At 40.9% G+C, this 72,089-nt stretch overlaps 1 pseudogene; it reads right to left on the minus strand.

Annotated features, from left to right (window-relative positions):
- Window positions 1–5,662: 5,662 nt before the first annotated feature.
- On the minus strand, window positions 5,663–37,882 carry LOC144369712 (cadherin-19-like; annotated as a pseudogene).
- Between the last annotated feature and the right edge of the window lie 34,207 nt (window positions 37,883–72,089).

Genomic DNA, 72,089 nt, shown 5'->3' on the forward strand with positions numbered 1-72,089 from the left:
TTAATTCCATGTAGAATGTCATTGATATTTTGGTGGGAATCACAATTATATCACCATGAGTGATCCTGGTGACATCACAATATCTGATCTCAAATTAAGTATATATGGAGAAGAGATAGCAGATTTACCAAATGGTGCTGGAAAACTGGACATCCACATGTAGAAAAGTGAAACTAGACTTTTAGAATTAGACCAAAAACATTGCAAGTTCTAGAACAAAATACAGTGTTAAACCCTCCAACATATTGGTGCAGGCACCAACTTCCTTTATAAGACTCCTAAAACTCAAGAAATAAAGCAAAAAATCAATAAATGGGATGGCATCAAATTAAATTCTTCAGCACAGCAAAGGAAACAATTAAGAAGCAGAAGGAAAACAGAGTGTACAGAATGCGGGAAAGTCTTTGCCAGCTACTCTTTTGACAGGAGATTAATATCCAGAATATATATAGAACTAAAAAAAATAACACCCAAATAACATACCCCACCAGTATATGGGCAAAAGTATTAGACAGACATTTCTCAAAAGGAGAAATGCTATTGATCAACAAATATCTGAAAAAGTTTTCAACATCCTTAGCAATCAGGGAAATGAAAATCAAAACTACAGTGAGATTTTATCACATTCCAATTAGAATGACGTCCATTGAGAATACAAATAACAATAATTGCTGGTAAGGATGAAAGAGGAGGTACACTCATACATGGTTCATGGGACTACAAATTAATACGACCACATTGGAAAGCAGTGTAAAGATTCCTCAAAAGACTAGGAATGTAATTACAGTATCCCACTCCTTGATATTTATCCCAAAGTACTAAAACCAGCATACTATAGTGATACATGCATATGACTGTTGATAGCAGCACACTCTACAATAGCCAAGCTGTGCAATCAATACTTGAGGTGCCCATCAACAGATAAAAGGGTAAGGAAATGGGGAATCTCATGAAAATAGAAAGAATAACAGTGGAATATAAGGAAGGGATTGAGAAGATACATGGGGAAGAAAAGGAATAGGGGAATTAAATTGACCAAACTGTGTTATGGCTGGCATGAATATATCACAACACATTCTACTTTTATGTATTGTTATAATGTGTCAGCTACAAATAAATGTTAAAAAGATCATTAAATTTTAATATAATTATAAATGGTAATATACATCATTCTATTTCATTTAGTAGATAAAATGTTGTGTTGAATTCTTCCTCCCTATAATCATGAAAATATTTGTTTTTTTAATTCAATTTTAGACGCTTAAACATTTTCTTTCTTTCTTTCTTTCTTTCTTTCTTTCTTTCTTTCTTTCTTTCTTTCTTTCTTTCTTTCTTTCTTTCTTTCTTTTTATGCCCACCATGACAAAATATCAGATAGTTTCCACAGCTTCTGGGAATTTTCAAATATTAAGATAAACAATCTATTTTCCATTTATTAGAAGACCTTAACTTCACACCCAGGGTGAGTTATATGCCTTTCTACTCTTTCTGGTTCTCTGGGTCTGGATTGGGGTGGGAAAAGAGAGATAAGGGGCATGATTAGTATGCTGGAGCAATCATAACTTCACAGCCAGTGTCCTCCGTGATGACAGGCAGCCGGGTCCTGACCCTCTATCCTAGGGTACATGCATGCATGGGGTAGTCAGAGACACATCTCAAAAACTTGAGGTTTCTGTTGTTCCTTCAGCTGTGCGGCATGTTCTTTGGATGACTGGTTTAAGCTTCCTCCAAGCATCTACCATCTGTGCAACCTTTCTACAGAAGCAATCATTTAATCTGCGGGAAACTTACGCAGCTTTGCCTGGTTGAAGACTGGGACTTGCATTGTCCCCAGATATCATTGTCCCCTTCCCTGCCAACTCAGAATCAGTCAGCCTTCCTTAGAGCTCTCTGAGTTCAAAAGGCAGCAAAACATTCTAAGTTTCAAAGTACTTCCTTGTGATTGAGATATCAGTAGCTCCTTTTCCAGAATATCACAGTTCTCATTGGTGGATTGAAAGATAGATACAGACATATCTGAATATATAAAAGGTCACAGAGTTCTTTTCTCCATTTATATCATTAGCGTCCTTGTCTTTCAACTCTTTGATATCGAATACCATTTCACAGCAGACAGGAGAACCTGAAGCTACTTTGTGGGTTTTCATTAGCCTCGTGCACTTATTACCAAACTGTACTCCACAGTATGAAACAGAGTTTTAACCAGAGGCACACTTTTTCATGGTACTCACACTTCATTGAAACTTATTCACATGAAGCTTGCTACAGTGATTAACAAAGAACTTGTTTTGACAGAATAGGAAAACTCCATCAACTTTACCCCCACCAGGTATTTTATTAATGAATTCAAAGGAGCTGAAATGTCAAATTCCTAAATTCTTAGGCAGATTTTGAAAAACAATTTCTGTACTGAATAACTATCTTGAAAAATACTCATGTATTAAGTAATTATATATCACTATTCCACATTAATATGCAGTGAAAATCAATAGAATTTCTATACATGACTAAATAAAATAGATTGGGATTCATTATTATATTCAGTCAAGAAATATTTATTGCTTATTTACTATGTGCCAGAGACCTTTTTAGACAAAAGAAAGGAACAAGACTGATTCCTTTCCACATACAGTTTGCTTTTTAATAAGGAGAGAGATAATAAATCACATATTATATTATACTTATTTTACTATACTATGTTATATTATATGGGATTTGATTTTTAAAAAGCTAAAGCAGGTGTCACAAGGTTGAACAGTGTTCAATAAATCTTTCTGAGGAAGTCACATCTGATCACTGAATAGTGTGAGAATGAAAAATACAAGTGTTTGGGAGAAGATTGTTTCAAGCACAGAACAAGAGATTGAAAGAGTAAATTACGAGTTGGGAAGAGGAAAGAGAACAGACCTCATAAGCAGATAAAAGAAGATAATATGTGATACATAGGTCAGGTCAAAAGTTGATTTATATTTTGAGTGTGCAGTGAAGGCACATACTAGATCACCGCATACGAGGAAATAAAGGGGTTCCCATTCTAGCAGAGCATATCAGCCATGATAATGACTCCCTATTATTTATGGAGTGTGCATGTTTTGTCAAGCACAGATTTTGGAGTTTGTTTTACATATGTTATTGTTTATTCTGTTTATTCCCCCTCATGTTAAATAGCCAGACAAGACTTTATTTTTTATTTTTTAGCTTGCAAACTGAGGTCCAGAAAGATCAGGCAGTTTGACAAAGTTCAAATGATTATTGAAATAAAAGGGACCAAATTCAAACTTACTTCTGGGAGGCTCAAGTACATGCAATGCATAAACTATATTTTCTGATTCCTACAATAAACTTTAAGTGTTTTCTTATTTTAATTATCAATATTTTAAAGCTTACCTATAAAACTGCAATTTCCTCCTGGGGGCTATTTCAGTACTGTGGAAAATATCTACACACATCTACATTAATTCAGACTTTATTAAAATTTACGAAAAATAGGTCATGATTTAAGCTTAAGAAACAGCTATATGTGTGCAATATCAAATGACCAGATGAAAGACAAAAGTTACTGAAATACTATCAGTATAATTTCTAGGAATTTGTAACTTCTCTACTAGAATTGGATAGCCTTATTCGATATGATTAAAAGTGATAATTTTGGACCAGGTGCGGATGCTCTTTTCAGTGAATCCTGTAGTTGACAATCCTAACATCAACTAATCCAGAACCTGCTTTAAGACAACTGCTTAGTGTTACTGAACACAAATATCATATATATTATTGTAGATATTGCATCCTTTTTATAAGTTGTTATTCCAAACACACCAGCCTTTCATCCAGGGCAGAACCAACTGTGATCCCCACAGACCCCATTTCTGTCTTTCCAACCTGTTTTCCATGGGTTGATTCATCCATTGTTTATCACACTTTCCAGTTCTGCAGCAAAGATGACATCACCCTGCTTTGTGAACATGATGAGCAAGCCCTCTTGGAGCCAATCACCATCATTGCCCTAAGTACACTTCCGATTTCTATGTCAGTATGATAGAAGTACAAGCTTTCTATCAATTGATACATTGCTATTCTACTTACAAGTTTTAGCTTTTAAAAATATTTGTGTTCAGTGTTTTTTATGTTTTCCTTAGTTCATAATGATGCTAATGCATTTGAATTTACTGCATCTTATATCTTCAAATTCAATTATACTAGCTTCTTAAACTGTTATTTTTCTTATCTGATTTTCTCATCTTTTTGTAAAGTAATGATATCTGTGTCACCAACTTAATGATTCCTAGATTCTTATGATAAAAATAAATTTTTTAATTATAAACTATGGATGTTCAAGTTTCAAAGTCTAGAGGGAAAATGCATAAACATTCCACTACCCTACCAAAACTCAAAATGACTTGAAATATTTGATTTTGATTTAAGAATATATTGCCAATTTGGTTCAGATCAGTCTTACATGCTATTAATAAAAAAAGTTCATATGAAGCATTTTGAAGAGCACCATATTCGGTGCTTTAATTTCAAACTATAATTTTGGAAGTCCATCTTGATTTGGATATCATAAGGGCCATTATTTACAAATTGATGGAAATTAAAGTGTTGTGTTGTCTTATAGTATAATATTATGGCTTAGAATTTATTTCCTTTACAATATCACAATAAAAGTAACTATTGCACCTCATTTTCTATTTTTAAAAAATGGCAGTGAACATCAGTTATATTGCAAGCTGTTAATAGAAAAGGAAATGCTGAGAATCATATCACACTTTATAATATGAGTGGTATGAGTCTGTGTGGTTTATTATAATATTTAAAAAGAGTTCAAATTTGCATCAAAATGAATCCTTTCACTTATTTCTCATTTTTAGTAGAAATAAAAATTTATTTAAATTTTTTCATATTTTATACCAGTTTTATAAAGTTTAAATTTATTGATAAGTAAATGTTGACATGCTTTTCACTATTGTATTTTGGTATGATAAAAGTATATATTCGGTTGCAATATGAAAATAATCTATGAAAAATTCCAAAGTATATTTTCCTGCACCTCTTTAATGTCAAACTATAATATAGAAAACAGCACAAACTTATATAAATCTGAGTAATTCATTTATATCAAATATATGTACAAATTTTAAATGAGGTTTAAAGAGCCTTCTTGGCAAGAATTTTAAAATATCAAACCCAAATGATTCATAGAATCTTTCACAGTCCCGCTTATTAATGTAACATAAATGTTTTTACATGTCTATGTAACCATCAGATTCTCCAGATGATAAATTTTCTCTATATATATCATCAGGAACCTCACTCATCAATGCTTTATTCTTAATTTGCGGGAATAAAACAATTGAACGAATGAAACAACATTGGAGGGCCTGATTCTCTTTCTCAGGTTAGGCAAATAAACACTTTGAGAATTTGCCCTGGATATAATGGATCTTATCAGGAACATTGCAGTCATGAGGTGGCACTGGCTTGCACTAGCAATTGAGGTCTATTTATGTGCATCTCTTCCAACATTTTTCTTTAAGGACAATGTACTCAAGGACATCGGAAAACTACAAACGCACGCTCACCACGCTGCAGAAAGCCAGACCACACAACGCATTTAGATCAAATGGGCATTAGCACTTTGGGGATTTTTTTATGGTAAAAAGTCCTAATTGTTGGAGTGCACTGCAGAACCAAACATACATGCTAATCTTATAAATCGAGGTCCCAGCTCATTAAGGTAATCAAAATTTTCATCCTGGTCGGTGTCCGTTGACCCTAAGGAGCTCAGGGAGCTGGCCAAGGACCCCAGGCCCTTGAAGGCGTAGGTCTGAAGGGAGTCAAAGGGTGGGGCGCAGGGGTCCAAGTCCGCCTGGTCCAGCTTCTCCAGGATGAATTTCCTGAAGAGGGCGCTGTAGGGGCCCACCTGCAGAGACTGCCTGTAGAGGCTCCGGATCTCTGCGAGGTGGTCTTCCGAGCCCTGTGTTCCCCCATCACAGCGGTGCTTCTGACTCGGCAATGTCGAAAGCCTCTGTGTCTTCTCCACCTCCTTCATCATCGTAGCAGAAGATATTCTCTTCCAAGAAAGAGGATCTGCTTTCTTTGTTGTCTAAGCGCCAACATCAAAAATATAAAACCTGATGAAGAAAATGTATCAGAATATGAATGAACACACACAGAGCATAATGAACTCCACAATCCTGAGCTTGTTAAAAGCTCCAGACACAACCTTGATTTTGAAGATAACGTGACGGAAAGTAATTTAAAACTGGACTTGCAAAATGACATAAGGAAGAAGACAACAAACATTCTTGCTGATGACTTAGAGGGAAAACACTGTGAAAATACATTGAACTGTTTTCTGTGAACAATTTAGAATTCAAATTTTACTTTTCTCAAATATTAAAATGGAACCAAGTAGATTAATAGAGCATTTTTCCAATCTGAATACACTTGGCAAACTTAGTGACAATGAGTCCGGTTAAAGTAAGTTCAGAACAGGACAGTTTGATATTCCACATTAAGGGGACATTCTGTGACATGATTATTTTCTAAGTTGGTATTTATTGACCACAAAATATATGTCAGTTTCTTCTAAAAATTTATATTTATTTATTGATTTAGTTCTTATTAAATTCACATATATGTTATATTCCTTTAAGAGGGAGAAAAGTAAAGCCTAAAAGCATTTAAATCACATCCCCAGAAAGACCCAGCTAGGAGACAGAAAGGTCATCTTCAAATTAAGAAAGTTGTTTCAGAGCCTGGGCCCCATGATACCACATTAATTTCAGAAACTCCAAACTATCTTGCATTTGAATCATAATACTGGTTTGTGCAGATCAATATTTATTACACAAAATAGTTTTAGCAAAATGTAGAAACAGAAGAATTTCAGAACACTTTAATTAGAAGAAAAACTGTGTGTGCATATGCAGGTGCATGCTTGTGTGTGAGTGTGTGTGTGTGTGTGTGTGTGTGTGTGTGTGTGTGCACATCTAACTAACTAACCTTTCTACATCCTTGGATTTACATATCTTTTCAGCACATCAGGGATAGGATTTGAAACACATATGAAGGGATGTTAGAATTTTCACAAAGATAAATATATTGGTACTATTTTATACAAAAAGAAAACAGTGAGGAGTCTCAGGTTAGTAAAATTAGAAATTAAAGATGAGGCATCATAACTGATATCAGAAAATAAAGGATAATAAAACATACTGTAAACTATCACAGACCAAGTAATTGGAATTAATAGATAAATTCCTAAAAATATATAGCTACCAACACTGTGCCAAGGAGAAACTGGAAATCAGGACAGAACAATAAGTAGTAAGCATATTGAATCAATAATCAAAATCCATATTAAAGTCTAGGACCTCATGGTTTCAATGCTGAATTCTACTGAACAACTGAAGAAGTAATTCCAGTAAATCTCAAAATCTTCTGAAAAATTAGGAGAGGGAATACTACCAGATTCATTTTATGAGGCTAATAACACTTTTTGATACTGAAACCAGACAAATATACTGCAAGAAAAGAAAACTACAGACCAACATCACTGATGAACATAGATGCAAAAATCCTCTAAAAGGGTTGGGGAAGCAGGTAGGACAGGGAAGGTGGCCATAACCACTGTTACTTCATAAGGTTCTATGAAGATAAAATTTTGTAACACATGCAGGGCATGAGGACAATTTTCTGGACAACAGAAGTGCCCACTTGTTCTTAGGTATTTTTATATCTTATATTTGTGCAATGCATATGTCAAAACATTTATAAACTGGCATACATACACATACTCTTAAAATTGAAGGATCAGTGATCTTTGGTTTGAAATGTGGATTTGCCCACTCTATTTTTCATTTATTCTATTTGGTTTAAAAATTATAATACATTTAGAATAGCAGTTAAACCATACTGCTGTAACATAATTATATATTTATCATGTTACTTTAATAAGTGGAGATATGTTCAGTTCAGCACTACTTACCACATATTAACATAATGAAGATCAGAATAGCAATTATTACTTCGACCCTGAGTCCCAAGAAAAGCACGAGTTTCTTATCACTGCAGGTCTGTGTATTCCCACTGTCATCACAGTCACAGACATGTATGGTAAGTGTGTTTGTACTTGTAAGTGATGGGATCCTGTTGTCCGCAATTAAAATGGTTATGAAGAAGTTGGGCTCTTCTTGAAGGCTAAACCCACTTCTATTAGTCAAAATTGTACCTGTGTTATCTAAAACAAGATACCAAAATTTATCAACATAAAATAAATCAATCCATCTTGTGTATTAGAGCCACTACTATAGAGATATGATTAAATAAGTTCAAATAAAAGAGAAAATTTTTGATTAAAAGACAACTTGAAGGTTCCCTGAAAATTAATTAATGCTTTGACATTACCTAATTGTGAAATGAGATGAATTATTTAAATCAGTTTCAAAACGTTTTTGAGAAATATGGAAAATAAAAGCAGAGCAGAGCAAACATTTCTATAGCCACATATGAGCATTTATAGGCGTTACTAGCATTAATTTTATGCAGATGCTACCAGTTTTATTTGGATCAACTGCACTAACACTGCTTTTTCTAACATCTAGAGCCCTTTATTTTCATACATCTTAGAAATACATAGATTTTCTATTATATAACTATTAAAGCATGTGATCTCAAATAGTAGGTTTTCTAAATAGAAAAAAGAACTGATTTTACTTTTAGGGAAAGATAATAGTAGGATATCTGATTTTGACTTCACTCATTTTATTTTTAAAATTCAGAGAATCTTCAAACAATTTTTATCTAGAGAAGCCACTCAAAATATTAATGAAAATGGCCAACACATACTCAAAATGTAAAATTGTTTTTCCCCAAGTCCCAAAATATTCTGAATGATGTTTATCAATGTGATTCTTTGCGTCTTAGATCTATATTTCCTCTGTATTTTTTTATTCAGAATAGTTTTGCAATACCTAAGTATGTTCTGAATCCATCAGTCTACTTTATAAGATGATAGTAAAGTGCAAATAAATGAAATCTTCTTGAAATGCATATGTAGTTAAAACTTTTTCCAAATCATCTTTTCAATGCTAAAAAGATAATGCTCTTGAAGTCCATAAAACCCATGAAATTTATGTATGAGGCAGATTTAAGTGGTGAGAAACAGTTCTCATCTTTTCAATTCAATGTGTTTTATTACCTTACTTGGGACTACAAACATTAAACCAAACTTGTATTCTTTAGGTTTTGCTATATTTATTTTGCCTCAGTAATATATTTTGAATTATTATAAAGATGTATAAGACATATTATATTTGATATTTGTGGGATTTTTTTTCTAAATATATTTGAACTACTTTCACTAAGAATTTGATACAAATAAAATAGAGACATGTGTCTGTTCCCTCTCCCACCAAAGGCATCTCTGAATTGGAGACTAGACCCAGTGGTGGGGAGGAACGGCTCAGGTATCTGGTCATAGATATTGTGTGGCTTATATATTTGAGGTAAAAAGAAAGGTTTAAATAGAAATCTATATTATGGCCAAATGTCTCTTCCTAAAGCAAATTTAAAAGGAGCAGAATGGCCTTCTATAATTAATCCACTTCTACACAAAAGGAAGAGAAATTCTTTTTCTACCCAAAATCCTTCCAGAATATTTTATCCTTTGATTTATAAAATAATTTTGTTTAGAGGGAAAAGAAAAAAAAATAAACGACTTTCATATATTTGTAACTCCTTATTGATGACTTTAAACATTTGTGAATCAAAAACAGCTCACCTCACAGTACACTAAGGGTATTTTCTCTTCAGAAAAATACTGAAGATTAAGATATGAATGAACAGCTAGGGTTGTGGCTCAGTGGTAGAGCACTTGCCTAGCACATGTGAGGCCCTGGTTTTGATCCTCAGCACCACATTAAAAATAAATAAGTGAAATAAAAGTATTGTGTCCAACTACAACTAAAAATATAAATGTAAAAAGAAAAAGATAACGAAGGAATCGAGAATCCAGGACTGCAATGAAGTTTGCCGGGTCAGACAGAAAAGAGCTTATAGCCACTGTGACTTTTAAAACCCACCTCTAATTTGAAAAAATGCAGTGAGAAGGAAGTGTGGCCAGTATTTTCAGAACTTGACTCTGAGGGTTTTTTTTTCTTTTTTTACTTTTTTATTATTACTCTTTTGCTTTATTTCTTGACATTATGATATTAAAAGCAGTGTGAAAAACAATGCCTCAAGTTCCATTAAAATAAAAAAGTGATTTATGAAAAATGAGTCAAAAAATCATTATGACTGAATGGTGTTACCTTGATTATCTCTGATTGTGAAACTTGAGTTGTTTGTGTCTTCTGCAGAGAGAGTGAAATAAAAATGGTGGTCTTCTATAGATTCATCTCTGTCTACTGCGCTGATGGTTTGAATCACCTACGAGAAGACAGGGATAGACTTTTATCATTGCTGTATTGATTCAGGGCAATTATCACTGCTATTATTATTTTCAGCTTTTATTAAGTAGTTTAGCCAAATAATTAGGGACACTACAGATGGGTAATTGTCAAATCATGGAGAAGATTAAAAATTTTCTTAGGCAACAATAATGTGTATGTTGTGATTTATAAAGAGGGTTATGACTTTATATAATACATTCTCATAAATGCATCATGTGGATTCCAGAAGCTAAATTTGTTGGAAGTTCTTCAAACATTGTTGCTATATTTTGACATCATCTTTTACCCTCCTTTCCTACATGTTCCCTTTCCTTCTTTCTTTACTTCCTTCTTTATTCTTACTTCTTCTGAAATCTAGTCATTATGACTTGCTGAATTTATACATTTCCTTTTTATACTGAGTTCAAAACGGGTAGAGTTATTGTCTTACTAAAGTATTTGCTAAAGTAATGAGTTTTTTAATTGATTTGAGGGAATAAGGCATTTAAAGCTTAGGGGGAAAGTATATGATTTCCTTTGACCCATAAAGATTAGAGAAAAGCGTTTTCAATCAAAATATGTTCCACTATTTATCTCAGATAATAAAATGATGAAGTAATGCAGATATGAACACATCAGTTCTGAATTAATTCTTTTATTTCAAAACATGAATGTATCAGTAAAGTAGTTCATTATTGTCAAAAAAAGATATGCTTGTCAAAATAGCATAGTGAGATTGTGATTAATTCTGAAAATTGAAGTAAATTGAGTATAGAAGCTAGTGTTTTAAATTTTCTATAATTAAAGTGCTTTTAACAATGTGTCAGACAAAACCATCCTCAGTTGCATGATGGCAAATACAAATTTATGAAGCTATATTTCAAATAACAGATTTCTCTCTACATGCATGAAGAACATTGTGAGGCTAATGCAATTTGACTATTTCTCTGCATTCATTTATATTTTTTTCATAACCTCCCTAAGTAAATAATAAATTTGTGATAACTAAGTAATACAATAAAAGAAAACATTTTCATTCAATCCATGTTTAAAGTAATAAATGCAAATGTTGAATCAGGATGGTACTTTAATTTCAAAATATCATATGCTTTTGTATAAGTTGTTTTGTGTAGGTTTTTGTGTAAGGAGAGGACAAATCCTAACAGTCTCATACTGTGAATCTCAGCTTTACTACTTGCAGGTTTTCTAAGTTTAAAAACTGTATACATGAACACTTTCAAATTCATCTTAAGGATCCTGTGCTTTAACTTATCAAATAATTTATTGCCCAATTGGCATATTTCTATTAAGTTTTCTTTGTGAAAACATTCTTTTGTTGATATTTGTACAGGGTGGTGTCCTAAGTGATATTAGTAATCTTATATGAATAGCAAGGTAAGATTGATGGCATACTCTAAAATTGATTTTTATGACATCATTTGATATCACATACACTCTAGATTTTTAGACACCAGATACTTTATCTTATCACCTGATGCTCCATATTGAACACAAACTTTTGAGTATATGGTGAAAATCTCCACTTTGAATATAAAGGCTTAAGAAGACTGCAGAGGCTTTGAATATATTTTGAATTACATTTAAAATACTATGCCAATTATAGTATTAGTAGACCGAGAGGGCAAGGATTCAAAACTCTGTCTCCTTTCAACAAACATGATTACACTTCTATTTGCTTTATAAATTGAGCCTCAAATAAAATATGCTTTATTGGATTCCAGTACTTTAAAACATAAGAATCCAATCAGTCCATCTGAGGAATCATTGATTCAATTGAATTAACCTTGAACACATGACATGTACACTTTTCATGAAAACAAAAAATCTCTAACAAAGGACAACACTAAAATTTCTTCACTGAGAATATTCATTTTTCCTTTCAAAATAACATTGAAAAGGACTTTGTGTTAATTTTTCAATAAAAGTCTAAGAAAATCCTGTTTGTTACATTGCCCAGAGGTCTAAACGATTTACTTACGTTGACTAACTTGGGACTCATTTCTGCCCTTCTATATTTATGAGAGAAGCAAAGACAAGTTGAAAAGTTAAGAACATACAACAAGTCACCAAGATTAAAAATACTAGAAATAGAGGCAATCGAATAATTCCAAATTACAACAAATGTCAAGAGCTCATACTTTTAATTTTCTCCTTTCTCTCTGGGTAGAATTTTGCCCCATGTCTTTCTCATATACTACATTCAATTTCCTATCTATAGTACTGTGAACTCTATGATAGAAATATATTGTGCCAGCCTAGAGAGTCTTTTAATAGGGATTCATCAATGGATTCAATGTTATCCTATATATTATTTCACCTAATCTTGCCATAACCCTTTTGAATAAATCCTGTTATTGACCCCATTTAAACTTGAGTTTTATGTAAGGAAAGGGCTGGCTCAGAATGACAATGCAATCTCATTCTCGGATGTTTTGAGATAATAGATTTACAGGAGGATTATCAGGCACATTGCTCTTTCCCTGGGTTTGCTACTGTCCTTACAGGTAGGATATAAAGTTACTGAAAAAAGAAATGGAACAGAGAAGGCCAACCAGGACATTTCTTATGTAAAAGACAGAGACATACAGAGAAATGTATAATATAACATTTATAATATACAGAGTAGATATAGACCAAAAATAATGGTTAAAAAGCAAGAAAATAATCTTAGGTTTCCTGTGAAAGACAGGGAAGTATTTTTAGGCCAGAAGTAGAGCAAGTGAACTAATTCTTGAGTAAAACATGAATTACTGGGGAAAGTTTCACCCAGACCAAATGCTAGCCCGTGAAAACCAAGAGGGCAGAGATATAATAGGTAGAAGTAAATGAGATTAACGTTTGTGGGTCAAAGATGGTCTAATATTGGCAGTTTCATAAGTTTCCGCTTAATTATTTGATGGAGTAAAAATAGTGTTTGACTCTGAAGATGATCATGGGAAGAAAGATAATCACTGCACTGTGTATTTTTCCAGAGAAGAGGCATACGTAGGACCACTTACTAAAATGTCACTCCTAGCTTCATTATCCTCGTTCAAAAAACACACATTTTTTGACAACTACACTAAGAAGCTGCTATTGTCTCCAACAATATATTTGACTCTGTTTCCTTTTCTTGCAGATCAGCTACCAATAAAACCTACTTCTAAAATAAGTCTAGGAGTAAATTGCTAAAGATTATAAAATATAAATTGAATAAATACACAGAAAATGAGCAATAATTTTCATAAATTAATTTTATAAAATGTACTTAGTAAGCAATGTTCCTCAGTACAAAGATGTCAAAGAAAAAGTAGGAATTGCAATAAATGAATGACATAGTTTTTTTTAATTTCATCTGCCTTTTTGATTATGTATATATTCTATTGATTTTTACCTTGCAGTAGGCTAAAGATGCAAATTCTTTCCCATTGTCAGAAAAAAAAACTATTCATAAATTTGAATTAGACCATCACCTTCTGTACTAATTTATTGGGAAAATGATTATAAAATAGACCCACTCTGACAAAAATAATCTATAGAACTCAAAAGAGTTTAAAAATATCTGTTCAAAAACTAAAAGTAAAAATTAATACAGTAATAGTTGAGCCAACAAGAAAATATGGACAGTAATGTTTTTGCTCTAGTTTTGCCTATTCAGCAGTTTACTGGGAAAACATTTTTGAGAAGTTAATGGTAGTATTACATTCTGGTCCTAGACAGAGACAGAGAAATACCCAATTTCCAAAAATGAATCTCACAAAATTGGATTACATACTTTTAATGGCAATTTTCTTGTAGAAATAAATCTATGTTCCATTAAAAATTATATATTATATATTCTTAAAGTTTTATCTCAATGTATAATTTCAATTCCCTTTAGGATAATTTCAAAATTTATAAATGTTGTACAAAATAAACATATGAATGAAAACTACTAAAGTACAAAAGTATCTGATTAATGTCTTGAGATAATCATTTGATGCCTATTCCACTGGCAAGAACATGCCAAGTGCTTCCAGACCCTGGACACGCACTGTCTGTCCCTATAGTTCACATTCTAGTGGAGGAGAGAGAGAAACAGAACTACAAACCTGCAAAGTGTTGAGGAAGAACTTGAAATACATAAAACACCTAAAGTCCATAATGCTCAGAATAAATAGGGTCAGAGGACCTGGGATATAGACTGAAATTAGAAAACCTGCTACAGAGTGAGTCTTGTGTGCATCATGAAATGTTCTAAGATGGCATATTACAGAGTTTAAACTTCATACTGAAAATCACAAGTTCTAAATTGGGGAAAATCATGATCACTCATTTTTATTTGGGGTCCTGTGACCCATGGAAATTAGTTTTTGAAAAACTCTTTCTGAGCACATTTTTAAAGCAGGTATGAAAAAACTGTTGTCATGATACCAGGGACCCACTGATTGTTATTGAAGACTTCCTGATAAGAGATCCAAAAGGATGCTAACAATCAAAATCACAAGAATTATTTATAATAAGAAACATACAGAAATTAATGAAGTGTTTACATGAATTGAGAATACTCAACATAACTTCAGATGGAGACAGAGCTTGTGAATCCCACAATTTCCCCTTGGGTATGCTGTGCTTCACATGATGTCACCAAAACAATATTTTTTCTCCATTTCCAAAGGGACTATGTATTATTTTGACCATTGACCAACCACTGAAATATGATTGTCCAGGAAATTGTCTTCATGTGTACAGCCTTGATTAAAAAACTATAATTAAAAATATATAATTAAAATATAACTAAAATATAATTGATTAAAAAATTAGCACGCATTGCCATGTACATGGTGTGAGATAAAAAAAGCAAAGTTTGATATTACAGAAGCATCCCTTTTCATAACTATCTAAGAAGAATCCACTTCAGAAGAGATCTTAGGTCCTGGGTAGTGTAGGATATGTGAGAAGAAAATAGAAATTGACATATGAAAAACAGGGAGGAAATGGAATCAGTGGAACTTGGTGATTTACTGCATCTGGAGAATGAACATAAGAGGAAGTAAGGATGATGTCCATATATCTTTCATGTGCATCTTGATGAGTGTTAATATTTTTGCTAGGAGTATTGAGAAAAGTTGAAAGCAAACAATATAAGCATAGTAATGTTTTTTAGTATATGATTTTGATCATTGATTTTAGCACTAGTTACAACAGTTCATTCTCATATTTATTATGTGTGAATAATAAATATGACTTATTTCAAGTCAAATAATAAAGTTGACTTATTTCATGGCAATGCAGAACTTTGGTTCAATTTTATTAAAGAGCTTTCTAGAATGCAACTTTTTGTGTTATTAATTGTTAGAGTCTGTAAACAAGTCTGGATGGCGCCTGGCAAAATGCCAGAGGGAGTGGTTTGTGAAGTAACGCCAGCGAGCCATTAAGTATGGAGATTCCTTATTGGTTGACTGCTGTATCTAGTTTATGTTAATTAGATAAGCTGTGTTGCATGTATAAATACCGATTTTATCCTACAATAAATGGCTCCTACTCCTGCTGTATCAATGTACACAAGTTGCTCATCACCCCCCGGCTATTTTGCTGTAGCCGGACTGAGGCAATTAATAAAATGATCATCAGTGAAATTAATAATATAATTACATAATGAAAAATTTTAATAGATTCAAAATATTAAGTTTTGCTACCCTTCTAAAAACATTATGTTTTTAGACATTACCTTTTAATTCTTCAGACCTTGTTCTTAATAATAATTTACATATTGTTACAACCATACTTGTAATACTATTTGTGTTGAAATTAATATGTGCAAATGTCTAATTTTTTTTTCTTTTTCCATAAGTAAAGCTACTTAAAATGGTTTGGAGAGCTGGAGTTGTGGCTCAACAGTAGAGTTCTCTCCTAGCACGTATGATGCACTGGGTTTGATACTCAGCACCACATAAAAATAAATAACAAAATAAAGGTATTGTGTTCAACTACAACTAAAAAACATATATTAAAAAAAATAGGCTGGAGATCCTTTCTTTATTTTGGGAAAGTTTAAATCCTATGATGATATTTGTAACTTATAATTTTGAACATATTCATGTTTGCAATTCTCTTGACTAAGATATCTCTTAGGATTTTATATCACATGCTCTAATAATCTTAATGGTCATTGCTTTAATTCACTCTCCTTTGGTTTTTTACAGCATTACTTGAATATTTTATTTTGTTTCATTTCAACCTAATGATTCTCTGAACTGTGTATTTTGAAATAGGTATAGATTCATAGGAAATTGCAAAAATAATCCATAGGCTCTCTTAAACACTTCATTCAACTCTTACTAAAGGGTGGCATCAGATATAACCTCAGCACACAATTAACCTTACATCCTTCCACTCAAACAGTGGAAGCCAATCTCAATGATGCTAAAGAGGAACTCACAACTTTTCATTTGCATTGTAAATAGCGGATACCCTCACACATCTGGCTAAAGACATGAACCTGGGTCTGCTGCCCTCTGCAGTCCACGCAGTCAGTGCTGCTTCTATGCAATGCCAGCGCACCTGGCAGCACATTCTGGTCTTCACAGAAGGGAACAGGCTTCCTGCTAAGAACTTGGAGACACAGTCTCATCACAATCTTGAAAGAACAAGTTTCACTATCCAAAGAATTTTCCCTTAATTATTTGTGAATACAAGTTTTAAAAATTTGATAATCTTGATATTAACATTAAGGTAATCAGGGAAAATTGATTTTCTAGGATGATTTATTGATTGTTGTAGAATCTAATTGCCTCAAATTGTGTTACTTCAAGACTCATTAATCTGGTTGCTCTATTAATTTAGAAGCCAATTTGAAATATATTCTACTTTTTATTGGATTTAAGGTGCTTTATTATGTGAATGGCATTCAAAAACACTTCTTACTCTGGATAATATTCCTAAATTAAGAAAGATCAACTTTTTATACAAATTACATTTTACACAAGTTTTATATACTTTGATGGTAGCAGGATACAAAATCAATTTATTAAAATACTCAATCCCCATGCTATTAACAATAAAAATTCTGATGTAATAGGATATACAGCCATATAACTCTTAATAACAGGGACTTGTGAGAAATGGGTTGTCAGGGCATTAACCCCTGGGGCATTATGATGGAGTACTCTCATACCTACGAGGTGGAACAGCAGACCACACACCTAGGTGCCATGGGTCTAGCATCACCTATGTTGTCCCACTCTAACTGAAACAATGTTAGATAGCTCATCACTGTGTAATAGAATATAATTTCTAGACCTTACAAAAGTAAATAATATGTTGATTTCTGTCAATACATTTCATGAACAATAAATTGTTCATATATTACTATCTAAATGTAGGAGGGAGAAAGAGATTAATAGCATGTTTGTAAGATTTTAGTGGCTCTTTCAAAGGCTATTTTGTTATTTAGTGTTTGGTTTTGATTTTACTTGCGGAAAACCTAGTCAGAACATTTCAAAACAAAAATCTGAACTCAAGTTAGTCTGAATCTACTATTAACCTCTAAAGAAACACATGAAAGGAACAAGGACAATCTTGTCGACATCATAGCACTAATGCCTAGATTATGAAAATAAGGCTTTTCAATGAACACGAAATACAGTCCTTGTTGTCATGTACAGCGGTAGCACTTAAATCACCTGCACATGGATTTCAGTCCATCACCTGTAGTGCAGTGGGAGGGAGACATATTTAGGTTTCCCTTTGGTTTTGAGTGGAGTAACATTCTTTCAGATACTTATAAAACTGAGATAATTTGAGAGTGACATCTGAAAGTCCCCCTCATGATTATTTGATGATGTCTGTCCTTCCTCCTTAAAGTAAATTGATTGTAAAATAAGGCTGATCCATGTGACATTTTGAGTTTGAATTATGATTATTCCAGACAAGAGGTGAGAATTAAACTGACTCTTGACCTCAACATCATGAATATAATTCTTTCTACAAATCAATAGAGAAAACCCTTATTTTCATGTTTGTTTTCCACTATGAAAATAATTTAAGGATAGCTATTAAGATTACTATGGCAAAAATAGTTACAATTAACTCCCCTCTTGGAGACAAGTACATAGGACAGGCTTGACTTAATCCATTGTAAATTATGTGGAGTTGGAAAGTCAAACCTTTTTGAGGCATGGTATAATCATCTGTAAACTAGAAAAAAGCATGCTCTTTTATGGATATTCCTGTGTAACTTTACATTTAAACTTTCATCAGAGTACAGGAGAACTCTTATGTCCTTAAATTCAAAACCCTCCTTTCTTAGTAGGGTTTAATCTTGGCTATACCTTTATAGTATGTTGTACCAAACATTAGTATTTGAATTTTCTTTTGAAAAGTTCTACCAAGATGTAGAGGTTGATATTCTAAGTTTTTTTTCCTTTTTCTTTGTTTTCATTCTTACAAGTGTTCCAATGAATAAAGAAAGAATAATTAACTTATTTTAATTAAAAAAATGTTAATTATTTTTTCAATTACTATATGGGTACATTGCAAATTTTTTAAAAGTTAAGACACTATGGAAACAGTGATATATGTTTTGAACTTTGTCAAGATATTTCATCATTAAAACAATTATTTCATCATTGCTCACAATTTTTTTCAAATGTGCTTCTAAAGAGTTATAACATTTCAAAACTTGTACTATGAAAGGCCTACCAGAATGGTAAAAATGAAATAAATTTTCACCATAATATTCTTCTTTTAATTGTGTTGCTCCTAGTATTAATTTAACTCTCAAAGAGATTTAAAAAAAGACTGACACACTATCATTTTAGTTTGATTTGAGTTTTCATTGTAAGAAGTTAAAACTTCAGAATTTTTTTATTTTATCATAAGCACAGGGAAAAGAAAACTGAGAGGGGAAGATATTTCACAAATTTTAAGTCAATCAGAATATGAATACCAAAGTAGAAACTAACACTGTAGGCTCAGGATACTGGTAAAGTTTACCATGAAAGCAAAGATGCAGATTATGAGACTTCAGGTGAAGTTATACCATTTAACTTTTCTCAAATTAAAAATTGTATCTTATCCATATAATTATACTGAGTTAAACAGTATAATTATATGGATAAGATACAATTTAGTGATCATCCTATAAGTCTTTAAACAAGAAGGATTTCATTACAAAATATCTTGTTTTGAGCCATTCTGTTTTGCTAAACATAAGTGGGATATTCACTTCAGTCTATGGCCCAAAGCCACCGATGAGCATGGTGTCCCTGTCACTAAGTGGTACCCTCATTCTCAAAAAAATGTGATTACTCCTATTTATATAAATACACTGACTTCTGAGTTGTAGCTTATGAACCAGAATCTTGGAAAAGAATGTGTCAACCACTCAGGTGGTAGAGCTACACATGAACTCCAATGCAATGAAAAAGGAAAACCCAATCTATCAAATGTATATTTCTCATTTACACATGGTGCAAAAGTAGAAAAGGGTTACTATTAACATAGCTATTAATAATTTTATTGTAAACAACAATAGAGGAGTTATAATAAAAAATACAGTGTGGTCCTTAGAATCACCTATCTTTAGTCAACAAATATTTATCAGCCAAATCTAATACTCTGGCCTAGACCCCAAGCCTCCAATGTGTAAGTTGTGCTGTCTTCCCAAGTCTTCTGCTCAGTGATCTTGGCTCAGCTGAAAGCACTGAAAATGCAGTCTTACTTGGTAAATGACTTACCACCTGGGGCATCATAGTTATATAGAAAAATGAAGTATATTAAACCACTTTTTAAAATTTTTAGAGTTTTTCTTATAAAGGTGACAATTTAAATACATTCACAGCTATTATGAAATTATTGCCATATAAGTTATATATTTTAAAATCCTAACATACTGCATATTTCAAAAAACTAGAAAAAAATCTTGTCATTTTCACCATGAAGAAATAATAAATGTTTGAAGACATATGTGTTTAACCTAATTGAAGCATAATATGATATTAATTAATAAGCACATTTTTGTACAATGAATCAAAATGCATTCTACTGTCATATATACCTAACTAAAATAAATAAATAAATTAATAATAATAATAATAAAAGACACAGACCACCAAACTACCAGCATGTAAACTACAAAAAGTTGCCTTTAAAACATGCTCTAGTATTTCAAAATAGTTAATAGATACTCTTTTATTCTTAATGTTATTGGGAAAATATATTAAAAACACATATTAAAAACAAAACTAGTTAAAGTGATTTTTCGAAGCTCATTAATATATTTGTCTTTCTGTTCAAGAAATCAGATGTGTTTAAAATGTTTGAAAACATCAAAATTTATGTACAGCATATAAATTACAAGTGAAATAATCCACTTATAATATAAATTTTTAAAAAATTATGTAAGCCTAGTTTCCTTGGGAATTGTGAGTTCCAGTACATTTGCATTCTTTTCTTATTTTATTTTAATGATCTCTACCAGTCTACACATATGTCCCTGATGTCTAAATTTGTTAAATTTTATATTTCTGGGCAGTATAGCACAAGGGAGAAACTCAGAACTTTTATATCTTACACTTTCTCAAAAACTATGGTTTTTAACCCATAAAAATGAATAAATTTAAAAGGTTATTTGCATATTTATAATCATGTATTTTTAAAAAATATATGCTTAAAATTACAAGATTTCAGATTTTCAGGATAAAATGGTTCAAGCATAAACATAATTGAACATAGTTCACTTAACAGTTTAAAAATCATTGACAATTTCCAGTATCTTATGGTTGAAAAATGAATAACAATTATGATGTACCTATGTCTTAAGATATTCCTATCTGCTACTGTATTAGAAAATTAAAAGTAAAACATAAGGTTGGTTACTACTCCTGATTGGTAAAAAAATGTAATTCCTGCTTTTGTAAAATACAAAGGGTCTCCAATTCCCTTCATTGAGAAATTTAATGTCATTTAGAATATATTGATTTCTGTATTTCTGAAAATAGGACTATAAAATTTTTGGGAATTAGGGGCCATTTGAAAAACAAGCTATGGTATGTATCATACAGAGTGCCCTACAGAGTGTCTTTAGAAATTTTTAAAATAAAATAATCTTTGTTTTTAGAAATTGTTTAAATAAAAAGAAACATATACTATTATGTTTAGCACAAAACAGAAACATGTAATTAAGATAATTAAAGTGTCTATGAGAGCATTTCAAAGTGGGATAAGTATATAAAAAAATCTATGTACAGCATATAAAATAGTAATCATGTCTAATATGTGAAATATAGAATCACTATAGTATAATATATATATATAATATCATATGAATATTAGTATTATATGTGATATAGTCATTATGTATAGTATATAAAACAGTGATGTGTTACTCAGACTTCGGTAATTTAGGAAGCTTTCTTACCTGACCAGAGTCTGCATTTTCACACACATAAGTCTTATAGTATTTAGAGAACTCAGGAGCATGATCATTGACATTTAGAAGTTGTACATACACAGGAACTGAAGAAATCTGTTGAACATTGTCTATGAGTTGAATAATATACAATGAAAAAATAAGTATAATAATGTCTTATAATCATGAAAAATTGCCTTCAAGACTACACAGTATATTTCTTTTTTTTTTCCACTTGAAAAACCAAAGAGCCAGATCTCTGTATGAGGACAGGATCTGCAAATGATTCATGTATTTTTCAACAATATAGCTAAGGAAAATTTCTGTTTCACACCTTCTCCTCAAGCAATATTTACTAAGTGTCTTTCACTGGATGTTGGTCATAGTGGGAAAATAGTAGGTATAAGGTCAGCTTGCTTCATTCCTGTAATTGCTGTTAGTATTTATATAAACACACCTAATTCTGATGAATGTAGGTATTGTTAATTTCCCTGATTTCACTGAAAGAAGATTGAGAAACCATTTACCATTCAGCATTGCCTGAGATTTCAGTTAATGTAGAAATATTTGTATAAGAATATACAAGGCAATCTGGGCACAGTAGTGTATGATGTAATCCTGGGAGGCTGAGGCAGGAGGATTGCAAGTTCAAAGCCAGCCTGAGCAACTTATCGATGCTCTAAGCAACTGAGCAAGACCTTATCTCTAAATAAAATATAAAAAGTGCTGGGGATGAAGTTCAGTGGTTAAGCGCCTCTAGGTTCAATCCCCAAAATATATACCAATCAATTCTCTTAATCATTAAAATTTAGGTGCACCTTTTAAAAACAAAAATTGTTTTGTTTAAATAGAATGTTCCACAATGTACAATAATTTTAAAATTATATTTTATTTTAAAAATAAATATAATATTTTAAAAATATTGATACTTTATTTCAGATGATCAATTTCAACATTGATGATTTTGTATATAAATTATATGTCTACTTTTATTAAATCTCATGTTTTAATTTTTTCCCTTAAATTCAACTTGAAGCCTTACTGTTTTTCTCAGGAGAATTCAAACATTTCCAATTCTTTTCCTTTGTTCTTATGTTATCTGCATTTATATTCCTTATTTTCAAATATATAAGTATAACTGAAAAATAAATGTATTTTGGTTTTATTGTTTCAAGAAAAATTTTTTTTCTTTTCTTTTTTTCCTCCTGGTATCACAATTGAATCCAAGGGAGCTTAATCACTGAGCCACATCCCCAGCCAAGACAATTGTTTTGTAAGAGATTTTCTAGCATATTTTGGAAAGACAAGCCCAAAGTCTTTAAAACATATTTGGTATTTAATTGTTTTTTTTTAAATCCCTTGAATCATTTTAGTATTACTAGATACATGTTTCACTCACTTGAGAACATAGGAGAAACAACACATTGGAGAGAAATGAGACACCTCAGAGAGTAGTGACAGGAATTTGGCTAAATGTTCTCATAGATTGTTCAAGTTTGGTTCTAAGGAAGCCACACAATGGGGGCTAATTGAGACCCTACATTTGAGTCATTCATACAAATAAAAGCATTTAAATATAATTGTCTTGCAAGTTTAAAAATGGAAAAATGTGACTGGTGAGGAGTATAGTGTTTATAGTTAATTTAAAAACACTGAGTGAAACACATACTTTCTTTCATTTGCTCTATTAATATGGGAAAATGTAGCATAGGATTAAGACAACAGGCTTTGGAATCTGATATAATTGTGATTGTTCTATCCATTTATCACTGAGGGTGGGAAAGCAAATTACAGAGGCTGCAGTTTTGTGTGTGTGTGTGTATGTGTGTGTGTGTGTTTGTGTGTGTGTGTGTGAAATTCAAATAATATTGACCTCAAATTTTACTGTGAATTTTAAAATTATGTTACATAAAATAGTTTAACAAATCACTGAGATGTTAATCTGTAAAATACTTAATAAAATGTTTATAATATGCAGTTTCACAGAACTCAATCTTTTTAGCCACAAACTATAATTTTTATAAATTAATATGTGAAAATGTGATTCAGAAGTGACAAGATGAAGACATTTTCCCTGATGTGCCTCAAATGATTCCCAGTTTCTGCTATCATTGCTGTTTGGTTATTTTCTTCAACATACACAGCATTGTAATATCTATAGTTTCTAGTGTGAGCCATTGGAATATGCCATCTTTTAAACTATAAATTTTATGTTCTATTAACTGAATAATGTACATTACCACACACATATGTAAACATGTGAATTATGCAGAGCATATGGAGCTATTTCTTAATGCTGTAGGGGCTGTGGATCAGTTGTGGAACCAATGCAGCTTAGGAGCTGAAGTCTTGTCTGAGTACCTGCATTGTACTGGGCTGGTCTTTAAATATTTTAATATCACCCTTGAACAGAATATATGATGACATAATTATAGTGTTGATCAGATTATGCACTTTATTCATAGTACATATGTAAACATACAAGTGTTGAAGTAACGACTTTTGTGGATAGCAGGTATCTTATAACTCAAAGATACGTATTATTGTTTTTGTTTTGTTTTACAATGCTGAACCAAAAAATGCTTAGATAATTTTCCTATAGGGATCTTCTATCATAGAAAGGCATTTGTCTGATAAAAAAGTAATTATATAGCTAATTTGATAGTATATAATTAAATTATCTGGAAATTTTTGTTGCATTCATTTATTTTTTGATTCTTTTTATTCATACAAGATTAGAGCATTTTATATCAAAAAGTACAAACTATAAATTTTAAAGAGTTTACCTTCTAGTAATTCACATTATGGTACATCTAAGTTAAGAAAAGAAATTATATATTCTTATAAGCATTATATTAACATACAAAATAAGCTTGAATACAAAACATTTCTATACATTCAATAAATTTTGATCATCTAATAGCTGAGAGCAATTTTATAGATAAACATATTTTTTGAGGAATCTAGTCTTCCTTCGACCTGATTTGGATTCTTTTTTTTTTTTTTTTACAATAGCTTTGTAGAGAGTGACATTATGAATGATTTGTTCTCAGAAATAAATACGCATTGAATAAAAGCTTCTTGCTCTCGGAATAAACACCTTTGTGCTTCCTGACAGGAAAAGCCTTGGCATTTCTTCTGCAGCAGCAGGCATTTGTTCCATTGTAACATTTGCTCCTCGTCCTTTATTGTTTAGTTAGACAGAAAATTCAAATCCTGACCCAAGTCCTGCTGCAACATTTCTGCAGAGTTATTCAACATATTGCAAAAAAAAAAAAAAAAAAAAAAAAAAAACATGTGAGAGCACTTTCCACTCTGCCATATCACCTGCAGCTGTTCAATAACATGAGGAATAAGGTAGACTAAGGTTTAAAGCCTCAAAGGAATACAAAAAAAGGGAATAAGATTGTTAAAATTCTATGTAAAATCGATTATAAGAAAGGAGGATGCCTTCTAGAACATCTCAAATTCACAGCTTCACTCCTGTGCTGTACTACAGTATTACACTAAATTCATGTACCAAATAATGGTGATGATTTTGACAGTCTTTCCTATTGTGTTGTATTTATTCCTTTATGCTTTATGTCAGATGATTGAATAACTGATTCACTCATAATGTTATGGACACTATTCAAATGGTAAATTGGTATTATTTTACCCACTTTTATACCTTAACAATGAAATCATCTGCTTTTCGCTGAAACAAACAAGCAGACAACTGGTCATTAATGATTAGTAAGATCTGACCATCAGTTCAACTGCAAATGTAAGTTTAGTTAAAAAAGGGACCACTCTTTTTGGGATATGCAGACAGGTGATGAATATGATTTGTATCCTCCATATTCTGTACTATAATAATATTGAACTATGATTTATGTTAAATGTCTAAATTCTAAAAGAATTAACACTGACATTTTATCCTAAACACAGGTAAAAATGGAGGCATTTCTTATCTGCTTTCTGGAAGAGTTACTTGTGAACTGATAGACTAAGCTAGTTATGTTTGAACTAAACAAATATAAATCATTATAAACCTAAAACTTTAGTTCAGATCTTATAATTTTACTATTATTTTCATAAAGCAGTATATAAAACTAATTACATACTTCTCTAAATTGACAATCTGGGGAACCAATACCATGAATTGAGTTTGCTACCTGAAACTGTCTTTTCAGATGAATGTTTTTAGAAATTACATAAGATTTTCCTTTTTTAATTAAAATGATAATATAAAAATAAACTCACACAGAATATATGTTCAAAAACTTGTAGAAATATGTTTTTAGTTTTTATTTATTGAAATGAAAATATTTTAATGCATATGATTGTCAGGGCATAAAATTTCAAGTTTTATATGTTGTGTTTTCCTCCAAATTATCTTTGCATTAAACATTATTTATTGTTATATAATAAGTAAAAACAGTTTAGAAAATACTTAGTCATAACATTTTAAGAAAGCTTTAATAGAAATGAATACATAATAATTTATGACCAAATAATATATATGTATGTAACCTTACATATCAAACATCATTTAACTACAAATTTCAACAACATTTAAAAATAGCTCTGTCCTCAGGTGTAGGGATAATGCAATGTCATTAAGACCACCGTGATGAAATATACGGTTTCCAAATTAGTACTTACATCTTTCTGTGGCTGTGACACTTAGGTTGTACCATGTGTTGATCTCCCGGTCAAGTGTGCTAGTGACAATGATTGTGCCATTGTCACTGATAGTGAACTCTTTACTTCCAGTAATAGAATATCTGTACCAAGAGAAAAGACCCCCCTTGTATCATCATATTTGCTGTATCACATTGATATATAACATGGTTTTATGCCACCAGGTAAATTATTAAAAGCATATTCTGCATAGCTTATGAGATGCCGATTTTAAAAATGGCACATCCACATATTTAGTGAACTCCACAGTCATAGGAAAAAGAAACTAATACAGCTTTACATTTAAACTGGTGTATGCTAAATCTAAACAAGCATAACTCATTATCAAACCCAAGAGAGGATTTTAATATGTAAATGACATGGTTAAAAAGAAATACCTTGCCCTCCCCTGCAAAAAAATTTTGTGAGATACAGAGAAGTAAAAGTAAGTAGCAGAAATGAGTGACTGTGAACCTTTTCTTTTTTTCTTTCTTTCCTACACTAGATCTACTGCGTGAGAATCTGTGTATGATATTATAATTACTTAATTACTATCATACAAAAGTTACTTTTGTCCATTTAAATAAAAAAATTCAATAGGACTTGATAAAAATGACTTCTTTTAAGTAGCAGATTGACCTTTCATTTTGTTCCAGAATTATATAATATTTCAAGTTCCAGAAATATCCTAGATCCACTGTCCTTTACTTTGGGGATGCACATATTGATTAATGTACAATTGAGCACACATGAAAGGAAGTCAAGTTGCAAAATACGTCATGCGAAAGTCTGCAAAATTATCTCAAATCTACAATTAAAGAAGCCTTGAAGTTCTCGGCATGTCTCATCAGCTTGCAAATGATGAATAATGAAAAGTAAAGTAAAATACCATGTGGTTTCAATGACGGCTTCTCACTGTGCATATATTCCTGAATATTTCCATGAGACTTCAGTGAGATTTGCCAAAATTGTGGCAAAGATGAGAATAATTTAATCTTGAATTGACAGATTTCTAAAAATATTATACTAATTTTTATCATGGTGTTAAAGAAAGAATTAAAATAGAAATTAGAATGAAGACATAGAGGAGTTCAGTTTTAAATATATTTAAACATTCATAAGCATTTTATTTGAATAGCTACAAGTGATCATATTTCCCACTGAATATATTTGTCAGCAAAATTAAAGAGGATTTTAACAGTTGACATTTTGTATTAAATATCCCATTTTGTTTCTGGAAACACCACTGCAACTAAAACCCACTAAAAGTTTGATAAGGAGTTATACATTCTTTTAAATTAGTAGATAATGAATAGATGTAGATCCCATTGACAAATTAAAATGGAATAAAATCATATTTGATCCCCTAGGAAGATTGGATAATAGTATGTGATTTAAGCAATAATATATAATATGAATTATTTTCCTTATTTTTTTCTAGAGCCACCAATTCTGATTATATAGATTTTTTTCTTTCTCACATCATCTTCACCAGATGAAATCTCCTTGGCCTTGAGATAAATTGCAGCTAATCAAATTTTATATGTGCATTCATTTTCCTTTTACAACATTTTTTAAATTAGGAGAAAACATCAGAAAACTAATCAATAGTAAATTATTTTATTTTGGTTTGTACTATCCTCCTCTCAGTTACACTGGCAATGTTCTCACTAATTCAATTAAATGCATATTTTTAAATAACTTAAGTCTCATAGGACTGTTCTCAAAAGTACAAATTTTCCCTTATGCCTCTCAACCAGATTCTGCTTCTAAATTGTTGTGTATGACCATAATGTTATTATTATTTCAAGATAAATTAAATGCTCTACTTTTATTAAATAAAATACAAACTGTAGTATTGGATTTCACCAGTCACTCCACTAATGTTCTTTTCCCTTATTCATAGTCCTGTCTGGGATTATGTAGTGCATTTTTTTTCCATGTCACTTTAGTCCCCTCCATAGTGTATCAATGTCCTTGTTTGGTATGCCCTTTAGTGTATGGGAAAATATTAGTTAGTGATTTTATACAGTGCCTCTCAAATGTCGGTGTCTGTCTGAGGCTTTCTCATGATCAGATAAAATGAGCCTGAAAGTTACAGAGGTATCAATCTTGTCTTAGTAATTGTAATATTAGCTGTGACTCTTGATCAAAGTATCTGCCAGGTTTCTTCACTGTAAAACTACTATGTTTTTGTAATTATTAAAGATCTCAGGAAGATATTCTGAAAACATTTGGCTTCTTTTTATATATTAACCTACTGATTTCAGTATCCATGTACAAATAATGACCACAATATTACCACTTTATTTTGCTAATGTTGATATCTATTTCTTTGATTATACATTTATTAATTAAAATTATTTTACAAGTGATTAAAAATGTGCTTCTTTATTTATCTTCATTAGTATCTATTCATAAGAATTGTTTCCAATGATTCAAACCAAAACTCATCATACAAACCAAATATTTTAATTCATTTTTTGTTCAAATACTCAGTTTTGGACATTAGGTATTAATTACAGCATGGTTCCTTGGCCGTTTCAACACACTCCTATTCTTCCATTCTTTTATGGCTTCTTCCTTACATTTTTAGAACCACAATGTTCTCCCTGTAATAACTGTGGATTCAACCAGTTCTCCAGTCAGTTTCATTTCTTTTGATTGAAGAAGAGTATTTTAAGCAAGATGTAGGTGCAACAGTCTCCATTACTTCTTGTGATTCTTTTATTTTAAGCCCCCTGAGTAAATATCCAAGAGCAAATATATGTATGCATATCTGTGGTAAAAAACAAACCTACCTTTATTATCATATATATTATATATACATATATAGAGAGACAGTTATTCCTTCACATATGTGGGTTCATGTCAGTGTAGTCAACCAACTATGTATCAAATGCATTTGGAAAATGTGTATTTGTACTGAGTATGTACAAGTTTTTCATTATTTTCTAAACAACACAGATAACAACTATTTAAGTAACATTTACATTGTATAAGGTATTATAAGTAATTAAGAGATGACTTAAATAATATCAGAGAACTACTAACTGAGTGACTTATTAATGTAAAGCTGACATTCTAGACTGACTTACATTTATTTAAATGCAATGTGAGGTAAGCACTTTATCACTGAGCTACAACTCCAGCTGCCCATTCTTAAATTATTATATATGATTTATTCTGAAATGTAAGAAATAATCCTAGGTGTTAATATTTCAATGAATGAGACTTCTTGAAAATAAAATATTAAAATAAAGCAGACATAATAGAATTATTTAAAGGAATTTTAGGTTCCTTTAGAAGTATACAGCAAGTTACTTAACAGCTTGCATTTTGAGACTATACTTTTATTTAAAGTGGGAGAATAGTTACTTATAAGTTGTGAATATATTACTCTTTACTTTTGTTTTCTTTGTTCTTTTATTTTTTAGAGTGAATGTAATGATTTAACTGTAGTTCTTTCCTTATGGAAACATTTTTAAAAATAATTGATTTGATTGTACAAATTAAAGTTCCCAACAATTAATCAAGAGAAAACAATGACATTAACATACACTTCAAAACAGATGCTTCAGAATTAAATATTATTGAGTTTATATTAAACCACCAGGTTTTAAAATTAGAAAACAAAAGAATATTTTCTACCATCAGTACTCAGTCTTTGCAGTTTATTTCACATTCAAAAATATTTTTTTCAGCATGAATTCTTAACAAGTCCATATTCTAGTAACTGGGATACAACAAGGTAAAATATATAGAATGATGCTTCCCTCTGCTCATATTAGCAGGAATGAAGCATACAATAAACTGGATACTAACAAGTACTCCGGCTATGTTGTGGTGGATAGTTTTAAATTTTGATGAAGTGGAAAGAACTCACTGTTTATATGGCTCTTGGTTAAGAATTTAAATAGGGGAAGAAATATATGAGGACAGAGAAGATGAAAATCCATGTTGATTGCCTGAAGTTGGTTTTCCAGAAAGCAAAGGATAGAGTGACATAGATGAGGTCTCAGAGGTCCTTAACAGGATTGAATGGTGTCAGATCATTTAGGAATGCTAGGACCCATTAGGTGATACTAAGGGTGCTGACTTTTCATCTGTGAGATGGGAAGGCATAGAACTGATAAGATATGACATGCAAGATCATGAGAGCTGTGTTGAAATAAACTGAAGGAGGAAGATGGTGAAACTCGAGGGTTAGGTGAGAGCTTATTGCAATAACAGAGACTGATTAAGACAGCAGCATGATCCAATGTGGTTGGAAGGAGCAGGTGAGAAGCATCCAGATTGTTTTGAAAGTGAGAAATGAACAATACCTGCAAAAGATTGAGTTTTTGGTTTGAGAAAGAGAAAAGGACTTCTAAACCTTAACAGAATCTTCTCCTCTTAAAAGTTGAGTGTGTGTGTATGTGTCTTTGCTCACAGAAAATAAAAATCAGAAGGTATCAGCAAATGTATAGAACTGATCATCAACTCAGCTGAGTAGAAATTAAAATTGAACTGGATTTGGCCCAGTTCAATCTGAGTTGGATCATTAATTCTTCACACCCAGTGGTGTTTGAACTGAATAAATGAGATTTAAGCTTGAGCAATATGGAGCCTGGATTTGTTAATAATTGAGATAAGAAAATCTGTAGGAATAAGAGGAATAGGAGGCAAATGAGATCAGAAGCTGAATAAAGAGAATGTTAGCTTTTAAATGTGTATAACATGTACAAATGAAGATGCTGAGTAGGAAGCTTGATGTCTACCTGTGGAGTTCAAGAGAAAATTCAGAATGGACATGTAGACTTGGATGTTGTCAGGCCCAGCAGCAGTCTTTAAAGCCACAGGGTTAATAGCATCAAGGATTAAGGGTTTTGGGAAAATAAGTCCAATGACTTGATCCGGAAATATATCAAAGTTTAAACTATGTAGAGACTGAAAGTCTGAAGACTGGGAAAAGACCAAAAACCTAACCAATAAAAAATAAAAAGAAAAGGCATGGAGGATGTTACAATGAGCATTCAAATTGTGTCAAAAAGGAATTTTTCAGATCCATGATACTATTATGGAACCACTGCCATTCTTCATTGTTGACCAAAACATTTTTTGATACATAAATGTTTTGCTTGACAAGTCAGAAGATTTGAGAACCCTAATCCGGACAAGAATTTGCTAAGTTGAGCAGCATCGACATGATTTAGACCTGTGCATTTAGTGTGTACATGCACACTAACAAACCATTCTCCCATATACAACTAATGATTGGGAAACCTGATATGTAAAAATAGATTTAAATGTTGCTAACTTGCTGTGGTTTACTGATTATTCTACTGGAAGGAAATGAGTGAAAGTGACTTCTGTTGAGCCATCAACATAAATATGATTTCACTGGACATTGGGGCATGGGGCAAGTCAGAGAGAAAGTGAGAGAAGAAGAAGATGAAGCAATCAACAGTTTTGTTTCATTTTTCAACAGTCAATAATTAGGACATCATGCTCTGGTTGAATATGTGTGAATAGATACAAACACACATACACAATTTTACTTGCTTCTTCTTTGTTCTATGTTTAATCATAATTTCTTCTTATGAGAGTTGCTCATGCTTTCTGGAAATGTTTGTAAATGTATTTGTGTAGCTAAAACAGAGTTTCCTCAAAAAGATATTTCCTTAAAAAAAGAATTTTCATACAATCTACCTTACATTTATTACTTGAGCGATCAAAGCAAGTATCTTATTCTTGAAACAAAATTGCACAATAAAAATAGTCATTTAAATTATTATTTGGGGTATGCAGAAGAATAATCTCACAAAAGCATCCATGTTCTGATATCTCTGATTCCATAAGTTTACTACCTACAGCCGCAAAAGTGAATAAAAGTGAATAAAAGCACTTTACACCTAAGCCACAACCCCAGCCAACAAAATCAACAAAATTCATTTTTTTTTAAAATCAGAAATACCTGTTGTGGGTTCAACAGAAAAATAGGCTTGCCCTTGTCATAAGTTGTACAGGAGACCTGCATTATTGCCACTTGTAGGATCATCAGCGTCACTTGCTGTTACCTGGATGACGAATGTTCCTGAAGGAAAAGCACATATTGACAGGAAATTAAGACTTCAATATTATTAAATATGAGTTCAATTCTGCAAAGCACTTTTCATTAGCAAGGAAGATCATACTATAAAACAAGATCCTAGTTTACCTGTTTTCTCTGAATTATTGAAGTAATGTTATTTTACAGACAAGGAACATAACCCTATATAAACTAGCCCTAATTCTTCTACGCATTATAGAACTTCAGATGCAGATCCATAACATGTCAAATATTAAGCAGTTTACTATAATGTATAATCCATAATCTTTCCAAGATGTGTTATTATTGGAAATTTTTTTTAAAAATACTTGAAAATGCTTTTCATCAAAAATCTTAATGTGGCCGGTACCTCAAACAATTGCAGAATGTTGACAAATATTGATAAAGATTATTGAAATGAGCTTGAAAGAATATCCAGTGGAGGCTAAGAATAATGATTAGGCCTGTTTCAGTTCTTTCCTCTGTACCTATTTTCTTTGAGGAATAAAAAGCAAAACAAAATCTAGTTGATATTAATAAAGTAAGCCTTCTTTCTAACTTCAGTATTAATCAATACAACCATGTGAAATAATTATTTGTGCATTTACTCTAAATGCTCAAGTGCAAAAATATTTGCATAAAATATTGAGCTTTGAAATCATATCTATACAAATGAAATTGAGCATTACCAATTTCATCAAAATCTACGTTTGTTGAAACACAATATGCACTCTCAAAAAGAATGATCATACAATCGTACAAAATCCAATAAGCTCTGTGATTTTCTTTAGAACTAGTATTATTAATTTCCCCATCACTAACCCTGGACCATGGCATGTGCCTGTAATCCCAGGCACTAGGGAGGCTGAGATATGAGGATCACAAATTCAAGGCCAGCCTCAGAACATTAGAGAGGCTCTAAGCAACTGAGTGAAACCTTGTCTCAAAATGAAAAATAAAACAAAAAGGGCTAGGGTGTGGTCAGTGGAGAAACACCCCTGGGTTCAATTCCCCTTAGCAAAAAAAAAAAAAAAAAAAGAAAGTAAGAAATAAAGAAATTCCCAACACAATCCTATTGTATAAACTGGGACACCCTAATAGGAATTGCTTCTATACTTCAAACTGGGGGTGGACCTCAGTATTATGCATTTGTCACTATTTGTATTAGTTCTTTTATTTATTTATTTTTTGTTTCTAAAAGCTTTTTATTTTATTTATTTATTTATTTATTTTATTGTTGGTCGTTTAAAACATTACACAGTTCTTAATACATCATCTTTCACAGTTTGATTCAAGTGGGTTATGAACTCCCAACTTTACCCCGTAAACAGATTGCTGTTTCACATCAGTTACCCTAGAAAGGCAATATGTCAATCAATGGAAGGGTAACTGATGTATTAGTTCTTTTAATGTTATCTACAACATTTATTTTAGTATCAAATAGCATATTTTACCAAAGAATCCCTTCTTGTTACATAATTTTAATTAGGCAACACTTTCACAGGGTTGAAATAAAACTAGAATAATAAAATACATGAAAAGAAAAATTTACCTACCCCTTCCAATGCTTAATTATTCCAACCACTTAACGTGTAGACACTTGTTAATTTCATATATTTTTAAGACATGCCTATACAATAATTTTGATGATTTGTTCAAATAAAATGATTCATGATTCAGAAGGAGCATTACTTTAACCAAACTGAGTTAGATTGATTGTTTCATTTACCCTTCTAAGTACACATTGAGTTAAGGAGTTAGATTCTGTTTCCAGCCCTGCTCTTTAATATCTCATTTTATTTTGAAGCTTTCTTTACTTCTAACTGAAACTTACCTCTTGAGCATCTCAATATGTCATTCCCTTGCCCTCTACAAAATGGAAAACCTAGTGTACTGTTGAGAGAGAGAGAGAGAGAGAGAGAGAGAGAGAGAGAGAGAGAGAGAAGAAATAAAACAGAGGGATCTCATGAAATTAGAAGAAAGACCAAAAAGTTGAGGAAGGAGATTGAGAGGAAGGGGGGAGGGGAAAGTATAGGGAAGTACTGAGGAATTAAATTTAACAAATTGTCTTATATGAATTATGAATATACCACAATAAATCTCACTTAAATATATAGTTATAAGGCACTAATTTAAAAATAATAATAACAATGATAATAATGCTATAAGGGAGATCAACAGAGTAGAAACAAGCATATCTTGGTGATGGAAGAGGAGAAGAAAAGGGAAGATATGGGGGAATGAGAGATGCATGTGTGAAGAGGGAATAATTAAATTTACTATTATCTATAATTATAAAGCACCAACAAAAATAAAAAAGGTCATCAATAATACATAAACATCAAAAGATTTCAGAAATATAAAATCACTTGATAACATTTTATACATTCCTATTTTGCATATAGTTAAGAATCAATTCTTCAGTCCACACGAGAATGAGAACAATCAGTAGGAGACTAACAACATGTCTTTCAATATAAAATATCCATGGTCTCCTAATCCCTTCTTTCTCATATTATCAGTTACATGCACATTAATTAAGCTAGTTCGTGTTTGTATTAGTTCTTTTAATTGGACTCTACCAGACCAAAGATTCTCTTAATCTTAAATCTTAGATGTGGATGGGACAAATAAATGATTAATTTCAACACTAATTTGTATAAGAATGCATGACATCCTTCCTTTCTTGGTCAGTAATATTAGAGATGCTTCAAGCTTGAGTCTTGAAGACCTCCTTCTACTTTAGGACATCATCCTCTGATTGTATTTATATAGTTGATGAAAACTTAAAAATTGAAATTGGCCAGATCCTTGAATCTCATCAGGAGGAATAAACAGAGAGTAGAAAAACCTTTACTTGGTTATCAAGGAGTCTAAACGTCAGTTTGCATCCCTCAGTGGAGTTAGTATTGTTTGGTCAGAGATTCTTGAGCTTTTAGGAAATAGAGAGAGCTAAATGACTAGACCCTACCAGCCCAAAGATTATCTTAAATCAATGTGTATCTAACCTGTTTCATTAGAAAAGTATGATTAGATGACTGTAGCCTCAGAATCACATTTAAATAAGACTAACTTATCAATTGTCTTACTTGTTCCAATAATAAACATAAAATATAATTGTATAATAATTTTGGTTTCTATTTTTACAATGATTACTAGTTTCAGTTGGCTGTATTACTCTTCAGAGACACTTTTTTTACAATTGAAATTGAAAATATTGGTTATGTCTTTGTAGCTAGCTTCTGAATCATTATAACTATGTCATAAAAAGTCCTTGTGAATTTAAGTTTAGCTTGATATTTGGCTATACCTATTCAAACAGGCACTCTATTTGTAGAAACTTTTTGTTAAGTAGGTGACACAGGATATCAACCTGCACTGAGTGCTTCAATTAAAAGGCATGGTTTTTAGAAGTCTTTGGAAATTGCCTTTACTAATTAGTTCTGACACAGAAAATTATAATAATAGTATACACACATACTAATAATTGTTATGTATGTGGAGCTGCACTTAAATTACATTTTGTGGCAATATTAATAAATACTAACCTATATAAAGTTATGTAAATATTTTTGAAGATTGAATTCATGATAGCATCAATAACAGAATTTCTCAGCACATAAGACTTATTCTGCCATCACTGAGAACGATCTTGTGTAAGGAAAGTGTAGCTCTGTCACTGTTGATTATGTGCATTTTATTATCAACCAAGAGTTTCACAGAAGATTGAACAAGTCTCCTACAAATACTAACTTTAACATTACAAGAAAGCTTTATTGAATGGTATTGTCACATATCACATAGAATGCTTTAATCTCTGGTGATTATGGGAGGAATCCAAATACAAAAGTATAAAGGAGAAGTAATTTTTTTTTATATGAGAGTAATTTGCTATCATGTACGTAATAAGGAAGTCAGCAACCTGTGGCAAGAGCATTTCATAATTAAAGCTTGCATTTATTACAGAATCCTAAATTAAACACATGTGGTAAAGTTTTTTATTTTACTATTTGCTGAATTCAAACTGCATATTTCAAAATAACTCATTTGTTTTAGTATGTAATATCTTGGTGTGAAATTCTATGTTATAAAGGTTAACAGACTTCTTTTAGAATGAAAATATAAATTTTCCAATAGGAAAGCTATTTAAACTTGCAGTTTTAACATGAGTACACTTGAATTAATCTCAGATAAATTTTTTGAGGTGTTTATTTGTGTAAAGAAGCATAGATTAAAGAAAGATTTTTTTTATTGTTGGTCGTTCAAAACATTACACAGTTCTTAATACATCATCTTTCACAGTTTGATTCATAAAGAAAGATTTTTACCTGTACTCTAAGTCTGTGATTTTAGTAACAATCAAATAGATATAAGGTGAATTAGAGAATTTATTGGTCAAATTTAGGATGAAAATATTAGTTTCCTTGGTTCTCCTGTTTCCACCTTTCAATGGAGACCTGATTTTATCAGTGTGAAGACTATTATTTATTCACAAGTCCTGACTGACCTATCCTCAGTGGATTTATATTTGAGAAGCAATTACTTTACAACCTAGAACCTCCAAATGAAATTCTGAAAAGAGACAGTATTTTCCTACTCGTTACCATAACTGTGCAAAGTATTCCTCAATTATTTCTGTTTTTCTGTCCATAACTATCTGGAAACTAGGTCATTTTTATTATTTTTGTGTTTTATTTTTGACACCTCAACTTTTTATAATCTGAGATAGTATAATTCAAGTCAAACAAATTAGACTGTTTAAGAAAGCAAAACATTTAGAAAGAATAGTAAAAACAATTTATCCAAGTCTAATTTATTTTCAGCTCATGTGTCTGAAGGCATAAGATTCTTTTTTTTTTAAAAAAAAAAGAGAGAGTGAGAGAGGGGAGAGAGAGAGAGAGAGAGAGAGAGAGAGAGAGAGAGAGAGAGAGAGAGAGAGAATTTTTAATATTTATTTTTTTAGTTCTCGGCGGACACAACATCTTTGTTGGTATGTGGTGCTGAGGATCGAACCCAGGCCACACGCATGCCAGGCATGGCGCGCTACCGCTTGAGCCACATCCCCAGCCCCCGGCATAAGATTCTTAAAATCTAATTTTCAAATGTGGTAAATTTCAACAAATAACATTTTTTTCCTGAGAAGGAATTGAAATAAATTTACATGCATTTTACATTAATTGAATTTAAATGTTTTCATGGAAAGGGCTGTAGGGTTCTGGGGCTGCAGGAGTACACACCAGGGGCTCTCCAGCCGCTGCAGGGGAGGGCGATCTCTGTCGTTTTGGGTCTGAAGGACGAGCAGGGCTCCAGTGGGAAGCCCATGTGCAGCAGGAGGGCTGTGTGAGACAGTAGCTGTGCTGGGGGGGGGGGACGTCGTGAGCTGAGGATTTGCAGGGGCCAGTGTAGCCCAACAGTAAGGCAAGGTAGGAGCCTCTTGTGATATGGAATGGCTTGGGCACATGGCTGGAACCAGATTATAGAAGGATTTATCAAATGAAAGGCATTCGCTATTTATCCTAAGAGGGATAATAAGCCACCTTCCATGTGGTACCACCCCTGGCACCACATTTCTAAATACAAATTTAGAAAACAACCGTGTATGCCCTGTAAGGAACAGAGTGCTTTGGGAGGTGACTGGTGCAGCACAGGTGTCCTAACACATCTTCTGGGTGGCCAGGGCAGGAAGGGCCTGCCAGCTGACGATGAGGCCAGGTTGAGAGCAGGCCTGGGCTGAAGACAGGACGAGTTCTGCATGTCCACTGTGGTCCCTGGAGAAGCCACCCTCTGGGCTACATTTAGAGCCAAATGGTCAATGCACAGTGCCTGGGTCTTGCTCTCTAGTTTCTCAGAATGCCTCACCACCAATAGTGGCTTTTAAGAATATTTTGACTAAATTATTTAACAAGGAAAAAGAGTTCTACTAGTTCCAGAAAATTCAAGCCTTGAACACTGGGAGCAAGAGCTGGCTGGAAATCCAGCACAGGCTTGCATCAGGCACTTCCCTGGCTCATTCCCTGAATAGCACTGGACTCCTGAGGCCCTGGGAAGGCTGCACGGATGACTGACAGGAGGGCTCCTGGAGACTGTGCCTTGCAAAGCCCATCCCCAACACCAGGAGGATGGGGTACCAGGCCCCTGAGCACAGCCCAGCGTGCCTCTCATGCCTCCTGGAGCTCCATGCTCAGGATATGGGATGTGCCAGCATTCCTTGGCACCAGGACCAGGTGCTGCCACCTTCCATGTGCACCACCTTTTCCAGAGTGCAGCAGGAAAGGCCTGTCACAGGACCACCAAGTGCTGATTCAGAAGACATCCTGAGGAGCCAGCTCTCTCACGACCCTCGGGTCCCCATGGAGAAAATGCCACTGCAGTTGGGTACAGAAGTCCCACCCAGGCTAAGGCCACTGGGGCCCAGGCCTGGGCACCGTCCCCGTGAGCTGCCCATTTGCGCCTCTCCATCTGGCCCTGGGTCGGCAGCATGGTGCTCACCATTCTGCTCGGCAGCTTCTTGGAACAAACGTGTGTTATGTGTTCATCATGCAGAGGGGACACTGCATGGTGGGAAACCTGACGTGTGTGTGCCCACCTCTGTGTGTGTCTGGCGTGTGTGTCTGTATCTGCATGCGTGTGTTTCCATGCAGGTCTCTGTGTGTGTCTGTGAGGGGAAAACAGGATCCTTTGCAGACCAGGGGCAGCCGCACCACCTGGCCTGTGCGCTGGACGTGGCCACGTGGACAGTTGTCCCCAGCTGTGGTTTCTTGAGGACCCCCATCTGGCTCCATAGGGATGTTTTTCTGTGTCACACCTCACACTCCAGGGCAGGGCAGCCACTGAGAGGAAGAGCAGGAGGCCTCAGGTCCAGAGGTGGAGGGCTGGTTTCCGTGTCTCCTGGGCTCCTCTCACAGGAGACTCCGAGAAGTGGCCTCAGGAAGCCGACTTTGCATTCTGGCTTTGAGAGCCTTTTTTCCTGCTTTGTTTCTGAGCCTAAAACGTGGCCACCAGAACCCATCCTGGGAGTCCCAGGAGACAAATGCTGTTCTAGAAGTTTCAAACTGTGGACTTGTGAGTTTGGGTATGTGAGTTAGAAAGAGAAAAGGAAATGAGCGTCAGCAACACTTATTTTCTGATACTGGAAGTGCCCTCTGGGACTTGGAGTCCCGCTGCAGAAAGTGCGGCCTTGGCCAAGGAGGGTGTGGCCTTCACCTGGGCACAGTCAGGAGAACCCAGGCATAGCCAGAGCTCCCACAGGAGGGGCATGGCGTGTCCGGCTGGGCTCACCAAGGCACCTTCCTGCATCCTCCAGGGCATCAGCGTCACTAATGTGCCTTTGCAAAAGGAGAAGGGCTCTCAATAAGCCAAAAGCACTTCCTGCTAGAGGTTCCCTCCTCCCCTACACAATCCTCTGTTAGGAACAAGCATGATGGACTTTGCCCTCACCTTGACCTTCCTTGGCAGATCACAGGAAGAAAGCTAGCCTTCCTCACTGGGCTCGCAGCTTCCAATGCAAAGAATCCGGACTGGGGCTGAGGCTCGACTCACCCCATTTAGAGTTGAGTGGAGCCCTCCTTTTTGAACTTAATTTTATATCACACCCTGTCCTCAGAACACCAAGTCTGTTTCTGCCCCAGGGCCTTTGCACTTGCTACTTCTGCCATCTGGGCCTCTTTCTATTCATTTTTGTGTGGATGGCTCCACTGTTTTCTTGACGCTAGAGTCTCAACTGAAATGTTCCTCTGCAATAAGCTTTTCTCAACCGTTTTATCACTCTCACATCCTCCTACACACAGTTGCTCAAGCACACAGATGTGCTCCCTCGGGGTTGTCTCCTGTTGTAGCCACTAGCTGCATGCAGCTGTTGAGGCCTTGAAGCATGCCTCTTTTGGAGAACTGAGTTTTTAAAAATGTTGGTTTAAGTTAAATAGCCACACGTGGCAAGTAGTTATAGGGAGGCTGGTGGAGCCACAGGAGACAGACCTGCTTCATCACCCTTGTTGCTAATGAAATCACCTTGCTCACATGTTCTGTCTGTTTCTCATCCACCTCTCCACACCAGGAACCTTTTTTATTAACGTCGTACTTCAGCCTCAGCACAGCACTGCAAGTCCTCAAAGATTTCTTGTTATTTTTGAAATGAGGAATTGTGGGGCTGGGGTTGTGGCTCAGCAGTCGAGCGCTCACCTAGCACATGTAAGGTGTGAGGTTCTATCCTCAGCACCACATAAAAATAAATAAAAAAAGATATTGTGTCCAACTACAACATCTCTATATATAATTTTTTAAATGAGGAAATGCCAGTTAGGAGTAGTTGGCTTTTTTTAATTTTTTTTGAGATGATCCCAAATTCTTGGCTTCTGTTTATTTTTGTAAAAAAAGGGAAAAAAACAACCGACCGTGACAGTCAAACTCTGGCACATTTTGTGACATAAAATACTGGCAGGTTGTCTACTTACATAATGGGTTTTCTGAAACTCAGCCTGACATTCTGTGGTCTTCCTACTAAGCCCTATCTCCTTGTTGTCTATTTGTCTTCCCCTTATGTTGGCAAGGGTCTGGGATCGGCCCCTCCCAGTTTTAATATAGCCGTTAATTTGGCAATGTGATCCTGATTCTCAGTCCCTCCTGTGGTTTATGACACTGGCCAAATCTTAAAGAATGTGGAAGCTCAGGGCTCAGATACAAGATATTTGTTATCTTTAGACAAAGGATTTTTGGTCAAATTAAAGTCGAATCCTTGGCTATTTTGAGAGAACAAAAAGCTATAACTTTGTTATAGCATGAAATTACCCCCAAAGCTTTGTTGTGATTGATTTTTTGTTTTCATTATTCTCATAATAGCTCTCAAAAAAACATAAAAATGTAAAATTCCTTCTCTGTAAGATCTTCTTTCGGTTCAAATGTTAGAAGGCTCTGCCCATTTATTTATTTTTTTAATAAGGTAACTTTACATTATTTTATCTGCTCCAGAAATCAAGATGGTGTGTGTGCACGGGTGTGCATGTATGTGAGTGTGTGTGAATTTGCTGATGAGAGTAAAGATGAAATCATGCTAAAGAAACAACGAAGAAGACAATTCCCTCCCCACTCACCTGATTTCCCTGCTCACACCAAACCTGTCCTCCTTGTGCACCCTGTTTGTGCCAGGTACGCACCGTTCTGTGCATTACTCAGTGCTCTAAGGAATCAACACAGCTTAATTATTTTTTCCTGATGGCTACAGTCTATCACGTTGCCACACCGACTTGAATTCAGCTTGTCCCCTTCCATTGGACATTTACCTGGTGGCCAGTGGGCTTTTATTAGAAATAACACTGCAGCAAATATTTTCCTCCAAACAGCACCACTCAGATAGGACCAGGAGTCATAGCAACATGGAACAAAGTGCCCCAGGCCTCCGTGGTTTTGTTGAATTTTGTGGCGCTACTTTCTGAAGGGCTACGATACCACCAGGTGGGGGATGGCTGCACTGATTTGTCTCCACCGTTCTTCTCTTTCATTTCTGAGTTTGGGATAATTTGACTTTAGCATTGATCATAGCAGTGGCAACTATAGCCCCAGCTAGTGCAGTTGTGAAGTCTTCTGTCCCAGGCCTTACATGAGGTGCTTAGACATATTGTTATGGTGGTTGACCCTGGACCTGGAGGTGGTCTCGCAAGGTCAAACTGGAATCCCCGGATTAACATTTGCTGGCTTCTGAAACCTACCCAAAAGTGGCTGTGGGGTTGCTGTGAGGACTGAGTGAGTGACTAGGGCCACCTGCCCACAGCTGCTTGTTATGACTCTAATGGTGTTTCTGTTGGCCCATTTGATGGATGAGGAAACTGACAGCTGAGGGTGTTGCTCAAGGTCACAGAGGGCACCCTCTTGTGCTGGGATCCAAAATGCAGACCCTTTCCCCAGAGTTCTGACTGCAAATGCCTTTTTTTTGTCACTGAAACACTGCTTCCTGACACCTTTGCCGGGAACAGCACTCATCCAAGAAGGGTGGCTGTTCTTGCCAAAAGCAGCAAAGGCAGAACTGAGCACAGAAGATGGAAACAAGAAGTCCCCGTGGTTCTCAGGGGGTGCCATGGCGTAATTCCTTGCTTCTAACCCAGTGCAGCTGGGTCTGGGTGCTGCCTTCCTGGGGATCCGAAGGCGGCTCTCTGTGGAAGTGCCTCATGGGCCTGGGGAATCCCAGGACCTGGTGAAAGCCCGCTGGGCAGGAATCTCGAGGTCCCACTCAGGGCCCTGCAGATCCTGGCTTTCTGGCATGAGCCATGTCTTCTAAAACACTGCCTGGCGTGCTGAACATTCTCCTGAACGTCAGCGTAAACACTCCAGCTCATCCCTTAATGTGCTCCGTTCGTAAATGCTTAGTCAAATACTTTTATTAGCATAACATTCCTTTTAAGAATGATGTTGGAAAAACAAAAACAATGTAAGCACATTTTCTCATCTAGGGCTGATTGTGAGTTGTTTTTTTTTTTAACACTCTTCGCATATTTGATGAATTAATTGTAATTTCCCAGGGGACTCTAACATGAGCTGATCTCCGCCTTCTGTGCTGAGATGTTTGGTTTCTATTCCACTCCCAGTGCCTGTCCATTGAGACCAAAGTTTGAATATGGCCACTGGCTCATAATCTTGCAGACATAGCCTACTTTCTCTGGGAAACCAGATTTCAGTCTTCATAATGAGTTAAGGCCTTATTTCTCCCCCTTTCTCTTTGCCCAACAGCTATTAGTGGAGACGACTGATGTCAATGGCAAAACCCTGGAAGGGCCCGTGCCTCTGGAAATCATCGTGATCAATCAGAATGACAACAGGCCAACCTTCCGGGAAGGCCTCTACATCAGCCACGTCATGGAGGGGTCACCCACAGGTACGTAGGGCTGCCTTGTGTCAGCATGGTAGCTTGGACAGTGGCACTCTGTGGAATTCGGGGACTCCAGACACTGTTGTCCTGCTGTCCTAACTCGGGGGCATGCACCAGCATTGACACAGCACTTCCCTGGGTGGAAGGTGGCCCAAAATGATGAGGCTCTGAGCTATAAAGTGTCTTCCCTTGTCCCTGCAGGGGTCCTCTGGGATGACCACCTCCAAGTCTCTGATGCTCAGCTGGTGTTGAGCACGTGTGATATCTGGCCACCTGTGTCAGGGCAGGTAGGGCTGAGCGCTGTGATATGGTGAGGCCTAGAGAACTGTTATTTCTTTTCATTGTCACCTTTTAATGAGAACAATATGGTGAAGCAGGTAGGACTCCTTTCTCTCTCCTTAGAGATATGCACAGAGGAAGCTTTGCTCAGTTAGAGGCCCAGAGGCAAGCGCGTGCCTGGTGTTATTGAGTCGCTCGGATACCAGGAAGCTCCCTGCGATCGCGTCCCAAGGTCCACCCTCCTGGGGAGGCTTTAGAAGTTAGAGCTCCCTTTCCTGGCCCAGAACATACTAATTAAAGCACCATAGGGCCAACAGCAGAAGCCACTTTCATGTCCGGTGCTAGAAGAAGGAAGGACAAAGGAGGAAAATCCTTATTAGGCTGGATTTTGATTTTAAGCTTTAATATACACTTGAGTGAAAGGCACTTTTATTAAAAGGACCACTGTCTCTGGGTCCAAGATTATGCCCAAACCATAGGTGACAGAGTCAGGGCAGTGGGGGCCCAAGGACTGCTTGGCCGGTTTTTTCCCTCACTGCTGAACTGATGGGATGTATCAGTGACATGTAGATGTGGAGGCTCAGGAAGCATTGCCATGGCAACCTGCCCAGACTGCCAGGTGAATAATTGTATGCAAGGTGCCTGAAACCTCCCTTGGGCTTCTGGGAGCTGGGTCTCTGGCACCTAATCAGAGCCCCCAAGGGCAGGAGATACCCTCTCCCTTCCCACTGTGCTCTGTGTGCAGCGGGTGTTTGGGGGTGTAGAGCAGAGGAGGGACAACAGCCCCCCCAGAGGCAGAGCTGCGGGGAGGGTAGATCAGATGCTGTCAGGGCAGACAGGCTGCGTGCTGCTCTTGACAGAGAGAGGGCTTCAATGATAGAGCCCCTGGAATTTGGGTTGGATGTTTACATAAATCTACTTAACAAGCTGCTGTGCAGAACAAGCTGGGAGAAGCAATGCGGACAGCTATTAAAGAGGCCAGGGTGGGAGTGGAGCCGGAGGATTCCAGGTTTCTGTCTGCAGTCCCCTGGGCCTTGTAGCTGGGGCTCTGGAATGTGCATGTGCAGGAAAGGTGTTCTCACCAAGAGTGGCAGAGGCTACATCCTGGGCGCTGTGAGCATGCACGGCTTTGTGCGTTCTGCGTAGGTGATTAGATGACAGCCAACTCCCCCCCCACCCCCCTGTCCTTCTTAAGGTTTAGGAAAGAGCATCAGATTGTTTCATATACATGTAATATTTTTGAAGAAAAATAGAATCTTTAAAGCACACTGGATTTCTTAAAGCACAGAGCTATCCGTTAGGGGTAGAGACATCTTCAGGAACATGGAAACGCAGGAGCTTTGATTTGTGACTGGTATTATCCCATAAAGCCACGTGCCGGGCTTGGGCCTCTGTGTAAAGTAGCTGCCGCTGACGATGCATAACTTGGCCTGGTTTTCTCTCTTCAGGGTCCCTGGGTTTATCTCTAGAGGAAGCATCGGAATGGAGTGTGTCACATTCAGGTCATGAATGTGGAAATTTTATAGAAAGCTTTTGGAGGAAAACTACTCGGATTACTTTGCACCCTGTAGGAGAGCTTCAGGAGAGATGGCCGTGGACTCCATGACACAGAGCAAACCTGGGAGAGCCGGGAGCAGGCCCTTTCCTGCCCCTCCCCAGCCCAGACCAACCTATGCCAACCGTGGCAGGCCATCAGAAGGGCCGCCTCTCGCAGTTCCACAGCACTCTGCTCATCTGTGGCTTTTAGAATCCTGTGTGTCGGGAGTGTTGAGCATACACGTTTACAGAAAGGATGCTGAACGTGGAGAGCCAAGAGACTTCTCCAGACCATAAGTAGGAGCTGGGGGAGGACCTCTATATTCTGTCTGGTCTTCTCTGGTCACATGTTCTTGCACCTGTCCCACACACTTCATGATGAAATTGGCCCTGGGACTGTCGATGCACGGATTTCAACCTTGCTGGGTGCCAGGGGCTTTTTTTTCTTTTAAAGAAAGAGTGGGTGGGAGAGAGAGAGAGAGAGAGAAAGAGAGAGAGAGAGAGAGAGAGAGAGAGAATTTTTTAATATTTATTTTTTAGTTCTCGATGGACACAACATCTTTGTTTGTTTGTATGTGGTGCTGAGGATTGAACCCGAGTCGCACACATGCCAGGCGAGTGCTACCGCTTGAGCCACATCCCCAGCCCCCGCCAGGGGCTTTTGATGCACTGTGCCACTTCCCCCACCAGCCGGGCTTTACTGAGAGATGGACACCCCTATCCATCTTACAGATAAGAACACTGAACCTCACAGAGGTTTGGAAACGTGCCCACACTGGGCAGCTGATGGAGGAGAGGGAATCGGTGTCCATGTCTCTGGCTCAGGGCACGCACGAGCTCTTTAAACCACGCTCTGTGTTGGCGCTGGCCATCGCCTCTCCAAGAGCAGGATGAGGGAGAGAGAATGGGGTAGATGTGTTCATTTGGCTGACAGGCAGCTGCCAATCTGAACTTCTGTGGTGAAGTTCTGGCCACGTGTGCAAGGCTGTCCTGCTCAGAGCCTGCTCCAGGTCTGAGTATAATTGACCACGTCTGTTCCTGTTTGGCCACTGGGGTCCTTCTCAGCTCCCTGGCTGGCATCACGTGCTCTTTGCAGGCCTGGCTTGTAGAGGAGGGTATCATACAGCTCTGCTGGATCAGCTGGTTCATATCCTGACAGAAAATGGCCAGCACTTCTGCCCAATCACCAGGCTCACCAAATCCACACAGTACAAGGCCAGCTGCTTCCCATCTCCAAAGCACATAGGATAGACCCGAGGCCCTAGTCATGGCCCACAGCACTCTCCTGAGCCCACAGACCCATGACTGGCTGCACGGGGTATGGCTACACAGCTTCATAAAGCCTCATGCTCAGAAGGACCCTGCTTTCCTGATGCCCTGTTGTCACCATCTTGAAACCTTTAACGTTTGTGGCACATGGGGCTCCACGTCTTTGTTCTGCACTGGGCCCAGCACTGGGTCGGCCACTCTGCTCAGCTTCTAAGCAAGGCAAGAACTCGGGCCAATTTCTGGACCTCTGGAAGCCTCAGCTGCCCTGTCTGTATGAGGGGGTGGACGCACTAGTGCCCGCCTTGGAGACTGAGGGAGGATCAAGTGAGACAGTGCCTTGCCCAGAGCTTAGAGTGTAATAAATGTGCAGGAAACACTGGTGTGTTGTTAATCCTGTGATTCTTCTTTTCATTCTGACAGTGTACCCTTCAGCACAGGTAAAGCTAAGGGACACACAATTAGTGTGAAGGAGAAATCATCTCCCACAAACAGGCATCATTTCCATGTCCCCATGTACCTGAATGCCAACAGCGTCAATCCATCACGGAGGAAGGTCACCCGTATTTATCTGTACCTGCAGACAGGAGACCATTCCCAGCAGCTCCGTGCGAAACTCCAGGGTGTTATTTGGGGGAATCACTCCTGCATGAAGGCAGATCAACAGGAAATAATGGTCTTTGAACTTAGCGGATCACAAGCTGCTCCTTTCACGGCGTCACAAGGCATTGATTTATGGGGCCCGAGCCAGACTCTGGGGGCTCCACAGCCAGAACTCTGTGGGAGACTAGTGTTTTCTGAATGTCCAAGGCATTGCAGGACATGATGAGCATGGGAGGAGGAGGACAGGGCCCTGGGAACTCTGGAGGCACAGTGCCAAGGCCCCTGGAGCCTGTCAGCACCAACTTACAGGTGTTCCTGCCAGTGGCCTTCTGGGCACCTCTGTGAGGGGCTACCCATGAGGAACAAAAGGCAGCTGGGCTTCCTCCCAGAAGAGACCCCGTGAGGGCGTGCGGCTTACCAGGGAGGTTCAGGGGCATGAGGGGACAATAGGCCAGCGGTTGCAGGCACAACATTAAGGTGGCTAGCAGAGTAGACTTCTCAGCTTGAGCCTTGGGGGAGCTCTGGGGATGGGACATCAAGCACACACAGCAGAGTTGTCCCAGCCAAGGAGTGAGCGCTGGGATGCCTGTCCCCCAGCCTGAGGAGAAGATAGCGGGTAGGAACCGTGTCCAGCAGCACTTCAACCTCGGCCATGCACAGGGCAAACTGGGAGCTGGGGCTCCCAGGGCCCCTTGTAGCAAGATACTGCATGGAGCCATGGGCTTGGCTTGGGCTCTGCCTCCTGCCCTGCCCCAGCCACTTTGGAGGCCACCGGGTGAACTGGGAGACTGTATCCCTGCCCCAGGCAGGGGGAGCAGCTCTGAGGGCTGTTGGGGAGACAGGCAATGCGAGGACTCTTTTGGTCTCCAACCCCCCGACTGAGAAAGGCCATTGTGGTGTTTATCCTGCCCGCCCTCGGGGGGCACTCTGAGCACCTCTCTGTGCCACTCCCTGGGCCGAGGGCACTCAGCCCCTCCTGTATTCATGCCATGCAGGGAGATGGGTGCCACAACTAGGTCACAGCCAGCCTGGCTGCTTATCCCAGGAGGGACAGAACCTGGGCTTACGGGAAGGCCCTCTCTGGAGAGGGGATGTGAGGGCAGGACGGGCATTTGCCCTTTATTGTTCCCAGGATGACCTGGATCTCTCCTCCTTGGGACACAAATCACCTTAATCCTTAAACAAGTCCCACCAGGCAGGCGGGAGGGAAATGGCCCATCAAGTGGTCCTTCAGAGAGGCTGCCTGGGGGCTCAATCTGCCTGGCATCTGCTATTTCCCAGTGTGGCTTGCGCTAAGTAAGGATGGCTGTGACATCTGATGGCTGACATTTGTCCCCTGTCTCAGGGCAGCAGCATCCTCGGCTTGCTGGGTTGGCCTGGCACTAAGGTCCTTTCACGGTTGCCTCTTCCCATGGGACGCAGCTCTCAGGCCACCTACGGTCAAGCCTGTCTTCACTGATATTTTCAGAAACTTAAAACGTCTTTCCTTCTGGCTGTCCCAGCAGATCCCAGGGCTTCTGGAACGTTTGAGGTGTGCAACCATGTTGTTTGATTTCTAAGAATTAAAACTTTTTTTTAAAATGCAACTTTTTTTTAGCTTTTCAAAGTGGAAAAAAAAAGTGCAATCATACCACATTTCACCAGAGATGGTGGCCCTTGGGAGACCCTGCAGATGCCCAGGCATCTCTACCCAGGGAGAGGCAGGTCCACAGCTTTACTGCACCTGCCTTTTTGCTAGGCACTCTGCACCACGGGTCCCAGGAAAGCTTTTGTTAATCAGTGAACATTGAGCTGAATCGCCGTTGCCAACAGATAGTGTCCAGCTCCACCATCTGCCAGTCATCCAGTCCCCTGTGGACCAAAGATGCTCTCACTTTCAATCAGTTCTGGAGGGAGCAGAATCCCTTCCCTGTGTGTTGACAATTTACTTAGTATGAATTCATGTAAGTGGGACTGAGTTCGGAGGATGTGCCTTTGCAGTTTGATTTGAATTTGAGTGATGCTTGTGATTCTCTTCTCTTTCCCATAGTCCCCTTTGACCCTAAGTTGACTGTACATCCCTAGGGCTGGAGATGGGTTGGGGATGCCTCTTTGCTTCCTGACTGGCCCTCTACTCCACCATGAGGTTTTATTCCGAGGCCAGGCTGTGTGCCTGTCTCCCTGCTGAGGGCCATTACCAAGTACGAATGACGCATCGAAATTTCCTTGCCAAGCGTACCCCATGGTGCTTAGAGGACATTCGATGGGACATTGCATGCATGCTTTAATAAGGTGACCTTGCTCTAGGACCAAGGTGGATCCGGGTTTAAAACTGATCAGGTTTGAGGAAGTAACAGGCTCCTTGAGTTTAAGGCGTTGCCAGTTTAAGATAATGGGTTTTAGGGAAGTTAGAGGTTGAAGATTTTTGCTGGGATTAGGGTGTTCCTGTTGCTTGTTCCCGTTGAGTTATCATGAGATTAAAATGGGATTTGGAGAGAGCCTGGTGGAGTAGGTGAATTGTACGTGGAGACGGCAGAATGTTTTGCCCCTGGACCTGTGTGGAGGCGGTGTGAGAGCTGGAATAAAGAATTGCTGTTTGAACCTACAAAGCTGTGAGTGCCTCGTGATTCTGGTGCCAAGCCGAGACATTGGCCTTGGCATCTCCCCACTGCCAGTGTCACTCTGGTAGACCTTTGCATTCCAGGGGCACTGGGGGACACAGCCCTCGGGATCACATCATTTGCTTCCCTATCAAAGAAGACATTGGGCAGCTCCATGCATTAGTCTGAGGAGGTGCTCAGAGGTGGGCAAGAAGCCCTCCTTCCTCCACTCTTCACTTGGGAGAGGATTTGTGGCCTCAAACGTTTGAAAATAAGATGTAAATTTAATTAACTCCATTAAAACAACAGTTCAAAGTGGAGACAGGGTAAAGCAGCTTCCGTAGCTTCAGAAAGCGACTGATCTTTCCACAACCTTTTCAAAGAATAACTCTGACGGGAATGTCTAGTCAAAATGGAAATCGGGTGACAGTGAGCATACAGAGTAGACGCCCTGAGCTGTGGCAGGAGAGCACCTGGGCTGTCCCAGGAAGCGACCCCATGTCCGAGCGTCCCCTCTCTGCAGTACAGGGAGCTCCATGCTCCTGCTGAGGGTGAACAGCAGGTCCACGTGGCATCGAGTGCTGCAAGTTCAGGGACAGCTTTATCTACATAAGCTCCTTATCACCATTTCGTTCAAGGAATTACTTCAGGAGGTCACTGGGCAGCTGCTACCAGCTGGGTCACATTCTAGGTGCTGGGATGGGGGCAACCAAGGCCCTCCAGGACTCTGTTCCCAAGGCAGCTATGGTGTGTGGCAAGGAGGAGAGAATCTGCTAAATGAACAAAGGTAATTTAAATCCTTTGGGTCAGATAGAGCCAGGTGAGGTGACAGAACGAAGGCGAGGTCAGGGAGGGGCCCCACTGAGCCCAGTGACCTGGGAGCCCAGGAGGCAGGGCCTGGAGAAGTGCTGCAGGTAGAGTACCAGAATGTGCCAAGGTCTGGAGGCAGGAGTGGCAGAGGAGGGGGCAGGCATGAGGCCATGTGGCTGGGAAACATAGGAGCAAGCCCAGGAGAGTTCCCGGAGGCAGGCAGGGCAGGGTGTCTGTGCAAGAGCCAACAGATGAGGCCCTGGGCCAGGTATGGCCCCTGCCTGTTTCTAAAATCAGGTGGTATTGGACCAGCCCTGCCCACTCTCCACACACTGACTGTGTTTGTTTCCGTGTGATGCTGCCGTGACTGGGTGGCTTGGACCGAGACTGTACCTTCCACGGAGCCAAAACTATGCACTCTCTGATGCTTTGCACAAAAGTCCACAGTCTGGTTTCCAGGCCTGTAGGTTGGGGTCATGTTGTCCCCTAGGGAGGCCTGGGGGAGGTTTAAGCAGGAGAGTGGTCACATCTGATCCCACTGGTACAAGAAAACATGTGCCACTCAGTGGAGAAGGACAGGAGGGTGACAGTGCCATTTCAGCCTTCGAAGCCAAAGATGACCATGACCTGGACCAGACTTGCATCTGGAGTGGCGAGAAGAGGTCACACACGGTTTTGGTGCTGAGCCCACCCTGAGTGGGGCTGCTGGATGTCGGCTGGTTCTCTGTGTTGGTTGCTGTCCGGGCCTTATTCAGCCCTAATAGGCTTCTTACTCCGCGTGGGCTGAGGGGAGAGGAAAGCAGTGTCCTCAGCCACCAGCTCTCAGGCAGGGACCCCGTGGTTTGCTGTCACCCCTCGATTTCAGCCTTCTGCAGTCCCAGGCCCATGATAAATAGATTCCATGAACAAATAGTCGCGAGCGCCAGAAATTCTGAATCTCTGTAAACTCCCCTTTTTATTCCTTTTTTAAATGTTTGTCTTTATTGGCAGTTTGTTCATTTCTTCAGCAAATATCTCCAGAGGGCCCTCTAGGCACCAGACAGGCTGCGCTTTGGGAGGGGCCGGCTACACACAGCTCACAGGCCAGCAGGAGGCCAGCTGATGAGCGTGTCCTGTACTTGGTGGTCACTGGGGCCCAGGAAGAAGTCAGCCAGCTCTCAGGAGCCCCGATAGGAGTGGTGAGGTACCTGTCAGGGAGTAGAACTGATGGTCTCCAGGAGATTCTGCAACTGTTGAACAGATGCTCAGGGAGGTTAGGTTACTTCCCCAAGGTCACGCAGCTGGTGGGTGATACTCAGGTTTAAACTCAGTCCCAGGTGACTTCTCCTCCTGTGTGCTTCCATTTCTTCCCATCTGCAGCCTCCAATGCCCTTCCCCCAACCCCATGGTGGTGTTAGGGTCATGCCCGTGCTGCCCCAAGGCCTAGAAGGCATCTGCTTACCTACCGTGTGTGTATGTATATGTACATGTGTGTGTTTGTGTATGTGTGTGTGTGTGTACAGGTGTTGCTTTGTCACCTTTCTCACTGCTGTGACCACAGGGCCCCAGCAAGGACAACATGGAGGAGGGAAAGTTTAGTTTGGCTCAAGGTTTCAGAGGTCTCTGTCCACAGCCAGCCAGCTCCACGGCTCTGGGCACAAGTGAGAAGGAAAGGAGGAAAGCAGCTCAGGTGGCCACCAGGAGGCAGAGTTACCTGCTGGGGACAAAATACATATGCCAGGGACCCAGGTCCTCAGCTACCCTGCCCGCCTACAGCCCCACCCTCTGTCCACAGTGGTGGATCAGTCTCCTGGCAGGCCACCATCTAGTCATTCGCCTCTGAAGATCCTGGCATGGTCTCACGCATGAGCTTTCAGGAGACACCTCACATCTAAACCATGACACATGACGTGTGTGTGTGTGTGTGTGTGTGTGTGTGTATGTGTATTTGGGGGAGAGGGGGAAGGGGGTGGGGGGAAGGAGACAGAGCTACACCCACCTCCTGGGGTTGTATTTTAAGATCCAGCCCTGCCAGGTCTCTGGGAGCCCATGCTTAGTGGTGGTGGCCTTCTCAGATGCCACTCAACTGTCCCCTAGAGGTCTCTTGGGAGACATTCAGGAGAACCCAGAGGTCCCTGAGGCTACAGGGCCTTCAGCCAGGACAGTCTGCGAACCTCAGGTAGAAAAGATGGTGTCTCCCCTGGAGAGCTGGGGAAGGGGGCTCTTGGGGAGCCCAGGGGCAGATCTGACCCCGTCCTCCCGAGGTCAGAACCCAGAGCCACCAGGCATTCCCGCCCCCAGGACACTCAAGTCCCTTCACCTGGTGAGTGTTCCATTGAGCAGCCCTGAGTGACCCGTGAGGAAGCCCACCCTCTTCACAACCGAGGTTCTGAAGGCTGGGGCTGTGGGCAGAGGCCACGTGACATCTTCCAAGTGTGTGTTTTATAAAACATGGGCCCAGAACCCAGCTCCCCGTGTCAAAGGAAGATGTCAATAGACGTGCACATCCTTGCTCTAATGATGCCTGTGGTTGATCCGGATCTCACAGAACCAAAGCTCCTCCATTATTCAGGAGACTCTCCAGACTTCCCAAGGGTTGGGAGTTTCCCTCTTTTCCCTTTTCCCCCTGTTTTTCACTCTCCTTTCATACGGGCTGTCTGTCTGCCATGTCCCTGGTTGGTGACAGGCCCTCTGGATGGGTGGGCAGGCTCATGGTCTGCAGACAGTCTCTGTGTCCCAGGAAAGGTTTCTCCTTCCTGGATTAGGGTGGCCTTGCTGTCCCCAGGCCGCTGCTTGGACGCCTCCTCTGCGTCCCTCCACTGGAGGTGCTGACCCGAGAGGCTGCCCCTGCCCCTGGCCCTGGCCCTGCCAGCAGAGACGGGCTCCAGGATTCCCAGACCCAGAGCCAGGGTCCACCTTTGGGTGGTCTTACCCCAGAAGACACTCTCTGAGGCTGCCATGGGGGCGGTCACGGTGCAACTGACGTCTGGCGGTGGAGACAGTAGCACTGCTGACCTCTAAGGAAGCCAGGAGCAACCCCATCGGGAATTCTTTGGCTCAAAATGTCAGCGGTGCCAAGGGGGAGGAGCCCTGCCCCAGTGGAGAGACTGAGGGGCGAGTAATGAAGCCCGTTGTTGCTGCGCTTGGTGGTGGCCATGGTCCCTTTCCTCTGGCGTGGGTGACTACACAGGGCTCCTATGAAGCTTGGGCACTCTGAGTGGGGCCGTCCGCAGGCCCTTTGCTAGGGTCTTCCTGTGCTCTCCCAGGGGGCAGATGCCATGGTTGTGCCTCAGATAAAAAAGTGGAAGACGTGAGTTCACCACGGGCCCAGGGCAGCCCCCACCCCTCTCCATGTCTGCTCCACTGTCCTTTAGTAACAGCCCCCAAGTGTTAAAGCAGCAATGTGTCACGTTGCTCAGGGTCCCTTACAGCTCCGGTGGCCACGAGATAAAGTACCAGCCAATGAGCTGTCAGCAGGGCTGTGTCAGACCTCTAGGGTGGGCTGACTAAGCTGGGGAAGTGCCCTGGTGTTCTGGGCCTACCACAATTTTTTTTTTTTTTTTTTTGCGGGGGAGTGCTGCCTGGAATGGGGAAATGATGGCTAGAACTCAAGCAGCCTCCTTGCTGTGCGAGGTAGCCAAAATAGTAGAAACCATGGAGAGCGAAGGATGAAAGGTGAAAGAGACAGGGGTCAGTTGCCTGTGGGTTGCTGGGCCAGCCTGAACCGCCTGCTATATCTTCACACAAGATAATGAGACCCTTAGGTCTTGTTTAACTCACTCTTACGGAGGCTTCTCTACCTTTGTAGCCAAATCTAGTCACTCTGACATATGACATATCCAGTGCCTCTCAACCCGTAAGCATCACCACCCAGACCGCCCCCCCCCCCCCCCTCCAGACTCTGAGCCCGACCTTTGAACCACTCTACTGTAAAATAGTGGACCCGCCCTCCTCCTGCCACCCACTGGAGGAGGAGATCAGAAAATCAAGTCTTAATGGAACAGAAAAGGTCTTCCTCTCCTCCTTCACCTTAGAGCTCTTTACAGAACACTTTCCGAGGCCTCCTTGTCTTAGATGTGTAATTAGATCAGAAACACACTCGGAGCCTCGTGGTGGAAACATCTCAGCACAGCTATCTTGGTTCCCTCCACCCTGACCACCCGAGATGCCCCAGGGGTGCTCACCACCGTGTGGCTGCTTCTGTGTCACTGTGCTGGCCTCGTGTCCCCTTGCAGAGGCTGGAGAGGGAGGGGGAGGGTCCTGTGGCTGCTAAGAGGGCAGGGGAAGGCTGCAGAGAGCATTATTGTTCTCTGAACAGCGATGCAGCTACAAAGGCATCAGAAGGACGTACCTGCCAGGTAGGTCATCAGGGAGACCCCATGTCCCCACAGGAGTAAAGCAGGTGAGGCCCAGCCTGTCTCCAAAAGTCCTGGCTTTCAGTTGTGTCTCCATGACCAGTTGTGAGGCCTTGAGGAACGTGTTCTCCTGCCCCCTGAGCGTTAGATGGCTCCTCTGTAAAATCAGGGTGACAGAAAGGCCCCCAGGAGATGGCCAGAGCCTGGAAGGAGAGCACGTCAAGCTAGCACCACGCCTGACAAAGTCCACGTGAGCCACAAGTGGTGGAGCTACCAGCCACTAACTGCACCGACTGTTTTCAATGGTAATGGACTCTGGAGGGTCTCATGCTGTCCTCTGGCCACTTGCCAGGTCAGAAAAGCCCTGGGACCTGGGAAGCTGACTCAGTCCTGGCCTCCCTTCCACCAGCTGTGTCCACCTGCACCTTTTCCTGGTACTGAGTGGGTGGGGAGCCTCCGTGGGAGCCTCCATGGGAGTTGGGATGATACAGAGTGGAAACGATGCCATAGAGCAATATTACTGAAGCCTCATTTGTGCACAAATTTAGGGATGATATGTTTTAAGCACTTGTCAAAAATGACATTGCAAAGTGGCTGGCAGGGCACACCTGTGTGCACACTTCAGCCACTCGCTCTTCTTATTTATGCTTTAAAGAGATATTCACACACTGGGCCACTTACCACTGAATTTGTTTCAATGTATGATTCATAGCTCTCGGTGTATTCACAGAATTGTGCAACAGCACCACAGTCGATTCCAGAATCTTCCTATCATGCCAGAACACAGCCCTGCAGCCTTAGCAATTAGTCCTTGCTTCCCCGTCCTCGCAGGTCCTGCCACACCATAAGTCCACTTCCTGTCGCTGGACGCTTGCCTGTCCCGGCATTTCGTGCATCACACGAGAGGTGGCCTTCTGTGTCAGGCATCCTTCGCTTGGTGGAATGTTCCGGGTTTTTCCTTCCTATGTAACACACCTGAACTTCACCCTTCTCTTTCCAGAGTCAAGGTTCATTTCTACACCAATCTCACCCTGGAGGAGGTGCCGGTGTGCCCGCGTGGTCAGGAGCAGCCGTGCTCGGTGCCAGTTGGGATGATGGGGCTGTGAGACCCCGTGCACAGAGGGCACCTGCGCCAGGCCCTGCTGCCAGGAGGGGAGCCACTGCTTGCTGGAGAGGCGGAACTGAGTGTCTCTGAGATGATGTTTGATAAAACCCTTTTCCACTCAAGGGCAGCCCTGGGAAGGCCGCTGAGGCTCAGGGCAGCCCTCCGCAATCCCCACCAGGCCACTTACCCTAAGGTGCAGAGGCCTGGGCCTCGCTCTGCACCAGCCATTTCTGCTGCGGCAGTGAGGGTCAGCACCCGGGCCTCAGGACAGGACGCAGCTGAGGCTCCCGGCCAAGCTCTCACCTGCTTTCTGCGGGAAGCGAGGAGGGAAAGGCAGAGGCTTCCCCACCAGGTCTCTGCACCAAGGAGCCATGTCACACAGATGTCTCTGCAACCTCAACAGCCATCAGGCTGGCCTCAGGGTGAGAGACCCCAAGATGGGCACTTCCCAACCTGCCACCATCCCCTCCTGCCAGCTCTGCTTTTGGTTTCAGGACAAGGAAACACAGACAGTCAGAAGGGGGCGCCAGAGTCTGGGGCCCTGACCTCCTGCCCCATTTCCTTCCCCAACCCTGCACTCCCTCTGTCTGGGCATACCCGCCATCCCCCAGGGTAGGCCTCAGTGTTTCATTGCTGGGGAAGGTGCACAGGACAGTGGCAGGCCAAGCCAGCTCCAGGGTAGGCCTGTGCAGGGGGCTCCTCCTGGCCAGGACGGTCAACCACACTGGTCCTGAGTGCAGCTCAGAGGGCAAGGTCAAGCTGCGTGTTAAGAAGGGCAAACGTCACGGAAGAGAACATGCTAGAGCTAGGGAGACGTGACCAGGGCCTGGAGACTGAGCGTGCCTACGAAGCTTCCCTCCCACTGGAGTGCTGCTTCTGTGGCAGGTCACGGCCTGAGCCTGGGTGACCCCGGGGGTCCCTGTATGTCCAGCTCCGGGTGGGTGGGTGGGTGGAAGCTCACTCAACCCTCCTGCTCTACACGGGCCTTTGACTGATTGGACGAGGCCCACCCACATTAAGGAGTGGAATTTGCTTTATTCCACATAGATCAATTGTTAATATCACCCAGGAATGCCCCCAGCAACACACCCCAAATAGCATTGCTGAATATCTAGGCTCCTCGGAGCCCAGTCAAGTTGGTGTGTGAAGCTGATCACACTGTTGTGGACACGATCCTGGCCCCGTGATCTCCCTTCCCTACTATTACCCCTGTGGTAGGTCACCTCACATGGCAAGAGAGACTGCCAATGTGATTAAGGCCATTCATCACATCCTGAATATTCCTCACCAATGCCTCGTGATTCTCAACATACAAGTCTTGCCTGTTATATTCCTAAGTATTTTACTTTTTGATTCTATTATAAATTGAATCATTCCTAGTTTCATTTTATATCATTCATTGTCATTAAATAGAGATACAATTGATATTGTGTATTGATCTGGTACTCTGCAAACTCGTGGAAATGCTCTTTTAATATGGACCTTACTATGCTTATTTTATAAGCTCAGCAATTAGTCTCATCACAATGGCCTGAGCCTCAAGTGTCCTGTTTCCTGCACCCAAATAATTCCACATGCGCGTGTGAGACAAATATGAAGTGGATGTGTTGTGTGTTTAATGTATTATTGTCCCAAATCCTCATTCTGTTAGTTTTCCTTTCCTGCATGGTAACTAACTGTGGAGAAAATCAGATTGCTTGTTATAAGCCAAAATTCAGGATGTGTCTTCACTCCTCAGCTCTTTTATCTGAGCCACCTCAAACATTTCCAATTGTCTTTTTTCTTAAACATTTAAAAATTGACTCTCTTTCTGATGGTGGTGTATCTTCCCAGTAAAAAGGCCGCTGTGCCTTCCTGAATGTACCTTCCACTATACACAACAGGTCCAGATCTGCCTCCCCTTTCAGCGTGACCAGATCCCTGCTCATCTTGATGCCTCTCCTGTCCATCACAGACACCTTGTCTAAGGTCACTTTCTGTGACCCACACCAACATTCTTTCTCTAGAAACAATAGCCATTGCCAAACTGTAACTCTTGGGTTTGTTTGTTGCACACACAAAATATCCATCGTGTAGCCAAAGTCAAGGTGAAACGTGAGCTCAACCACCGACTCCCCTAGACCCCTACCCTGCAGGTGTCCTTGAACTCCACTTTGAGAAAGAGCCGAGACCCTCAGAAATGACTTCCCAGACCTAGCGCCCTCCTGTTCTCTGCATGCCCAGCCTCTCTTGCCTCTCCCCTACCTTGCTTTTAGAATTCCTGAATCATCAGCTCCATCCTCTCCATGTCGCCCATTAGCTGAGCCCGTAATTCTGCACCCCGACCCTCCGTGGCCCTTCTCTTTTAGCCATCACCCTCCTCTCCCTGCGTCTTTAGTTTCACCATCCACCGCTTCTTTCCCTCATCAGTGGTCCCTGTCCTCCCACCGCCCTCTTGTCCTCCCTTTGGCCTGCTGTGCCCCTTTGTCTCTCCTGACCTGGGAGCCTTATCTGCAAGAGCAGTCTCTTAACATAAGCCGCTTGTGTGCCTGCTGACATCAAAATCATCCAAGGTGGCCCAGCAATGACCTTTTGCTACTTTAATCTATTTATTTTGATAAATAACTAAGAAAGGCCTACAATATTCTTCCCATGATTATAACCACATCATTTCTTAGATCTAGGGTAGAGTTTTAAAGTCAATGTAAAATACACTGATAATAAATACACAGTGACACTGGACTTTCGTAGATTGCTGACATTCAGGCCAGAAAACAAAGTAGGCATAAGCAGGCATCTCCCAGCCCTGCTCGGCTCACTGCTGCAGTGCCCAGGAGGACTGGGAAGGCAGAAGGACCTGTCTGCAGTGGTCCAGACCCACCTGTGTGGGTGTCTAGGGCACCTTTGCTTGTGATGGTCGGATGCACCTTTGTTGCTGTGGGCTACACTGTGCGACAGTTTGCATACACACCGCTCACTCATTTCCACTTCTGCAACAGGCTTGGAAGGGAAGTTCAGTTCTTTATGAGTGTGGGCACTGAGTCTCAGGGCGGTGGGGTATTTACCCAGGGTCCCTTGACTAGGAGAGGGGAAGCTGAGATTCAAACCTCAGGAGTCTGGCCCCAGACTTGCTCCTTTCACCTGTGTGTCATATCAGACCAAGAAGTTCCAGATCTGTGCGTCAGGGTGCTTGGCACTGAACTCGTGCCCTGGGCCATATTTGCCCCAGATCCAGGGTAAGAAATGGGGATGCAGATCTTTCATGGCTGGGTCTCCTCCCCTCGTTAGAGGACATGGAGAGACAATGCTGCTCTCTGTGAACCAACTTGCAGGTGGGTACACAGACAGGTCATGGCATTAACTGTGCTTGGGTGACAGCACAGAGCGCCCTCACTGCCCGTGAATGTGGGTCTAGGGAAGCCAAGCCGTAGACATTTTGTAGAACCAAATGGAATCTTTATGAAAATCTATATGATTTTAGAAATAAAGCACTAAGATTATTTCCCTAAATAGTTCATAGTCATATCAATAGAATCTATCTTCTTTATCACCAATTTTAAATTTAGCTCTGAAAACTTTTCCAAAGCCAGAGTGTGGAAGTGTTTGGTTATTTCCATGAGCAAATGTTTGACAAATGATATTGAGAACATTTTCTGTGTGTGTCAGCACCCCCCTAGGGACCAGATGGCATGGTTGGATTCGGGCAGTTGTAGGAGGGTCTGTTTACAAAGAGGAGCAAAGCATAGGCCCCTGTGTGGCCCAGGGCACAGGACAGGGTGCTGCTCAGGCTGTCAGGACAGAGCTGCTGCCATCCCTGGTCCTGGGGAGGTCAGGGGAGGTTAAGGCCTGTGAGGAGAGGGTCACCTAGGCCCACTGGGGGAACTCGTCCCAGGTACGGCAGGACACAGTGCTCTGACCTCGGCCACCCCGTCCTCATCCCTAACCCCAACAGGGAGTCAAAGGGCCCAAATGCTCCTTCAGGCCAGCCTCCAGGAACAGAGGGAGCATGACTTGGCCTGCTGAGGGGCTAGCTAGAGACACACCCACACATTAGCCTGCAAGCTCTGCTGCTTTTTCCTAAAGCAAAGATGGGGTTCACATGATTCAAATGGAGTAAAAATAGACTGAGTCCAGCACTTTGACCCACAAATTCTGAAATTCTGGAAAAACCCACATTGCACTCCAGGCTTATTTAAATACACCTATATTGTATTCAAGGTGGAAGTGTTCTTGAATCCTTTTCACTACTGGGAGAAAAGAACTGTGTGACCTTCCAAAAGATTCCAAGCCATATTTCACTGGTTTCTAAGGTAGAAGAGGTGCTTGCTTCTGGGAAAGTGGGGAGTGCATTTGTTCTTTATTCACGTCTCTAAAGAGGCCACATTTTCTTCTCTGACGAAGTTGGCCATTGGCGTACACACTGCAGGGCTCACTGACGTCTGACTTGGTGATGTAATATCCATGTCCAGAGCAGTCTCCAGACTGGGGTTCCCTGGGTTGTGCATTTGTCACTGTCAAGGTGTCAAGAACTTCAAGCTTGGACTCACAGCCCTTCAGGAGGCAGAGAGTACACCAGCGAGATGCGTGAAGGCAGAAGTCCATCAACAGGCTCTGGGCTCCTCTGCCTCTGAGGGCATCGGGCAGGTCTCACTCAGGAGTCCTGATAGCTGCCCACAAGGGGTGCACACTTGTGATCCCCACAGCCTGGAAGGTGAGGCTGAGCAACTAACCCAGGCCATGAGCAACTCCACAAGACCCTGTCTAAATAAAATGCAAAAACAGTGGGGATGTTCAGTGGTTAAGTGACTCTTAAATCCCCAGTACCAAAAAAAAAAATCAAATCTATGATACGTTGCCTCCTGTGTCCCTCAAGCTCCACCTTCTCCTAGTGCGAATTTGCTGCTTCCACGGGCACGTCTGCAAACCAGCCAGATCCTGTTCAGAACAGCCCCAGGCGGCCACATTGCCACATGAGCAGCATGTGTGTGTATGCATACATGGGGTCTGTGTGTGTGTATGCAGACATGCATGTGTGCCTGGGCTCGAAGAGCAAGAGCTTGAATCAACTCTTTCTCAGCTGTAGAGATTTGCATCTCCAGACATTCTGAAAGGCTGTAGTGATACAGGGTAGAGGGGACTTCATTGCTAGGTAGGGCTTGGGAGCTGATACACTCCCTCTCTGGTTCCTTTAATTCCACCCATGTAAGCCAGAGCCCAACCTCCCACTGCGGAGCTGCAGCCGGCTTCCAGGTCTTTCTCCCATGTGCATGATGAGCGGGGCAAAGCTGTTTAGTTACTTGGATCTGTTTACATTACATAGAAGTTTGGTTAATTAGAAATGAGCATGCTTCTTAATTAATGAACTAATTAATTTTTAAAGATGAGCTGAGCCCCCCCACTCCGGGTCCAGGCCATAGGGGGCTGGCACACAGCTGCGGTTGTCTCTGCAATTCTTGGCAAGGACAGTCAGAGTGTGGAGTGACACAACCACCAGCCTTGGTGAAACAGGATATGTGTGGATGGCAGATTGTCCTCATCCCACCGATGCCAGTGGAGTCTCTGTCGTGTGCAAGGAAATAAGTTGGGGGACCCTGGGACCTTGGAGGTGAGCAGACAGGCAGCTCTGGAACGGAACTCGGGGTGAATGGAGGAAGGGAGGTTTGTACGCTGTACACTCAGAAGAGTCCTCTGGGTGCTGAGAGTGGGGAGAGAGGTGAGTGAAATACCAAGATTTAGGGTGATCCTCTCTGGATAAGCAGGAAGTTTGCTGTGGGAAGAGGGAACATGGTACAAAGATGTGAAAGGTTAAGGCTTAATCTGAGAACATAGGAGAACGGCTGTGATGGGGACTAAAAAGGGGCTGGGAGGGCTCATGAGATCCAGGTGAGAGAGGCAAAATCAGGCACAGTGTTGTCAGGATTTCTTGGGAACCCAGCCCTAGTGAGTTAAGCAGGAAAAAGAATATAAGAACTCATTTAAAATGCCAACATCAGCTTCAGGGATGGCTATATCTAGGTGCTCTTCCTGCATTGTCAAGAATCTTACCTCTATTCCTTTGCTCTATTTTCCTCTGCATTGGCTTTCCCCAGGTAGCAGACATAAAGGTCTTCCTGATATTTTCCTTAGCACCTTAGTGACCCCAGATATATATATAATATAATATATTTAGTCCATTCATCTGTTGAAGGGTACCAAGGTTGGTTCCATAGTTTAGCTATATAAACATTGATGTGGCTGCATCACTGTTATATGCTGATTTTAAGTCCTTTGGGTATAAACCAAAAAGTGGGATAGCTGGGTCAAAAGGTGGTTCCATTCCAAGTTTTCTGAGGAATCTCCATACTGCTTTCCATAGTGGTTGCACCAATTAAAAGCAGATCAAAGACTTAGGCACTAGACCCTGTGCCTAATAGAAGAAAAAGTAGGTACAAATCTTCACTATGTTGGCCTAGGATCTGACTTCCTAACAAGAATCCTATAATGCAAGAAGTAAAATCAAGAATCAATAAATGAGACAAATTAAAACTAAAAAGCTTCTTCACAGCAAAGGAAACAATCAATAACATGAAGAGAGAGCCTACAGAATGGGAGAAAATCTTTACCACATGCACCTCAGATACTGCATTAATCTCCAGGATATAAAGAACTCAAAAACTTAACACCAAAAAAACAAACAACCCAATCAATAAATGAGCCAAGGAACTGAACAGACCCTTCACAGAAGAAGAAATACAATCCATCAACAAATGTTTTAAAAAGCGTTCAACATCTTTAGCAATTAGAGAAATGCAAATCAAAACTAAAATTCCCTCGTTGTCTTCCTCTTAACTCTTACACTCACAGGCAGCTCGCTGAATCTACCAAAGCATGAAGAGCTCTGTCTGATGTAGGAGGCAGCGATCACATCTCTCTCCAGTGTCAGCCAACACATGTTCCTCAGTTGCCAACTGTGTGTTAAGAGCTGTGCAGGTGCAGTGGACTCTGTGGGCCAGTGTCCACCATGGCTCTTGGTATCCAGGTGCTGGGAGACATTGGCTGGGTGGATGTTGACGTGAGTACAGTCACAGCTATGCCACACTGTGAGACATCTCTGCCTAGAAACCCACTATGCAGGGGTGGGAGAAGTTGACCACCAGTTACAAGCCCCCGGGGGGCTGCTGGCCCAGCCCTCCTTCCCCAATGGCTGTACCACAAGATCCCAAGAGGATTTTTCAGATGCCTTTCTGAAAAGACAAGACCACATATTTGCCATCTCCTGGCTTCTCAGTCTTCAGGAAGGATCATACGTGTGCACAAGGTGACACTCATAGGTGCTCATTGCTGCATTGCTTAAAAAACGATAAATTAGAAGTTGCTTTGATGTGAGCTGGGAGAAAAATGGGCTAATGGAGTACAAAAAATCAACTATTAAAAATATTATAATTCAAAGGAATGAACCAAATATTTTGTTTATACATTAAGTCAGTTTATATAAATGTTGCAGAGAGAGTGCAAAAACTTTATATAATCATTATATATAATGTTTCTATATATAAGTAAAGTTAACAAAGAGCTCAAAAAGAGAAAGCCAAGTTTAAATCATATTCCATGGGATATAATTAATTTTTAAAGTCATACATTGCACATATAAAAAACAATAAATACAATGTCCTTGGAAGTGAACATGCACCTCAGATGACATTAAACAGACGAGGACATGCACAGTGTGAAGGGATGGGACAGTGTGCGGTGGATAAAGGGACCAGGCTTGGTGTGCAATGTGTTATTTCTTTAATAAAATAACGACAGAGCAAGGTGGCCAGGCTAACAGCTGGTGATCCCAGATGGAGGGGCGCAGCCTCCCACTGTTGTTTTTTGTGCTTTCCTGTGTTTGTTTAAAATTCTCAAACAGCAGGAGGAGGAAGTTAACCCTCATGGGCCACCCTCCATCAGCCTGTCCCTTCTCCTCTTGTCCCCAGGTGTGTTTTAGGGTATGGGACATGACAGGTACAGTTGAAAGCCTCCCATCTACCTGCCTTAGGGTGAGGCTCAGCAGCATGGATCAGAAAACAATCTCAAATGACAGTGAGAAGTTCATTCTCTCACATGACAGACCCCAGAGCTTGTGATGTGGCACCTGCAGATGGCCACAGCCCCAAGGCTCAGCTGTCCTCAGCACACGCCCTCCACTGTCAGGGCTGCATGGCTGGAGGTGCCTGCTGGACCTCCAGCCTTCACATCTGTGCTCCAGACCTGCAGCACCTTCCCCTCCCAAGTGCACCTTAGCTTCAGCTCATTGGCCAGTATTCATTGTGTAGCCTCAGAGCAGCAAGACGGATGGTGAATGGAAAGTTTCATCAGGTGCATCACCCAAGGCCCGCCCTGTCCTTCTAGAGAGAGAGAGGAGAGAACTGTCCACTGGGAGGCAGCTACCAGCTGGAGCACAGAACTTCCCCCCCCCCAGGCAGACACTCCATGGGGGGCTATATAACCCGCTGTCCGTGGTCCTCGTGTGAGATGACCACGTTCAGATTGATTAAGAATACCTAGTTTTGGTGTTAAAGTTTCCCTGTGTTCTTAGCTGCAGCCTCCTGTCCCTAGCTACACACTAAATCCATTTGTCCTTGGCAGATAGTAGAACTCCTGATTAGGTTTTCACTGAACACTGAGGCCAATGCGCCCTTCTCTGCTTTCTGAAGATCACGTCTCCTCTGTGGCATCCAGACCCAGCACGTCCCTCCAGCCTCTACTGGCTCCTCACTGCTGGATGCCCAGGGTGCGGGCCCTCCCCTTTCTGCTGCCCCACGCCCATCTTTCTGGACTCATGACACTGGGTGGCACCTGCCTGCCTCTGGGTGTTCCCAGGCCTCTCTGACTACAGCCGGCCGTGACCTGAAGAGTTGCACTTCTTCCCTTCACTTCTGCAGTTCTTTGAGCCAAGATCATATGAGCAAGACCCCTCCAAACCCTGCCATGCTGCTCTTCTAGATTTCGGGTCTTGAACCCTATAAGCTGTAAGCTCTTTACAGATTCTCCCTCTCCCCAGTCACCAGGCAGCCACCACCCTGCACATCACCCCGTCCCACGTCACCTCCATAACTCCAACACTCACAGGAGCTCGCTTGTGTCCCTGATGGTCTATCTGGGCCAAATAACTCTGGGTAAAGGCTGCCCAGGTCTGGACCCAGGAATAGGGAATAAGGCGGGAGAAGACGAGCTCCTCCCTCATGAGGTCACCCCACCTGTCTGTGGCTTCTACAGGCTAGAGGTGCTGCCAAGGAGTTTCTTACATTTGAATTCACAAGTGTGGAATGACAGAGACACCCGTGTGTCGGGCTGATTCGTGGCAACCCGGCTCCTGCATGCGTATGGGCGCACGCGCACGCGCACACACACACACACACACATACACACACACACACACACACACACACACACACACACACACACGGAGTGGCTGCTTCATCCCGGGCCCTGTGTGGACAACAGAGGCTAAAACTTGCTCCTGCAACCTAATGACTTGGAATGCAGCCCAGGGACCTGTACACAGGGCTTCAACCCCACTGGGCAGGTCCTCACCGTGTGGCCATGCGTAAGTGGCTTGCCTTCTTAGAACCTCTGCTTCCTCCTCCCTGGGAGAATAGCAACTGCCCCACCCAGGGACACTGGAGAAGGAAGTGAATCCATGACCCAGTCCCATCTCACTCCACAGCTGACAGGCACCAGCTTCTCCCTTCTCCACCGTCCCCAACAACTAGCAGAGAGAGTCCTCAAGGCTGATGGTGTCGGGTACATTGGTGAAAGCAGGGTATTTTGAGATGATTTCAAATTTAGAGCAAAGTCTCAAGAACAGAACAAAGCACCCCCAGTGCCTGGCTCTCGATATCCACCTCAGCCTTGTGGACCATATGGAACTTGGAGAGGCCCCTCCCACTCAGGTCTCCACTGAGTATTCCCTGAAGAAGGACACTCTCCCACATCACCGCCATGCAAACCGGCAAGTCAGGCCGCTCCAAACTACAGGCCCAGGTCAAGCCACCCAGCCGTCCCAGCAATGTCCTTTTCCCATTCTGCTCCAGATACAGCAGTGGTTCTCAACTGGGGCTGATTCTGGCTGTGCCCCCTCCCCCTCCGAGGTCCAGGGTCCATTTGGTAATGTCTGTAGAGGGCTCTTATTGTCATAACTGGGGACTGCTATTGGCAACTAGAGCTTAGGGGCTGAGTTCCTGCCAAACATCCCCCATATGCAAGAGTCATCCCCCTGAGCCCTCCAACCCAGCACCTTGGCAGGCTGTTTTTCTATTTATTCTATAGTAGCCCCATGGGCAGGGTCGCTGTCTTAGTTACCATGGTATGGCCGCCCTGTAGGAAAGAGTCTGTCACATAGTATATGCTCAGTAAGTACTTTAATGAACCAATGTTTATTTTTATCCCCAATAAGCTCTTCAGGTTCATTGTTAAACCCAGGCAGCTGGCAAACACCAGCCAACTCCCAGTGCAGCAGCCCCACTGCCTCCACACTGGTGTGGAGAGTGTAATGGGTCATGAAATTACATCCGTTAGCATGCACATGCTTATACATCTGTTTTGCAAACATTTCACCCTATGAAAATATCTAACGAAAGTACACAATTCTTAAGAGACAGCAGCTGGAAGTATTAGTTGAAATTAGAGAGGATCATTGTCTCCATTAAGTAGTGCCAAATTTTGCAACACAAGTAACATCTTCTTGTTAATGCTCAGAAGTTGTCCGCCTCATTAGGCAGATAAGACACCCTGTGATTTGGATGCAGAGTGGCCCCAGTGATAAATGAAACCCTATTATGACAGCTTCCAGTCTGGAATCCCTACTTTTTCTTGATTGCTCCACATGAGGTAGCCTGAGCACCTCTCAGGATAAGCTCAGCTATGCCACAGTAACAAACAAACCCAGCCTCTGTACCTTCATGAGACAAAATGATTCCTTGATGATGTCTGATATGGCAGGACTGCCCCCCTCGATCTGGCAGCTAATGCCTACGGAACATGCGGTCTCTCTGGTCACTCATGCATGGGAAGAGGGATCAGAATAACTTCTGCTCTTACCTTGCTCAGCCCAGGAATGAAACATGTCACATCTGTTCTCAGCCCCATAGCCAGGACTAGTCATGTGGCCTCACCTGACTGCAGAGAGGCTGGGAACAATGGGGCACACATGGAGCCTTGGTACCTAGCCATGGTTGCCGTTCCTAGCTGGCCCACCTTCACCTACGGGCTGAAGGAAGGAGAGGGGACTGGTAGACGTTATATGCCTCTCTCTAACGTGGACCCCTCCCACTTTGAGCGCCTTTGGGTGGTTATCAAGATGTAGCTTATCATAATCCTGTAGAACCTGACCTTCAGCTTCAGGCAACCCAGATTCTAGACCCAGCCTCTCTATGTGCAGCTGTGGATGCTTCGAAGTCACTGTGGTTTTCTCAACCAGTCACTCATCTGCAATTACAGTGGCGTGGTGCCCACCTCCCAGTTTTGGAGGGCAAGCTAGTTGGAAACACGTACATGTTGAGAAAATATCAGCTGTGCCGGGTTTGAAGTGGAGCTGGACTCAGGGTCCCAGATCCTTCACTGACAAGCCCTGATTAGCCTAGAGCAGCAGCAAGGGTCTCTTAATCAAATCCAAAAGCAACCACCCAATAAAACAAGCATCAGGACTTGGCCACAGAGGAGTGGGGTTCCCAGGGTACTGGACTGTTGGAGGCAGAGATACCTGGTCAGGGACCTCAATGTCTTCCCACTTTTAAATGGGACTTGCTAGTGACGACTCCCTTAAGTGAAAGCAAATATATCTCTGGGTCAGTTCTCTGGGTGTGATACTGACACTCGGGCAACAGAGAGATACCTAGAAGCCACAGGAATAGGATTCTCAGAGCCATCTGCCCCATCCAGAGAGAGTTACCATAAAGCCCTCCATTGGGGATGCAGGCTCTACTGTGAAGTAGGGCCCCCTTGCTCTATGTGGTCACGTGCTTCTAGGAAAGAGTTTGTATTCTTATCTAATTTTATGAGGAGTTATATATTTCATGATGGTGTTTGGCTACAAGTAATGAAAATTCTGACCACGGTGGCATAAATGATTTGGGAGTCATTTGAGGGCTGCAGATGTTGACGTATGACATCAGGGTGGCCTCGCTGCCACCCTCCTAAATGGGAAGAAGCATTGCCTGCTCCTTCATGGTCATTGAGCCTGGGAAGCCCAGGTCCCCTCTACTGTAAGAGACTTGGGCCGCACTGCACTTGGTCAGAGTTGAATCCCACGCCCACTCCTAGTTGCAAGGAAGGATGGGAAGACTAAGTCCCCATGTTCTTCAACTGTATCACAGGTCAGAAGAGGAGGGTCAGACACTGGCGGTTGGTCAGGCTCTCGTGTCCACAGCAGAAACTCACCCAGGTGAACCACAGCAGCTGTCCCTGGCTCACCTGTGACACTGTGGGCATCCTCGTTAGCTGTGTGATTCCTGAGGCTGAGAGCTGAGGCCCCTGCAGGAAGAGGCCCCCCAGGGTGGGCTGAGGTTTTCCACTGAGAGCTAATTACCTGTGGCAAGTGTCGGCACTCCCCGCCGGTCCCTGTTTCCCAAGTCGCTGTGACTCTGGAAGGTTGGGCCTTGGGGAGCTCTAGATGGATAATAGCTCTTGGGTGCATTTTCCTGTTTTAGCACAGGAGTGGCATGGTCCTGCGGGGGACTGTCACCCTGGTCAGTTAGAAACCTGAAGTAAATGAACAGAGCAGGCCTCCCCCCAAACAGTGCTCAGAAATCTGAGAGGTGAGCAATCAGAGAGGTGAGCAATGTAAACAGGATTCATGAGTCAGCTTGCCTGTGGAACTTCCATATGTTTTTCTTGCAAATCTCAAGAACTTTGACTCAGGGCAAGTCTCAGACGTGGTTGAGAATGTCCACCTGAGAGATGGTTAGTGGACAGAAGCTAAAGGGAAGAGGTGTCCAATACCTGGCCCTCTCAGGACACCCGCTGGCCCCTGCGATAGTCCCCCACCCTTCCCTCTGCGGTCCCCCTTCTCTGCCTTGAAACACAGAGTCTACCCAGCATGTCCAAGTGCCAACTGGAGTTAATTCTCATCATCTTCACTGTAATTCAAAGGAGTTTTCACAAATCTCTGTCATGTAGGCTTTTTGCTTTCAATGTCAGCAAGAGTGATTTTGGTTAAACCCCATCTTGGAGCTCACCTACTCTCAGTGAGATGGAGGGCACTTTCCTGGCCCGAGGCCTGGCTGGCAGGTTTATTTTGTTTGAACTGTGCCATGTTTTCAAAATGAGATTTCATTTAAGACTCTCAGCACTCAGCAGCAGCTGCCTATCTGACTCAGGGCTGCTACAGTCCCCACCAGGCCCTATTGCCTTGCACTCTGCCTTTTCACAGTCTTTGGGAGGCTGTTGTGGACCCTTGCTTTGGTGTCCCTTGTCCAGATGTCTCCAGGGCAGCCCTGTTGAAAGGGCACGGCAGGCGTTTCTCTGGGAAGGCTCCAGGTGTCTTCCTGTCTGCCCACCACCTTGGCTCCCTAGTGTGGCAGGGGCAGCAGCGTACTGTCACTTGGGGATTATTAGGATTTGAGAATCAGGGGCTTGTCTCAAGGCCTGCCCAGGGGAACCCCATGATGTGACCTAGACCCCCAGAGCTGGACTAAGGGAGAGGTTCTCAACCTGGCTGCTGAGGAAGGACCCAGGTCCATCCGAAAGCCCCCCTCCCACACAGTCCCTGAGAAGTCCCTGGGACCCTGAGAAGCCAGGCTCGTGGGTGCCCCAGGTGATCCCACTTCCCCAGGAAGTTAAGAAACTGCTAGAAGGCTTACTTCTCACCCAGACTGGTCTTTGTTTTATTAATTTAAAAAATTTATTATTATGAAACATCACATGCGTTTGGTAGGAATTTAGATAAGTCATATAAGCAAAAGTAAAAACTTGGAGACCAGCAGTCTTAATGTGGTCCCTCCAGCTTCTTAGCAGAGTGTGTACGTGTGTGTATGCACATGTGTAAGCGTGTGTGTTATATATCTTTGAACAAAGTGAAAAGGCATCATACATGCTATTTTCAAAACTGCTTTCCTTAGTTAAAAGTCTCTAGGACTGGGGACGTGGCTTGGTGGTGGAGTATTTGCCTGGTGTACACAGGCCCTGGTTCCATCCCCAGCACCGCGTGCGCGTGTGCGCGCACACACACACACACACACATACTCACACACACACATGGATTGCTTTTTTCTATAGGAAAATAATTTGTTTCTTTCTATAAGAAAATCAGCTCAGTTGGCCCACAGGTATCCCTTACAATTAATTGTTCCTTTAAAGCTAAAGACGCCCAGGCCCTAACCGGGCCTGTGCTAACTCCACCCATCCCCATAAACTCTGTGGCCTGAGCGAACCAGTGCCATAGCCCCCCTTCCCCCCTCTGTCTCATCCTTTAATTTTTCATCCTTTACTTTTACATGAATCTGGATTGCTGGGGTCAGATCATTTATTTTGCTTAAGTTCCTACTTTCTGGACTTCTTATCTGGTCACTTCCTCATGGTGTAACTTAGCTTATCGCTGTATCCTAGTGAGAGATCTTTATCCACTGCAAATTCTAGAGTGCCCCTCAAACCCAGTGAATTAAAGTCTTCAGAAACTATGGCCTGGGAATCTTCAGTCCTTGCACTTCCTTGGGTACATCTGAGTTTGAGAACTAAGGTGTCCTGGCTCCTTCAGCTGAGAAAAATGAGTGGCCTTTTACTGTACAGAGAACATTGCCTTGTAGGTCTGCATTCAGATGGTGTTCGGTGACCTCAGAGCTTGGCATCCCTCTCCAATGCTGCACTAATGGGGCCCAGGCCCTGCCATTGGTTTACATTCATTCTGTGATGAGAGTCTCCCCTGGGCTGGAAGGAGCTTCCATCCGCAGCCAGCAGCTGGGGCTTTTGCTAGGGGCTGTGCTTGCAATTTTCCCAGCAAAATGCACGCTCTGAGTCCTGGCGGTGGGGTCTGGCCAGGTGTGGCTAAGTGGGGATAGGAAAAGCGTGGAATATTCCAGAAAGCCTCAGACACTGGTGTGAAGCTGAGACTCAGAAGTGCTCAGTCCTACTCTAGCCCCTTCCTGCTACATGGAGCAGGTTCATGAGAGGCCTGTGGCACCGCAGGACAGGGCAGGGCAGAGGCTGCTGGGAGCTCAGGCTCAGGGCTGCTGCTTTTCTCCAGGGAACCAGAGGTAGTGCTTCAAATGCTGCTTCTCAAACTGGGGCACACATCTGGAATACGTAATCGCTCTTTATTTGTTTAATCAAAGAAAAATATCATCACACATATATTACCTAGGCACTGTAGAAGTTTAGGAAAGTAAGTATGGCAAAACCAAGAACCTAAAATTGCCCTGAGATTCCCACTCCTGATGCTACTGTGTATCCTTGCAGATGCTTTCTAGGCAGGCATGCATGCACCTTATGTGTCGACACATGTGTACGCGTCTGCAGACAGGCCTCTTGCTTGGAGTTTCTTCTTGGTGGAGGTTTGGGTCTGTCTCAGTGAAGCACTCTCTGTCGAGGGGCTCCGGCCCTGGACGATCCCTCCAGGGTCTGGATAAACTGTTGGAAAGGTCAGGTTGATTCTGGTTCTTTGGAGCAGTGCCAAGCACACTCTAGCTGGTAGCTGGCCTCGGCAGCTCCTTCTGTGATCAACACGGTCCCCAAATTCAAGGGCATCTCACTCTCTATGCATGTGTTCTCTCCGATGCCTTCTGCCTGGGGTTTTTCCTCATCTCAATATTTCAGTGCCTGAAACAAACGAGGCAGTGAGGTTTGTCATGGTAGGACTGCCCACACCATCCTTCTTGGGCAGGCAGAGATTAGAGAGTCAGAAGCAAAGCTGTGCTCAGTGTCCAGCGTCCCCAGCCCAGGTGAACATCTCTCATGGTCCTCAGTTTCCAGGGAGTATCCCAACCAAGCTATGCCAACATTCACTTTGCTACTCTTAAGTAAACAAAGCCAGGGCACCAGTCCTTCTAGGGTCTGCCCCTGAGTGACAGCTGATTCATCCACTCTCTCCTCTCAGGGTCCCAGGGCTCTGAGCTCTGCTGCTTCCTGCTGGCTTCTCAAACTCTCAGAACATAGGGAATTTCAAAGATTGCATGGTATTAATCTAGTCATTTTTAAAGGATGAAGTTGGAGGCACTGTGGGTTTCCA

Source organism: Ictidomys tridecemlineatus, chromosome 13 (assembly GCF_052094955.1).
Source record: "Ictidomys tridecemlineatus isolate mIctTri1 chromosome 13, mIctTri1.hap1, whole genome shotgun sequence".
In the NCBI taxonomy this organism is placed as follows: domain Eukaryota; kingdom Metazoa; phylum Chordata; class Mammalia; order Rodentia; family Sciuridae; genus Ictidomys; species Ictidomys tridecemlineatus.